We start from the raw sequence: 67,153 nt of genomic DNA, 5'->3' as shown, positions 1-67,153 counted from the left end.
TATATGACAGCACTGCTTTTATTCCCTCCACTCTTTTGATGTATGGTTTCTCAGCTGGTTGCTACACCTCATCCTGCCCTTTAAACTCAGGAACTTTGCATATGTTTTTCCAGACTGTTTCTTAGGAGAAGGTGAACTTTTAAGGCGTCCAAACCCAGGTGGCAGGCTGGGGATTGCCTGTGTTATTAAGCCATTGCAGTTTCTGCCCTGAAACGTGGGGGAGCAGCAGGAAACCAGATGAATGCTGAGGACATTTGCTGTAGCATTTGCTTTAGCACTTGCTTTTGCATGTGCCCGTTTAAAGATGTTATCTCTCACAGTCAGTGTTGTCAAGTTTCAGTTTTCAGTAGTATTCTTACTCTCAGGCAAATTTTTTTTTTCTTTCCTTTTTTCAAAGAACTAAAAAAAAATAATGCCACTCAACTCACTGTAACATTTTAAAGGCCATTTTTTGTTCCTGTCACATGTGACAAGGTGCAGGCCTGTTGAGTGCAGCAGCCGGGATACTTTTCTGAATGCATTCTCTCAAGTGCAAGAAAATATGGACCCATAAATAGGGGTGCACGTTTGTTTCTGGTTCAAGCTGCTGAGAGCTAATGGCTGTTAAAACCTGTTTAATGCCTGCAGCGGGGGGGGTCAGTCTCACCACCGGGGCAGGCTGTGCCCAGCTCACAGAAGGTAGCAGCCTTCTGGTTCAGCCACCCAGGCATCTGTGGGGCTGCTGCAGCACTGACCCCACTTCACCTGCATTCGTTTTTGTTTTCCATTTCGCTTCCCCTCGCTGCTTGCTTGCTTTGGCTGGGCTTTAACCGTTCCACATGTGCGTGCTGTGACTCCAGCAGCTGGAGGCTGCTTCATACCCCTTTTGGTCTGGTCCTCCTTTATCCCTGGTTGCCTTGCCCTGTGCGCTCCCCCATCGGTTTGCATAGCCCCACACACCCCTGCCGCCCCAGCTCCCAGTTTTCTCCGGTTGGGAAATGAAAGAGGAGTTGTATGGCTTGGTGCTTTCACCTTCCCATAAGTAACCTCCAGCAGCGCTTTGAGCATCTGTAGGGAACATAGTGACGCCATCCCATCCCTGGGACAGAGACCAGCATTACCCATCATGCTGCCCAAGCCTTTTGCCTCCAGCAGACAGCCACGCAATGGAAAAAGGGTAAACCAATTTGCATGGATTATATAAAACACATACGGATCAGCCCGAAGGCAGCAGTGTGGGGCTTTCCCCTGCCCCAAAACACAGCCTTGCTCCTCCTTACACGATGCAGGGGGCACAGCTTGAGCAACCCTGTGCTGGCAAGGGTGCGCGTGCACCCACGCACTTGCACAGCCTGGCTGCCTTTATGGGACGCTGCACCTTCCTGTGGAGTGCTGCGGTACCCCGCTCTGCACAGCCACATCACCCCTGGCATGAGGGCAGAGGACTCTGCAGACAGCGCTGTTCAAGATGCGTTTCCCTAAGAGCTGTTTCCCTGAAGGTTTCAGCTGCCCCAGCGCACCCAGGGTGACTCATCCTTGCGTTTGCACTTTTTGCAGCTTCCTTTTGCATTTGCCATACTTTGCTGGAGAAAATGAGGTGATTCCTGTTTTACTGGAAGGCCTTACAGTGCCATGGCATGGTGCATTTTGGAAGCATATTGCTATGTCTCTGACAATTGCTGTTTGGAGTCACGGGTTTCTTGGTACTACAGAGAGACTTGAGCATTTTTTGTTTGGTTGGTGGAGGAAAATTTACAGGGAAAATGTAAATGGTGAGCATGAGCAAAGCTGTTACAAGACCTCTTCATGAGCATTTCAAAGGGCTCTTCTAAAATGAATCAAATGTTAGTACAAACTTCCTTCAAAAAACCCAAAAGATCGGTTTAGGATCAGAATAATGACCCACTCTGCTGTGCCTGGCCCCCTCTGGGAGGCTGCCGAGGCACAGCAGACACCCTGTGCCAGGCTGAGTGCATCCTCCTTGGGGACTAGGATGCAGCAGAGCATCCCAGCCGGCTCCTGCTGCAGCTGGTGCTCCCTGCCAGCATGGCAACTGGTAAATGTGAGCTGGGGAGTTCAGGACACTGTTAACAGCATGCTTCCCTTTGCACGGCCGTGTGGCCGCCTCTGCTAAAGCTATCCTCACCAGAGCCTGTTCATGTTACAGTTTTACACAGTTTCAGGTTCCAGATGGGATGGATGGTATGGAAGAGAAGGAAAACCAGCCTGATAGATAGCAAGGAATTACATTTACAGCAAGTCCACATTTATTCATGGAAATCTGGTTAACTAGGTTCTAAATAGTTTTACTTAAATCTTTTAAGTTTCCATCTGAATAAGGTCTTGAAAAGCAGACACATGATACTAAATCAAGTTCACTGCAGGCTTAGCTGCAAGAACAAATTACCCCATCCCACTGATCTGCTCTGACTGTCTGCAGCAAATGCTAATTTGAGGTCACATAGCCTTGATGAAAGGGAAAAAAAGGGAATTAGCTAAAGGAGCCTCTGTCCAGGGGGTCAGAGGGATGATATTTTTATTTAGATGCTTTAATTAACCAAACACGATCTCCTTGTGTAAGCAGCTTCTCGCTGCTCCAGGGGATGGAGAACATTGGGGCACAGAACAGTCATATCCATGGCTGCTTCGTTAGGACTATTACCCCTCTCGCTCTCTGCGCACATAAACACCGTGGACCTGCCAAGCTAAAACAACGTCCCAGCTGGGTCACTTCAGGTAAAGCCAACAGGATGTGCAGTGACTTCCCTTCCCCCAGCAGCAGCACAAGCAGCCCCAGTGCCCTGCCAGGAGCCAGCAACCATGGCCAGTTGCATGCTGTCCATCAGCAGCGGCTGGCACCCTCGAAACAAGAGTATTTTTTTTTTTTTTCCCCATGTTAAATGACGCGCGATGCTGGTCCGCTCGATTGCCTTACAAAGGAAAGCCCAGGCTCAGCGGGGGTGCAGCTGCCTGGTTTATTTTTGGCATCCTTTGGATGTTTCTTCGTGTGCTGACTTCAAGGAAGTTGTTATGAAAGAAAGCTTCAGTTTAAAGAGGGGCGTGTGGAAAGCAAGCTGCCTGCCCCAAGCCCGTCACCTCCAGTGGAAGGGGGAAGGCCGTCAGAGACAGGGCTGGGCTCTGAAGCCGAGAAATGGACCTGAACACTGCTGGAGACCAAGGATGGAGGAAAGTGGGGTTGAGGGTTTCTAGAGAAGTGCTGCCTTGGGGTCTGGGGGAGGATGTCCCGCCCAGCATCTCCGCTGCATTTTCAGATGGCTTTGGTTAATCTGGAAAAGAATGTGGCTTATCCCTTGGAGCTACAACAGCCCTCGTGGTATATTCCTAAAGCCTGTGCTAAGTAACCCTTCAAGCTCCTTGTTAGGACAGAGCTAGTTAGTGATGATATTCTCCTGGACCACTGCCCACACCAGCTCGGATGCTGCTGCCCTGGGTACCTCTGCATCAGGAGTGCAGGGACTGTATGGCCATACCCTGATGTCCAGAGGGGTCAGGCTGGTGGGAACCACTGTAGATCACAAGCCAGTTGCATTTTGCCCAGACGCCTCTTCCTGCGGCAAACCAGCCATGTTCGGCCCAAGCCTGAGGCCCCTTTATTGTCTTGGTTTGAAAAGAATGGGGACCCTCTTTCTTGGAAGGGTAAGTCATGCTCTTAGGTAAAAATTTGTGCCCAGTTTATGCCCAGAATATTATCTGCATGGTAAAATTTATCTGTGTTGGCCGAGGCCAGTTCTTCTGGATTTTTGGCAAAGACCAAGCTGATGAAAACCTTACTCTTAAGAGTACCCTCTGGCCTTCAGCTCAGTTTGAAGATCTTTTATACATACCTTATTGTAGCAGCAGCACCTTTCACAAAGTTAAGAGTCTTTCATTCAGTCAGTCCTGTCCTTTAACTGACAGTCTGCACACCTCCTTATGGATAAAAAAATACCAGCAGCTTTTTTTTCCCTGGAAACTCACACTTGATACTTTCTCCACTGGGAACCCCACACTGTACATCATTGCTCCTTTCCAGGACCCAGAGCAGAACCTGGCCCCCTTGTTTCCAAGCTGCCTACCTTTATGCTTAGAAATAAAGCAGTATAAGTAATTTATAAACTTTTTTTTTAATTAAAGATCCTTCCTCTCTGGCCCCATTTAGATTTAAATCCTGCTAAACTAAGTGTCTCCTGCAAGTATGGGCACATTTATTATCAGACGGGCAGCACTGCCCGAGAACATTTGGCTCAGCTCCGTTTTCGTCATGACTGGGCAGCAGTGTTGAGGAAGTCCAACCGTATCTTTCATAAGGACTGCACTCTCACTCCACTTTTCCATATCTCTGGTAGGTGTTTCTGCTCTGCTTGGAGTGAAACTCCTTTTCTCATTGCTTCCCCTGACTGAGTAAATATGTGCTCAATGCCGTGGCATTGTTCTTTGGGTTTGGATTGTTTCCAGCTGATTAATTATTACAGCCACATGGTAGTTTTTACAGCAGGAGGACAGGGATGTGCGTCAGATCACTGGCCCGACTGGACAAGTATCCTGTTTCCAGGATTTTGGACAAATATTTTGGACAAGATTATTGGAGCCAGGGCAAGTTTAGAGTGATTTCTTCCTTGCTAAATCTTTCCAGTATTTACTAATCAGCATTTTGGAGATTCTTTGAGCTGGAGGTTGCCTCTGAATGACTGTCTTTAATAGTTCCGGTGGACACGCCTTGCACAAGTGTGTCTGATTCCTTTTGACCCTGTTCATGCCTTTAGGCACTCCAATATCTCCTGGTAATGAGTTTCTCCATCCAGCTACGTGTTGCATGAAAAGGTTCTGCTCTTCAACTGCTTCAGAGCAATTGCCTGATAATTTAACCATAAAAAAAGCATTGTGATTTTGTCAGATATACAAGCTAGGAAAGTGAAGACATGCTGTATGCTCTCAGATATCCCAGAATTGTGTGCATGGTTTGGGTGCATGTTAAATCCCTGTTACTTGGACAAATGCATTAGCAAGTGAGAGTCTTCAGTGACACTCCCGAGGCACATGTAACTGGTCCCACCTCTGCAGGAGCCCAGCTGAGACCCACAAAAACTAGATTTACTGAATCACTGGGGCACCAAATGGAGATAAACGGTTGCACGAGAGATGGCGTTTGTTGGCGGATGCTCCTGGGCGAAAGGCAGTGGGGTGGGCAGGGGCCCCTCAGTGCTGTGGTGGCAGCAGCAATAGCTTCCTGGGGCACCAACCCAAACCAGGGCCGACCTTTGCTTGAGGGTCCTGTGGTATGGACTGGGGCAGGGTAACCGTACACGAGGGACTAAAAGTAGCAGCTAGCTAATCGGCTCTGAGCTAAGTGCGTGGGGGTTTGTACAGAAGGTGGGATGGAAGAAGCACTGCGGACGCTGGGAGGCCTGCTGGAGTGAGCGGTGCTTTCAAGCATCAGGAGCTGAACATGAGCCAGTGCGTCACCGGTCCCCACTGCTATGGAAAGTGCTCCAGAGCTGCCTGCCGTCACACTACCTGCCTGATCGTGGGGGTATGGCACCCCCCGAAGAGGCAGCACATGCAAATGTCTTGCACGTCTGTACTTCTGACCGTGCAAAGAAAAAAGCCCACTCTGTGCAGTGAGCAAACCTATTTTTTTTAAAAGCTCTTCCTTCACACTGTTGTCTGATTTTCACTGCAGAGTGTTACTTTCTTTCAAAGGGGAAGCAGGTGCTTAGAAAGGATCTGTTTTTGCAGTGGGGAGCAACTGCAGGATGTGTGGCCTTATCTCAGCCTCACTTTGCGTGGTTCACTTGCACTGAGCATCCCTCCAAAGCCCAGCCTGCAGGGTGGTGGGCTGCACCTGGCCTTACCTTTCCAGCATGACCTGGGGTGCAGACACAGTCACGGCTGTGCACACATGTGCCTACACACACACATACACACACAGGCTGTCCCCACAGTGTGAAGGGCAGCAAACTGTCTTTACTTTTTCTATCTGATAAAAAGCAGATTAAAAAGATAAGTTTCAAAGGTGACAAAACGGAGCTGAAAACAAGCATCACTATCAGTCAGGGTCCATATACAGTACTCTGTACCTTTGGGAGTCTTGCAAACTTCAGCTACAAAGCCTAGACTTGAAAGGGAAAGGAAGGGGGAGGAGAGAAGCCTCTTTCTCTGCCTCTCTGCCTGCAGACTTCTACCCTTTCTTTCCAGCCTGGGTGAGTGGCCACCAGGCTGAGAAGTTTTTGAGGAGGATTTACCAGCCACTTCTCCAGAAACCAAGCTGAAACCAAGGTATTTTTCTCCTAATTCACAGGCTTTTCAAAGAAATAAACACAGGTAATCGGTTTTAACCAGAGATTTATTTTATCTCGTTGCTTCACCAATACTTCAACCTTTTCATAGCAGCTGTGGATTAAATGCTATTTCATTACACAGGACTGACAAACCTGGGGAGCGTTCCCACTAGCCACCCTCACTTTCCTTCTCTGACAGTGGTTTGCATGTATGCCAAGCTTTCCCACACATGGATGTGGTGTCTGTGCCCAGTTGGATGCTCCATGTGGCCTTGGGGACCAGCAGCAAGAGAGAGCACGGTAGAGACAGGCTGATTTCCAAGCTGTCTGCTGACAAGTGACCCTTGGGGCAAGGCCAGCTGTCCTGGTTTGGCTAGGATAGAATCACAGCCCAGCCATGCTGGGCAGGCTCAAGTCAGCCAGGGCAGCTGACCTGAGTTAGCTACAGGTGTAGCCCATCCCATGTCATGGTCGTTGTAAAGGGGGAAAGTTTGCTGAGGAGAGAGAGTTTCTGTGGAGTTCCTCCTGAGGTTCCTCCTCTGGCTTCTCCCAAGGACTGGTCTCTGGTTGATTGTGATGACTGGATACTCATTTGGGTAAGTATATCTCTGTTTGTATTGGTGGTGTTTTCATTAAAACTGTTTCACTTCTACCCATGGGTTTACTGTCCTTTTTCCCCCAATTTCCCTCCTTGGCTGGTGGGGCCTTGCTGGGTGATAGAGTGACTCTTACAGTTTAGCCCCAGGTTCAGGCTAAAGGTAGACACCAGCGCAGAGTTGAGGAGCAGGGGTCAGCTCCTTCTTGACACCCCATGTGAGAGCATCTGTCCCTTGTATAAAGCTGAGCCAGAGGAGGGCTGAGATCTGTGTTGTGCTGGGGATGGAGTCTCCATACCCTGAGCTAGTTCCTTATTTCTGCTTTGCCATGCTAGAACTCCAGAGTTCATGTGCACATGCTGAGACCTGAATTGATATGGTTTTTTTTGTTTGGTTTTTTTTTTTTTTTTTAATAGCAGCAATGAGGCAATTTCCAAATGTAACAGAGCATGACATATGATGCATACATCAGATATCACCCCCACTTTACCAGGACAGTGCTAAGACAGGAGTCTGGCACATAGCAGTCTCTGATCTGCATTAAACATGTAATCACCTGTTTTGAGCTTGGTTTACCTGTCTGAGGGAGAAGCGTGCATTTTCTCTGTGCTTCAGGAGTGGGTAACTGCACTGCATGAGGGTTTATATCACTTTCCTTGAGCCTCATGCAATAAATAGTCATGCAAGTTCTTGACCATCTTGTATGTTCATGCTGGTACAGCCTGCTCTGTTCATGGGCAGGAGATGCTCTAGTACACCAAAATAAGCATCTGTTTTGATCTGCAAAACCTGTGTATTACCTGTGCATTCAGCAGAAACCAATCAGTCTGTAATATTTCAGCGTGTAACCTGTGACGATTTTTCTCTTTAAAATTGCTGCTGTATTGTAGCTGTTTGTGGCAGCTGCTTGTGTTCTCCTCCAGATGTCTACTATTGCTCAATGCAGGGGCTGCCTGGGTATGAGCAGGCGAGGGGGCAGTGTGCTCCGCCCTCCCCCTCTCAGCAGTGCTTTGCACAGGCCCCACTAAACAGAAGGGAGAAAACAAAAGAAATGGGAACTTCTTTTTGGAATCGGATCATCCCAAAAGTGAGAGGAGAAGTGAAATTTAAATAAAAAGGACTGGTTTTAGTAGAGGGCGGTGAACTTGCTAACCTTGCAGTGAGCAGTTCCCATGCTGCGGTCTATGGAGGAATGGCTGGATTCAGTGCAACAGTTTCAACTCCTTATTTCTAGTCACTAATCTTTATTAAACATCAGCCGGCATTATGTGAAACATTCCCTTCATATCTTCCAATGCACAGGGAAGTCTGACTACCTCTGGAGTGAAATCTAGCCAAAGAAAACTGCTTAAGCCTCGGTTTCAGTTATGTAAAGGATTACATGAAAGAAGGTGCAGCTTTCTACATTCACTGTGGTTAGTATGGCATATCACATATTTATCTTAGCCTAAAAAGAATAGCACTTTGAGTACTTTTCTGTCTCTAAAAAGAAACAATACTGAAAGAGAGAGAGAAAAGAATAAATGCTGAACTTACGATTATGAAATCACACTTTGCAACTGGCACTTCCCTCAAAACCCTCTGACACAATAGAAACATGGGCCTGATTTTCAGATGAACAGTTCATACAGTTTTCATGTTTGACGGCCAATAGCAGCGCAGTGGGAACTCGCACCCAGCAGGTCCTTCAGAAGTGGGTGGGTGGGTGGTGAGACCGAATGGCAGATCAGGAAGCTTTTGGCAGTAACTGTAGCACAAATCTGGCCTGAAGTTCCTATTAAGCTCTACGAAGAGAACCTGCTAGCAAGTACCTGTGGCCTCCCAAGTATTGCGGGGCACTCGCCAGCTCTGCTCCACTGGGAAAACGGCCCTGAGATTTCCTCTAGTTTTATTACTGCGTCTACCAAGTATGGTCAAACCAGTTTTGAGCAAAAGAGGAAACCCTGTTCGCGGATTGCAAAAGCAAAAAAAGTGGGATAAACCCAAGAGTTGTTCTGTAGTGTATATGACTAATCCATAAAAGGATGTACAGAGCTACAATTTCTTTGGAAAAATAAATGAAAACTATTATATGCTCCCGCACAGCTTACATAAAGTAAAACTTCAGTGTGATCCAGAGGTCAGAAAGCAGTGTCTCAGAGAAACTTGGGACAAAGCGTTTCTTGAAATACCAGTGAAAAGTATTGCACTGGGCATTTGATAAGCTTCCCATCCTCAAGACAATATTTACATCTGTTGGTCTGAGAATAAGAGAACATTTCATATTCCTTAGACAAAACTAGGCTAAGATGGAATTACAGCTGGGAGCAGATTAGTAAACTGAGTAAAACACATTACAGGACTGTAGCAATTATCTGTCAAAACCAAACATGGTAAAACTCTGGAAAAATAAGACTTGCAGGTAAATTTCAATGGAAATGTAAACATGAACACAGGGAGACATAGGCAGCCAAGTGTGGCAATGATGATGGTGCCTCTGCAAGCATGATAGTGGTCCAGTCCTGCTATTTTGAGGCAGCCCCTCCACTTCATCTGCTCTGTCTTCAGGTGATGGCTGTGGGGCCTTGTTCTTTCACAGTTTTCCCCCTGTTTAAATGAAAGTATATGTGAAAAATGGTACTGATTTATTTTCATCAGGACTAGATATTATCCTGGAGCTCTTCCATCTTAGCTGGTATAGACACTAGAGTATGCGCATCCAAATCCTCTAATTTATGATTAGTTCTATATTAAGCAAGGTCAACTACAGAATCTTTATACAGGAACTAAACCCACTTAAAACTTCTCTTCATTTATGTGGTCCAATGTAAAAAAAAGAAAATGAAAACAAGAGCAAAGCTTTAAAATTAGCTGCCCACTACCAAAAGAGGTATCAAGACATCATATATAATTATTAAGCTGTCTATTAAAAAAGTGTATCTACTAAATGAAAGCATTTCATATGCCTTCCACCAAACTTCATCCAGTCCACTCAGCACATTCTCATACCGATGGAAGTTCCCATGTGTTGAGCATTAAATACATACTTTTATGCTTGGTAGGATGCTGGCTTATCAGAACAAGCACCGCTATGGCAAGTTGGCTGGTGTTGGTGGCACTGGTGTTAATGAGCAAGCACTACAGGACTTGGAGGCTGCTGGTTCAGACAAGGACATCACATACTGTTCTTTCCTGGAGACGGTTATAAGTTTAATTCCCTACCAGACGTTGTATTTTATCATACACTGTAAAAGGTTCCTGTACTACTTGTTCTAAAAGCCCTGATTTACCCCCTATGTACTGAAATAAGGACTGGAATACATCCAAATCACACTAAACCAACTCATTAGCTATATTTGCATTACACCGAGTACATAGTAAATGGGGGGAGGGGGGGGATTCAGGTTTTGCTGCATAATAAAACTCTGCAAATTTCATAATTAGGAGGACTAATTGACCTTGTTGAAGATAACCACAGAATCACAGAATGTTAGGGGTTGGAAGGGACCTCGAAAAGTTATCTAGTCCAACCCCCCTGCCAGAGCAGGACCACCTACAGTAGATCACACAGGAACGCATCCAGGCGGGTTTTGGATGTCCCCAGAGGAGGAGACTCCACAACCTCTCTGGGCAGCCTGTTCCAGTGCTCTGCCACCCTCACAGTGAAAAAGTTTTTCCTTATGTTAATGTGGAACCTCCTATGCTCCAGCTTGCACCCTTTACCCCTTGTCCTGTCGTTGGACATCACTGAGAAGAGCCTGGCTCCGTCCTCCTGACACTCGCCCTTTACGTATTGATAAACATGAATGAGGTCACCCCTCAGTCTCCTCCAAGCTAAAGAGACCCAGCTTCTTCAGCCTTTCATCATAAGGGAGATGTTCCACCCCCTCAATCATCTTTGTGGCTCTGCGCTGGACTCTTTCAAGCAGTTCCCTGTCCTTCTTGAACTGAGGGGCCCAGAACTGGACACACTATTCCAGATGCGGACTCACCAGGGCAGAGTAGAGGGGGAGGAGATCCTCTCTCAACCTACTGACCACACCCCTTCTAATACATCCCAGGATGCCACTGGCCTTCTTGGCCACGAGGGCACATTGCTGGCTCATGGTCAACCTGCTGCCCACCAGGATCCCCAGGTCCCTTTCCTCTACGCTGCTCTCTAACAGGTCAGTAAGACTATTTCCAGGACCCTGACTGGCAATGCATTGGCTCATATTTGCACGTTTCCATCTGACTGGACAAGTGGTCCATTTGCAATACAAGCTTGGTTTGCATGGCCAATAACATTGGTATAGGGCTGTCACAGCACCCCACAGTCCTGGCCACAGCCAGCTTGCGGGGAACCACACAGAGGTACCCAGAGGACTGCCTGGGGTCCAGGCACTACTGCGCGGGGAGGCTTTACATCCACATACGGTATGTAACACTACATGTATCTATCTCACAGAGCAAGAGGCAATCTTGCAGGGCATGGTTGCCTTTTAAATGAATTCTCTGATCACTGCCACAATTATTTCTGCCAGTTTGACAAGGATGGGCACCCTGCATCCTGCTGTATTTCAGAGCACGGCAGCACCTGGTGATGACAAAAACCCTTTCTTTTTTTTGGTAAAAACCCTTTCTGTAATGAAAGTTGTGGTGGTGGGGAAACATTGTGCAGAAGGGGGAAATCTAACTTCGGAGGCTGCTGTTATTGATGAGTACAACTGCTTGCCTTTGGGTGGTGGGTTTTACAAGAAACATTTTAAAAAAAAACCAAGCAATAAGGCTGTACTGTGGCATGCCAGCCTCTGTCATAGATTTCTTCTTCCCATGGAAATAATTCATGATGCCTTGAATTCGGAGCCACACTTTAGTTTGCAGAGGATAAGGCTGACAGCCCTTGCAGAGTGTAGCTTTCTGAGCACGGCTAGATTGATCTGATAGCCGCAGATAGCCGTGTCTCAGTAAGCACCACCACGATGCCATGGCACAGCAAAGCACATGGCAGAAATTAAAGTGCTTCATCCAGCTGCAAAGGGACAGGCTGAGGGTGGACACGAGTAACTCGCAATCTTTCTTTCATCCCTTTCTGGTGAGGAGCAGCTTCCTTTCCCACACAGTCCTACCTTCTTTCACCCTATCTGCTTAAAGAGAAACTAAAAAAAACCAACACCACCCAAGCAAACGTAGAACATAAACAAATAAAAAGGGAAGATATTGATGTAACACAGCTAAAAGACACCAGTTTAGCCGCCGTTGCCAGGTTGCTCAGGAAACCTTGCCATCCAAAACACAGCTCTGTGTGCTGTTAGAGCTCTTCGCCTCATGGCACCAGGCCACAAAGACATCAAGCCTATTCTGCCTTGCATAGCTGAAGCCACTTTGGAAAAAGGATGGCTCCTGGTGGAAACATGCTCCAGAAGCCAACAAGGGCACCAAGTTAGACCTTTTACTTCCAACCCCTGCTCCCTAGCCAAAGGCCAGGGCCGAGAGGAGGGCTGCTGCTGTCTGCTCTGCAGCTGGCCATAGCTGCCTTTCCTTGCTCAAAGTCTGTAGCTGTCCACTGTCATTCCTCCATAACCTGGTCTTTCTCTGCAAAAAATGTAGCCAGGATCAGAGTAGAGGTATGTCCATGCTAATCTGTCCCTCACGTCCTCCTGTGTGTTTCTAGTGCTCTCCACACCCATTGTAAGCCTGTATAAGACTTTGCCTGACCCCTTCCCTTAGCTTTCCAAGCATGCTGCCACTTCATCTTTTTATAAATGTATAAAGCTTCATATTAAAAGCAGTTATATCCCTCTGGCATTTGTGGGAAATGTGCCCCAAATCTCTTGTGTTTTATATTTTCTGATGTCCAGAAAATAGAGGTGACATACCTTGTTCTTTGACATAAATGGCTCCCTCACCCAAATATTTACTTCTGGCTGCAGTTACCTACAACAATCCCATCTACCTCACACCTAAGGAGCCAGGACCACCGTCCTTTCCCCCAGCTCCAGTTCTGCCTGCTGACTGAGGAATAACCTCTACCCGCCACGCAGGGATTTCGTTCGACCCAAGCCTGTAAATTAACCTACTTTGAGGTTGGAATATCATGTGATTTTTAGGTTAGACTGAAAAATGCTTCTAGTACCAACAGAAAAAAAAACCCCATCCTTCTTGCATTTCAGCTGAAGTTTAAAAGAGATCTCGTCAAAGTTGTTCTTGTGAAAAACAGCTTCTCACTCCCTCTTTTGAGTGGTTTGATGGGGATTTTACATCTGCTTCTGACCTGCAGGGATTTTTCCCCTGTGTATACGTAGCACCCGCTGTCCCCAGGGCAGGTAAGCAGTGTCATTGGCTGGCTGTCGGGCTTCGCTTCAGCTCACTTCTTCGAAAGTACAAACCATGCTGAAAAGCTTGCTGAAAAGTCACTGCATGCCTTAGAAAGTGAAAAACCTGCTCCTGAGCAAGCCCTGAAAGCGCCACGGTGTGAAACCTTGGAGGCGATGGAGATGCCACGCAGTCCTGGGTGGACGGTGGGTGGAAGTGTGGGTGGCAGGCACACCAATCCCACCCCTCTGGCCTCCCGTAGCTTCACTGTAAGAAATCAGTAAGTAATCACAATGCTATTTAATCAGATACTATGTTATCCAGCAGAGCCAGTTGAAAAATAGGTTTCTTGGTGCGAGCCCAAGCTCCCCATCCCCCTGCCACATGTAGGGGTCTGCGCAAAGCAGCGTGTCTGAGCCTGGCTGTGATAAGCATGCAGGCAAGAGCGTCACCCGGCAGAACGTGAATGGAGCAACTGTTTCTAACTAGTTGCTGCAGATGTTTTGGAGGGTGCTATTGAAGGTGCTGCCATGGGTTGGTTTCACCCATATTCTGGAATTCAAATTTTTCTCTGACAAAAGGGTCCAGAGAAGAAGAAACATTGGGACCTGCACTTCTGCAAGCTCCTTGGCAAAGTGGATTTAAATGCAGAGCAGATGCACCGCGGTCTGGACCAGAGGATGCGGAAGTGGGCCATGTGACAGTGGTGAGCAGAGACAGCCTCCAGCAGTCCTTGGATAAGGTGCAAGGAAGAAATATGTATGGCCATCCTGAGATGGGGGCATTTCCCTCTCCCACCCTGCCCAACAAAATGTTTTTACCATTTCTAACGTTTCAGGCTGTGATGCTCAGCTTTTGCAGAAAAGTGTGTTATCAGCCCGTAGTCCAAGGACTTTTTATGGTAACCTGGTAGGCTGTGATTTTTACAGGTGGCTGGGAGTGTTAAGGTCGCTCTTACAATGCCTGTCCTCAAGGGAAACTAATCTTCAAGTACTTGTTTTTGCCATACAAGTGTGAGACTACTCAATGACCTGTTGATGTACACCAAAACAAGTATACGGTTGGAAAAACTGCAGTTTGAATCAGCCGTTGGCTATCAGATGGTTCAATGAGATCAACTCGCAGACACAGCCTGTTCTCTGTACCTTCCATATTCACCCGCACAGGTTTGCAGACGGTTTATGAGATGTTACAGTCTGTGCCCTGACAGCTGCAAGATGTTCAGGTTGTTTATAGAGACTAGGAGAGAACAAGTTCAGCCCTGGCCCCTTCCCCACCTACATGCAAAGCTATATCTGGAACAAAGAATCTAATGTTTGCACCGAACCTCACCAACCTCATTTCCACTTGCAGAGCTGAACACAGGAGGAAGCAAAAGCAGAAGACTGCAGGACCTGAACACAAGTGCAGATGTTCACTTGAGGCTTCTTCCAACATCCTGCTTTGCAACATAGCTTTAACCTTTTCATTGTTATTCTGATTGATACTTCTTTTTAGTATGATCATACTGGGGAGAAAAGGTACTTCATGAGGAGATCTACAGCTGTGTGTCCGGAACAGGTACACTAAACTATCTGTAACCTCAACATGTCAGGAAAACCCTTTTCCCTGTCAACGCATCCCACCAGCCCTTCTCGGGCTTGTCATCACTCGGCAATTTTTGGTGTTCAGACATGCTGCTGACAGTATTGTGTCAGCTGCTTAAATAGGAGAATCTGTGCTCTATCCAATGCCAGTGAATCATGATGAAACTTCTGGGAAAAGGTTTTCACCAAGGTTAGCCAACAGAGTTGTAAAGTGACCTACCTCAGAGAAAAATGTCACATATCAAGCAGCAAAGGGGGAAAATCTTGGCTAAGTGAGGGAAAGACTTAAGAATCAACATTACCTTCTGAGCGAAGCGATAACTATCATGCAGGCTTTTGTTTGCCGTCAGATAAATTAGGTGTAACAGTAAATAGCATTTACAGACACTCCTGCCTGGCCTTGCAACAGCTATGAAACCCAAGACTACCAGAAAAGCAAAATCTGGACCATCTGCTTGGTGCGTGTTGAAGGCACTGCTCCCAGCTGTTTTCTCTGACAGGTTAGCCTTGCCCTGCTGCAGGGTGTGACAAAAGGTGATTCTGCGTTGTAAAAGGAGGTGTGGTGGAGGATCTTCATCTACAGCTGAGAAGATTACCTAGCTGACTGAGGTAAGAGCAATGATGTCTGAAGGCTTGTGTTTCATCCTCCCAGAAACGGTGCTTCAGGGATTAGGAGCCTGATAACAGGCTGTGTTGCTATGGGTGTGAAGAAGGTCCCTCGCTGCACAACGGGAGATGTGACTAGGCAGAGAGCCTGAGGAGAACTATCTCTCTTGGATTAAAGGAAGACAAGGGGTGTTCCAAATTTCCAGAAATTAATGGTGAAAGGTAAAATCAACTAGCTTGATCTTTGTGAACACTATATTATTAACGTCTGGGAAGAGCAAAATGTGATTGAAGACCCATCAAAAGAGAGGCTTGCTCAGGATTTCATAAGGGGCACAGCTTCTCCTGGGGCCCTGAAAACAAAATAAAGATCAGGGACACCAGCTGAGTCCAGACCAACTGAAAGGTTCACCTGGATTTTTTGAGCCGCAGAGGTCAGAGATGGATTTCAGGGCACTTCTTGGCTGATGCCATGAAGGAGTGTGAGAAAGAGCAGAGGAGAGAGGAGAGAGGAGAGAGGAGAGAGGAGAGAGGAGAGAGGAGAGAGGAGAGAGGAGAGAGGAGAGAGGAGAGAGGAGAGAGGAGAGAGGAGAGAGGAGAGAGGAGAGAGGAGAGAGGAGAGAGGAGAGAGGAGAGAGGAGAGAGGAGAGGAGAGGAGAGGAGAGGAGAGGAGAGGAGAGGAGAGGAGAGGAGAGGAGAGGAGAGGAGAGGAGAGGAGAGGAGAGGAGAGGAGAGGAGAGGAGAGGAGAGGAGAGGAGAGGAGAGGAGAGGAGAGGAGAGGAGAGGAGAGGAGAGGAGAGGAGAGGAGAGGAGAGGAGAGGAGAGGAGAGGAGAGGAGGTCTAAAAGCTCACCCATGGAAATCCTATGTACTTGTAAGTTAAAAGCATAAGAAGAAAGGTGCAGTCACTAGAGGCACAAAGATTTATGCATTAGTCTTGATTTTTTTTGACTGGGGAGGCCTGCAACTTCAGATGCACAAGGCTCCTTTTTCTGTGTCATAGTGGGCATTACTATGAACCATGAACATTTTGTTCATTTTTGCATTGAACAGATGGCAAGAAACTGGAAGGGATTCAAACAACAGTAGACATGATTTAAGAGACACTGGAAGAACTGGCTCGAGAAACAAGCAAGCAAATGTAAAACTAGGGATGGGAAATGTGCTAGAGGTATTTAGAGAGTATAAAGCCACCAAAAGACGGGCATTATTTAGTTTTACAAAACAGAATAAAATCAAAATTAACATACCCCTAATAACCAAGGGCTCTGGAAAATTAATGCTAGCTGGTCCTGCTGCACTGATTTGTTACTAGTCCTTTTTTCTTGCACCCCTGCTACAACTGGCAGCAGCAAGGCAGGCAGTGCAGCCTCCCCTCCACTGGCAGCCCACTGCGTGGCGGGTTTAAATCATCACTGCTTCCACTCTAGAAGTGCACACCAAACCGTGAGCTCGGGTGGCTGGTGCAGGTCTGCTATCATTGCTCCTGCCCCAATATCTCCAGCAGTGCAGAGACAGAAAGGCAACAGTGGGTGGCAATTTCCAAAGTTACCCCAGTATGAATTTCTTGTGTAGATGAGTAACCCCCAGCAGTAGCTTCTCTGCTGGATATCTCAATAAATCCATAAGGACGTGAGATAACAGGAATAAACACCTTGCTCAGGTATATGTCCCACACCAGGAACCCCCTTTTTGGTACAGCCAGCTCCAGTACATACGGTACATGACTTTGATTGCTCCTTACAGCTGCCTGGCCAGCAGCTGCTGGGCATCACTTCCCTCTTCGGCTGTTATCTGCAGCATGCTGACAGACTGTGTGAGCCCCAATGACTTCAGCTGATCTCTCCCACTCCTTCAGAAGCCCTGTGCACAGCAGGAGAGATGACTAGCAGGAAGGGTGGGTGGCTGCCTCTGCAGGGAAGCCCACTCCTCCTTAAGTTGCTGGGTATTGGCTTTTGCTCATCATCTTCATGACTTGCATGTGCACAGGGAGCTGGCAGCATGCCGAGCATTGTTGCAGCCCTACTCCCTCCCTTTCCAAAACTCATCCCCATTTCCAAAGCAGACATAAGGTTGCAGATGCTCACACTGAGCCCATGCAAAATATTTTACCGCTTTCACATAGGATCTTTTCTGCGATGTGTGGCTTGTTCATGTCTGGTGGCAGTTTGTGGCATGCTCAAGCCTGCAAGTGAGCAGAGACATGCTGGGCACCCAGTGGGATGCCTGCCCATGCACCCATGCACCTGTGCACTCCCACACCCATGCACCAATGCACTCATGCACTTGCAAACCCATGCACCCACAAACCCATGCACCCACACACCCATGCACCCAGGAAGCCGCAGCAGCTCCTGCCAGCGCTGCAGCAGTGCCATTTGCTGCCACCCTTCCAGTGGCCATGGCAACTGCCGCTGCACGAGGCAGTGATGCCAGGATCTGGTCCAGGAGCAGAGCTTCGTAAATGAAAGAAAAAAACGCCAAACAAACCAGGGAAAGGCATGATGTCAAGCCATTGAAATCCAAGCACCCCTCCTGCTTGACATCACCATGCACTTTTCAAAGCTGGCCCCCTGCAATCCAGCCTTGTTATGGCTGACCCTGGTCCCAGCAGCTGAAGGAAGAGTCCCTGCTCGGAGCAGCACATGTTCTTGTTTGTGCTGCCGTTTTCTTTCTCCCCCATAGTAAACAAGAACAAACTGTATCCACAGCTCATCTAGTTGTTCTTTAAGGAAGTGGCTGGGACAATGAAACATGTATGACTAAGCAGCTAAGCCGACAGAACAAGCTACATATTGTGGGATGCCAGGCTGGAGAGACTTAAACAATTGTTATTTTGATCCAGAATTGTTTGCATTTGTTTGCTGAAAATCCCTCCAGACAGAGGTATTTTTAAAAGTGCCAGACCTCGCAGGTTGCTTTGATTGTAGGTTTGTCTCCATGAAGGGCAAATTTACCAAGGGTGAAGGGATACCTGAGCCCTTTCTGAGCCAGCCAGCTCAGTCCCAGGAACTGTGTCCCCACCGTGGTTAGCCCTTGCCGGCCCAGGGGAGTGCTCTGGAAACACCCTGTTCTCTGTGGAGCTGCAGCCCACCGGGGTTTTGGCTGGGTGATCTCTGCCCACATCTCGTTGCACAGCAGGCATGGGGTTGGCACAAGGAAAGGCAGAGACTGGACATGGAAATGAATACAGAAGGTGCAAATGCAGGAACAGAAGTATGGGAGCAAACACTCACTGCTAACATTTAATCTTTCATCCCCAGTTTCCACAAGGTCATCTCACCTCTGCAGCCTGAAGTCCTTGCCAGGCTGGGTCACCACAGTGGGAGCTGGGGAGAATGAGGGGGAAATGGGGAAGGAAGGCTATTTTCTAAACAAGGGAAGGGGAAATTGCCTCTGTCCCCAGTCAGAATGGAAATAAGAGGAAATGCTATTTTTTTCCCTGGGCAGTTTCTGTTGTCTTTGCAGGGGTTTTGGTCAACACAAGCCTTGGTTACCAGTGTTTGTGAGCTAAATGCTCTGGAGCAACAACACTGCAAGGAGAAAACATGCTAATGGAGCTTTTAACTAATTGCAAAAAGTACCCTGGTCAGTCCTGTTTCCCTGCCATTAGTTTCACTTCACTGTAAAACGAAAAGTACCTGCTCTGCCCCGTTGTCTGAGCTCAGGACAGCCCGCAGCTCACAGACTCTTGGAGGTAATGGTCATAGCTGCTTTCCCTTTTAGCAGCAATAAAACCCTGAGAGCCATCAGTCTGTCCCAGCAGGGTCCACCAGGACAGCCTCAGCCTGCCCAAAGAGCCATGCATGCAGGGAGCAGGGACACTGGTACTAATGGTCCCCATGAGACGTTACTGCCCTTCCAGCACTTCTGGGACAAGGGCAGGTGGGAGTTTTCACTCCATAAAACATGAGTCCTTTCAGCTTGTGTAAAAACATGTTTATCGTAAAAAGGACTTTGTGCAAAGATGCAAGAGCCTACCCTCCTTTTTTGCCCTTGCCATTGCAATGCAACAACTCCCCTTCCTTCAGGGGTGAAGGCCGCCAGTGTAGCCGAAGGCTTGCCCAGGTAGCTCCTCCATGGGTTTGCATGAACCCGTTTGCAGTTCAGAGCAGAAGCACTCGCGGGTTTGGGCTGACATCTAGTGTCGGCATGGATGAGGCCAGAGAAACCAGCTGACTCGTTTCTCCCAACGTGTCAGTGGTGACCTGCAAGGAAAAAGGAAGCTGACATTTCTTTGGCTTAGTGCCTCTAATTTGGTTAGAAACCTGACCCATAAGCCCACAAGTATCTTTTTTCCACTAATTACCAAAGAAAATAATAATAACGGGACATCAAAAAATATAAGTGAACAAGTATTTTTAGGCCCAGAAATCACAAAAACAGCTCGAATTGCTTAGGTATGCTGTTGTCTCCTCATTTTGAAGCATCACAAAGACTAGCCACTGGTCTTGAGTAATAGAGGTTGTTTATAGGGAGGAAGACACCTCATGATGTACTCTTGAACAGTTGGATATGACTTCAAGGGACTTAGCCCATCAAAAGCATTTGGTAGGACGAGTTTCTGGAAACCACACTGCTGCTGTCTTGATGTGTCATTATTTGCTTGCCAGTTACATCTCATGTGGCCTCATCCTTTTCATCCTCCCCTAATGGTTGAAAATCTTTCCACAAAAGCCAGCACACAAGTTCAAGTTGGCTCACCGTCATGCAGTCTCACTCCTGAGACAGTTTCCTCAGAGACCTTCAGTGTTGGTCAGAAGCCGTTCAAGGTCTGAGCCCCTCCACAGATGTGTGTGCAGTGTGCCAGCAATGGGCATTGCTCATCTGGCACAAGCAGAAAGAGAAAAGCTGCTTGTAAGGATACGCAATACCTCTCACAATTGTGTATCCAAGGATGAACTGGAAAAAACATACAGGTCAGCTGTGAAAGTATTTCCCGAAAGATGCTTTGGGTGCTCGAGTTCACCCAAAAGCTGAAGTTCACAAGGCTGGAGGAATGACTAAACAAGTTCAAGGAAGAGACATTAACTGAGGATAATCAAGTGCAGAAAAGGGCTCAGACTCCCTAAATTGTTGCAGGCTGGGAAAGTATCTGGGAGAAGTATCATCAAGTGATTGCCCTGTTTTGAGACTGCCCCATAGGCATATGGTTTTGGCCTCTGTCTGAAGGAGGATGCTGGGCTATAGATGACCCTTTGGCTGGACCCAGAAGGCCTGTTCTGATATCACTCTCTATCACCATCTACTGGTGGGTTTTTATTTTTAACTGAGGTCTGCTTTAACCCTTCCACACGGCACCGCTGTGTTTGAAAAACAAAAGCAGTTTGGTTCTCTCCTAAATCTATCCTTTCCCATCTTGAAAGCCAGGTAGGATCTTTGGGACTACAGCAAAAGGGGAAAAAAGGGGGAGAGGAGAGGGAAATAGGACAAACCTGCTTAGAGTGCGCTTGGGAAGTTCGTTTTCATTTTTGCCTTGATGCTATTAGCGGGAATGTCACTGCTTCATGCAGAAAGTCACGTCCTCTCCCCATGCCCTGAACACCAGTAGAAGACCTGGCCTCAGTTTTGCCTGGCTTCCTGTGTGCCCTTTAGGGGGGTCACCTCACCCCCATGCACCCTGTTTCTCTGTGATCGTCCCAACAGTGCTGTCCCAACAGTGCTGCCCCAACTGTCCTCCTTCTCTGTCCAAGATATGAAGGCCATCAGCTTTCCTTATGGTTACCCCACCTGCCTAGTGTGGTGGGGTGAAAGTCCCAATGGCAGCTTCAGAGGAATGATAACCACATCCCACCTGGGGGCCCCCAGAGCCCAGGCCCCCTCTCTGCTCCTCACCTTCCTTTTTCCTGGGCAGATTTCCTTGCAGTTGCAATGGGCGTTTTATCCAAAGCCATAGAAATGGGCCTCAGGCTTACAAATATGCGAAGTAAGAGGAAAATGTGTTCATGCTCTACTTTCCCTGTGTAACCGGGAGGGAGTGTGGTGCAAGAGGGTTTCCCAAGTGGTGTTGGTCAAAGCCAGTAGTGTTTACACAGGAGTCAGCTTTTTTGGCACTCTGAAAGGGCACAGATGGAGTCAGGGAGCAGAGCTTATTGTGGTGAGACTACAGGCACCCTGCCATTGAATGTTTGAGCTCAGGAAGTTCCCTGCTACTGCTTAACCTTTAAATACCCAGTCTTTCCTTTCAGATCCTCTCTCAAATAGGCATTTCAGACAACCAAGGAATTCATACTCAAGCTCAGATGGTGCAGGGCATTTTGTCCAAGCAGAAGATATCTGCTCTCTACAAACACTTGAACTCCAGAAAGTACATGAAGATACTTTATATAACTTTAAACCATTTAAGGACTAAGTATTCCCTCATATTGTTTTAGCTATTGTATACTTTACTTCATGCAGTGTTCAAATATATACATGTCTGCATTTATGACCACTGTTTATATTTGATACAATCCTTCTCTTTTTCTTCATGACCACATTAACAATATTATTCTTTGCTGTCATCATCACATGCAATCCCCTTCCCCAACATAAAACCAAAATAGCAGAGAGTTATTCTTGGCACAATAGAAATGCCCACTGCAAACAAGCCCCTGAAGAGGAACAAGCCCTATACCAACTGCTTAGTTATTGAAAGCATTTTTTATCAACAGACCTCCTCCTGGTTCAGCCCTGACACAAAGGGGTACATTACAATGATGGTGAATACCCTGGAGAGAAAAGGGTCTGACATAGCAATATACACCAAGGGTAATACCAAGGGTTTGGGATTTCGTATTCCTCTTCCATTATACCAAGGCCATCTTAGCACTCAAAGAATTAGAGCCAAAAGCCTTCTTCCTAAGGAGCTCTCCTGCCAGGCAGCTGCTGTTGGAGGTGCTCATGTGGGCAAACACTGCCTCTGCCATGGCAAACCACAGCAGAACGGGCTATTCTGAAAGTACACCTCAACTGTAAAATCCAGTGTGTTGGCTCAAAAGAAGACGACAAAAACCATTTCTCTGTTACAATGTATGCTTCTAGAGCAATTGCTATAAAACACTACTGGTTTCATATTTTGTAAAAACCATATAATGCTTTTGTTTTGAGGAAAGGGATACTAACAGCTGCACAAGGGCCACATAAAACACAACAGCTTTGAGTGAGTGATCATGAGTTTCTGCCTATGGGCGATCCAGAATGAAACTTGGTTCAGAAACTGCGGCTTCCCTTCTCTTCTTCAGAAGAGCTTTCCCAAGCTTTTCTAATCAGTATCCCATGGATGAAGCTGCTCAGCCCAGCGTTTTGGCTGCTGGGAGATGGAGACTTGCTCCAGGGCGCTTTTGACTCTTGCCTGGTGGCTGGTGGCAGCAATGCTGCTGTGGGAGGGACTCCCCTCATGGATAGTTTCTAAGTAAATCATATGCTGTGACATGTGCAGCCTTTGCCCTCCAGTTTCCCATGTTCGGCTTCAGATGTCCTCAAAGCGCTGTCACTATGAAAGTGTTTAATGGCTCACACAACATATAGTTATTTACTATTCATCCAGTGTCTTCCTCACAGATGCTCACGTCACGCATTTTAAAATAGCATGCTTGTAATACATCTTTAGGAAGTATCAGTCCAATTTTCCGCTTGCAGTTTACTCCTGTGGCATATTCCACTGTGGCAGAAGCGCTATTGCTGGCGATGACTGAATGAGCAGGGAGCAGTTCCCAACTCCATGGCACTGTCAAGGGATGTGCCCAACCCCCGTGCAATACTAATTCCCAAGTGAGAACAGAAATTGGGAATCACCTTCCCAGTCTGCCATGGAGGCAGGAGAGATCACCTGGGGAGCAGCACCGTGCCCAGCAAGGGGCAGCAGGAGCCACAGGCACACCAGATGAGAGGAGTCCATGTCAAGGAGACCTGAGCTGCTATCATGCACAGTGACACTGAGCCTTTTCCCCAGGGAAAGGAGTGGGTAAGTCCAGTGCTGTGCACAGAGCACAGAGAGCAGCTGCACACAGGTGGTGCTTCCAGAGCAGAGCACTGTGTCCTGGATCTGGGCCTCGCACCCAGGCATGGGGACCGTGGTACATCTCCAGTCCAGCTGGGGCAGAGGCAGTAACATTTGGATGTAGTTTGGGATGCCCCATTAAAGCGCCTTGTAATGGAAATATTCCCGTTTGCCCTGAGACTCTGCTGCCTCTGAGCGGGTGGAATCGTTTCCAGCATGTGGAGGAAACTGCAGCTGTGCGGGAGTATAACAAAATAAGCCAAACTCCAAACAAGTAGAGCAAACAAACTCTTAATCTTATTTCTTGGGAAAAAAAAAAAAAGATACCAATTTTCAAGTGTTTCTTGCACCTGCTAAATGCATTAGCAGCAGTGCTGTATCTCAAATGGGCAGTCACGATGAAAGAAAAATAGCTTCTTTGTGGTGATCTGGTGTGCTTGTGTCAGCCATTCAGGAGATGATTTACTGCTCAGTGCTGGAAGCTGGACAGCCACACTCAGTGCTCACATGGCAGGAGGTTGCTCTCCATCATTTCCAAACTTCCTTGAAAGAGCTAAGTACTTTGCCACCTATTTTCTCTTTTGAAAAACTATCAGAGCAGGATTTTGCATGTGTTGGCCATGCCAAGGAAAATAAGTCCTTCCTGGGAATTGGAGGCAGCAGGCCATTGGCCCTGGAGGTTATTATAGGGTGCCCAGTTCCAGCAGCTGACAGCACTGTAGGAAATTTCAGAGGGTTTTTTGGTGCTATGCAGTGGATTAGCACATCAGCATAATGTTAGGAGGGAAAACATAGAAAATATGACCTGTGTGCTATTAAAACAGATTAAGCGGAGAGCTTTGCTGGTGTCAGGCTGGGGACTGGTGCTGGAGCAACAGGCCATGCTTTCCACTTCAGGGCCACCGGCTGCCTCTGTTCTGCCTATGTGGCCTTGGCCATGCTTTTCCACTCCTCTCCATGGGGGTTAGCCAGGGACATTCCAAACGGGATGCAGTCCAGAGCCTGGCACCACGGTTCTGGTCAGCCCTGGCCCAGGGCAAACAAGAAGCCATTTTTTTCAAATAGGTTTGGACTCAAAAAAATCTTGGGGAGCCATGGCTACTTCTGACATGGTATCATCAGAGGAGACAGCAGTGGCCTCCAGCACTCACAGGCACAGCCTATACTTCCCTGGAAACAAGGTAAAAATGAATTTGGGGAAGCATGAACTTCTCCGCAGAGTGAAGCCCCCAGCTATGAGGCCTGGGAACAGACCCTCTTTTCAGTCAGTCAAGCAGCAGAGGGTACATATTCAGTGTAGGATGACCAGCACTTTGCCATGCCTTTCCATGGTGGCTGCCAAAAGTGAATGGCACGTAATTTTGTCAGGATGTATGTGCCGTTTCCACATGCTGTTTGTTTTGGTGCTATAACAGGAATGATTTAAGAGGAAAGTTTTTACTGGCTAGCCTGAGAAGTGGAAAGGACATGTTTCCACCTACCTCTCTCTGTCGATGGTCAGCATGGTGCCTTCCAGCCCACCACCACTCCTCCCTGCCCCATGACACCTCAGGTCCTCCAATGTAGCTGCAGGGGACAGTATGGGAAAACAAGTCCCAGAAGTGACTTATGCTTATGATAACCTTCCTTACCCCCTGAAAGGGTGATTGACCAGGCAGCCGAGGTTGGAGGAGCCCCAGAATAAAAGCAACTCTTGACGGAAGGGTCTTGAAGCCAGAAAGAAAACAAAGCACTCTGGGTTCTGGGACCCACTGGAAAGATGGTTGCCCAGGAAGGAGCAAGCCTTCCTACTGTTTACCTCTCTTTATTTCAGGCAATCAGAGCTTTGTTTAACTTATTCTCAAAGAAAACCAGAGACGCCCAAAATTACCTACACCCTTAACTTCTCTGAGTCATTTCGGCTCAAGGGAACAACTCAAGAGCAGCGCACTGCAGGGCTGGCTGCTCAGGCTAAAGGGGTGACAGCATAGAAGTACAGCCGTGCTTTACACGTGCTCTCCTTTCGCTTGTTTGCCAGTGTACAGATGGTCTGAGCTGGGCCAGAGGAAAAGCTGTGTCATCAGAAGATGTGCAAACAGCAGCACAGGCAGGATCCCCTCCGCTGGAGGCAGCGAGGTCTCTCCACAGGCAGGAGATGGCCCCAGCAGTCCAGAGCCATTCACAGAGCTAGGGGAAAAGGACAGCACTGGTTCTCCAGGCTTCCAGCTTCTCCTGGTAGCATGAAGGGGAGGAGGGAGTTTTAGTGTTAAAGAGGAATCTGCACACTGGGGACAGATTTCAGGGAAAACAATGGTATGATTTCACTCAAGTGTACGATGATAAGCTGCTTGGACAGAGAGGAGCAGGATGACAAAGAATGGATTGTCTTCACTACTGGAACTGGAAGATGTGATTATAAATCTCAGGACTGTGGCAGAAAAGCAATAATCTAAGGCCACTAAGTTAAGACAACTGGCAAAGAGGATGCGGACATGGCATAGTGGATTCAGAGCAGACTAAAGTCACTACACCACATCTGCATCCCACTGAAGTCTTGCTGAAGTCTGCTTCGGGTTGCATTAAGTCGGAGATAAAGAGGACAGGAATCAAGGCAATTTATCTCAGACAGAGACTTGTGAAGTACTCAGGTGGAAAAATCAGGTCCCCTCAGGGCTGAGGGCTGTCCTAGATCCTGTCCTCAGACAAAAGACTCCTGTAGTCACCAAGGCCAGCTCAAGCCACAAGCAACACGTTAGGATTTCCTAACCTGAGCACTCAGTTGGTGAGAGGAAGTAATGCTGACCCTGACGTAAAGATATGACATTTCCCTCCTATGGGTAAGGATGTCACTGATGGTATTTAGACAGGGATGGGACCTTACCTGTAAAAAAACCTGATGCAGACCTGGCTTTGCTTGAAATGGAGAAACACCCAAAGCTGGGAAACAGATACCGTGTAAATATTGCTCTAACCAGAGCATAGGTAGGGTTGTAAAACAGCTGTCTCTTCTCTATGGGAGCAAATTCTCCAGAGGTGATTCAGCAGTCAGTGAGATGAGAACCAGACACTCATCATTTCTGCATGATGGGCAAAGTTGAGACTTTAATTTGTGTCCTCCAGGTGAGGGCTTCAACCTCCAGCATAGCCTTGCTGACGAATGAGATACAGTAACTAAAAGCCAGGATTTATGACATTAAAAATTTGAAATCCAAAATGAACAAAGTGCAGTGGCACATGACAAAAGCAACAGCAACTGTAGGCAGCAACTTGGAAACTCTGCAATACAGGGCATGCTCGCTGCAGGCAGCCTGGCAGAGGCCAGGCTTTGGGGCCTAATTATAAATATTCTCAGGTTAGCTTAAATAACTACTGTCAGAATAAAGGCCTTTTTCTTCTTTAGGTCATGCTGCAAGCCCAACTCCCACAGTCCTTGAGCACTGATGTCAGAAGTTAAAGCTGAACTCTGTATAACCTCCGGGCTATAAAGGATGCCAAATGCAAAATATCTGGGAGTTTTAAAATGACATTTTTTGCTAGCCCTGGATAGTTTACTTTGTACCTACATTAAGTTCACGCCAGCATTGTAAGTCTCTTTTGTGCTCCATGTAGAAATGTAGCAGAAAGATCAAACATAGAATACTATTTTATTCTTGGAAAGTAGGCACATGGGCACTGATTTGCCAGACACTTAGCCTCTCTAATTGCCCCTCATTTAATGGGAAAAGCTGAAATCTGAATACTTTGCCGAAATAGGTCTAGCACTAGATGACTGTAAGATTGGGCAAGATTGTTAGACTTCAAGCTCGTACTTTCATCTTTAAGGCTCCTGCTCAAGCAGGGTAATAAACTGGCAGAAACTTCTGCAAGGCACTGGTGGATGTGCAGAATACCCTGTTGTTCTCTTGGAGGAGCCACTGGCATATGAATGGATGTGTTGAGCTCAATGTCCTGAGGATCATGTTAGTGTCACGGCACAGCAGGATTAGTAACACCTACTTTATTTTGCTGATTATGGTTTTATTTCTTATACTAAATAAATCAACTAATCTTGATCAACTTGCTTAGCTTGCCAAGTTTCCATCCCCACCCACACCATTGCACGTTGATCCCTGTTTCTAGAATAGCAATAAAATCCTTCAGCACAGTCCCCCACCATACAGGGAAACAACCAGACAGCAGAGATGAAGCAGAAAACACAGTATCCAGTTACTTAGGACTATCTGGTTTTGCCATCTAGAAAACTTGACTAGGTGATTTTGACAGAGAAATGTATTGCACAGGATTTCCTTAATGAGGTAAAAACTCCTGCATTACAGGACACCGGTGTCCAGGCAAGCACGGTCTTGGGCTAATTAAGTAATAACGTTGCAGGGACATGAGTTAGAAATGTGGAGATGGGTTGATAACCAAGCAAAACTCAAACCTTTTGGAAAGAGGGAAGACTTATTTCAGTCCAAGAGAATGATACCTCTCCCTGAGCCGGATGGTCCTGTGCTCAGGCCAACACACCATGGGGTGACGGAGGAGGTGGTCTTCTGCTGCATGTGGCCATGAGATGCCATGACCTGGTGCAGACTTCCCAGTCTTTCCTGACCTGAGCTCTTACATATCTTCCAGTGGCAGAGGCTCACTGTGTAGTGAGTTTAAGACCACTGGTGAACTGCTAATTTTCCTTAATTGCCTTCATGATGACTAGGAATTAATTCATAAACCTCCATGGCTCTGTAGATTTCAGGTTAAAATTGTTATTCCAGCCCACATGAGCTACATGAAATATGCTTTTCCTTAGGGGCATCTTTTGGAGGTTTATTCCACATGATGTTTGCAGCCTACTTCTCACCTCAGCCCTGCAGATGTGCAGCCTCTTCTGCTGGGCAGCAGCAGCTAGCGGGTTTAGGGCATCGCTGGCCATGTTCACTCCTGTTGGAGACATGTCACTCACTGCTGCTCTCCCCCCAGCCCTTTTCTTGTCTCCTTGACTATGAATGTCCACTGCATCCATTGGGATAATTTGTGTGGTTTTGAAGGTGGGAGAATGAGCTGCAATTACTGCCCAAGAAAAACCATTAAGAGAAGATGCTCTTGGAGGCCTGGGTGCTGGTCATATAACAGCTGGGTTAAGAGAGGTACTAAACAAAACACTTAAAAGGTTCTCACGCTGAATAAATGCTGCTGTTCTTCACCCTCCATAGGAACATAAAGTGCTAGGATGGCTGGAGCCAGTGCTCTTTGTGTTTCCTAGCCCCAGGTGCACTTTTTACCTGTGAATTTGTCCCACATATATTTTCAACAGTCACAGTCTTCAGGCACAAGGCGTTGTGCACCTGAATGGCACTTCGGTGTGAAGAGACCCCTCCTTTGTTCATTCTGAGACTGATTTAGTTTTGTTTAATGGAAGCATAGCCTGTTGCCCAAGGGGAACATTGTCAGGGAGCATCACAGGGAAGGGCAGTGCCAGTGATGATGCACCAATCCCACGCGGCTCCTTTCAAGGAAACTGGGAGCCACTGAGAGGACTCTACTGGTTCATTAAGTTTCTTCATCTCCACTAGATTTTTATCAAACCGAAAAGTTGTTAATATGACTCATGACTGTTGCAGTGTAAGAGATCTGGAGAGCTGCTCTCCAAACACCACAATTGCCTGGACTGAGACACTTCAAGAACATTTAACCAGCCCCTGGTTGTCCATCAGGGCCACTGCTGTCCCACTTTGATGTACTCATTATCCAGCATGTGGATGCATCCGGTAAGGCAAGCATACTACCAGCCAGGTAGCTTAGAGAAAAACTGTGCCTCAAGAAGCTGTGAAAGATCACAGCTTTTCTCCAGGAAAGCTGGAGTTTCTAGCTTTTTCAGCCTTCGGGCTTTGTAGCTAACAAGTTCTTGACTTTATCATATACATCTGTATATAGCCGGCTGACAGTAAGAGCAACCCATTTCCTATGTCTTGAATTCCTCATGACTGAACTACTGCACACCAAAAGATTGCAGAAATAACTGACTATGTAAAACATCATCTAGGAAGATCTCATGAAGCAGCACATGCCTTGCCTAGTGCACCTCTCCATGCAAAAGCATTGGTGAGAATGCAGAGTGCAGGAGCAAAGAAGCTGATATTAAACTTCTGCAGCGGATGACTTCTACCAAGGTAAGACCTTTTGTCAGCTCAGAAGGTAGATACACACATTGCCAGAGGTTTTCTGTGGAAGTCAACAGAGAGGCTGGTGCTACCTGTGATGTTTTCAGCTTGGGTTTGGTGGGGAGGAGAGGAAGAAGGATCTTAGTCCAGCAGAGTTCTGACCTTAAAACTTCAAACTGGCACAGATACTCTTCCTCTTCTTCAAAGAACTGCAAGCAACTTATTATTCCCCTCACGGCTTTTCTGTCTGGAGGTGGCCATGCCTTCTTCTCTAATGAGAGAAGAGAAACAACCAAACAAGTAAGTCAGGCTGTGTTGGCCAAAGTCTTCAACTACTATTGTATGTGAAGGAGAACAGGAACTGAAGAGGAATTACAAGCTGACAATGAGTCATGTTATGCTTTCTTGTCTTTCTTCCAGAAGAGAAAGGACAAGTTTCCCATTTAGATTCTCTAATTCACTGGGGAAAAGGGAAACCATGTTTACTTTTAGCAGCTTTTGTTCTTGTGTGTGCTCCTGGACCTAAGGGCACAGATAGAGCTGTGCTGCTGGGGAGGCTGGTACATCTCACAGGCCAGACTGAACCATCGGTGTGAGCCCGGAGAGTTTTCTTTTATTTCTATTGTCATGTCTGTGATTTCTGCATGACCAGAAAAAAAATAAAATAAAAAAAAAGATTCAAGGACACGGGAGGCAGTTTGCCAAAAATGGAAACCTGCTTTTTTCCAAGACGATTTCCTAAGCAATCTAAGTGATTGAGGATCTTAAAGTTTGAATCAGTGGGGTATCTCCTCATGCGCAAATTGGGCTAAGGGATTTCCTTTTCCTTTATGAATGCTTCTTCCTAAACCCAGTCTTACAGCTAACTAGCGAGGACTGTTGTCCCTGGACACCAGTTTAGGCTCTGATAACTTTTGTAAGAGCATTTGTATAAAAATATTGTTGTGCTGGAGTCTCCAAGGCCATCTGGGGCTTTGTGCAGACAGAGTGCTTACAAATGAATGCGAACCAAAGCAAATCAACATTGCTTGGCAGGGATGAAATGTATTGCTAGGATCTGTCTCTGCCAAGCTAGACTGTTTGGCTCCAGTCCCACTTTTTGGGGGGATTGTCTGTCAAAACACAATTTGGTATTGTACGGAGTCATGGTTACATGGCTCATTACTCCTTTAACCCCTCTCAGGCCTTATGCTCTTGTTATTTGTTGAGTGAAAACCTGTGAATCTCCAACTCTTAAAGCAGATCTTGGGCTCTGATACCTTGCACCAATTGCTCCTCATGATGTTGTGTTGGTTCAGGAAGAGCTTTCCCTTAGGAGCTGTCAACCAGTAGACTGCAAGCCTCTTGAAGGAAGGCATTATTTCTTAATGCCATGAAATGATAAGAAGACATACCTTCATACCGTTTCTTGATGGAAACCTGGCTTCTTGGCCTAAGCACCTCAAAAGCCTAGCCATCCTTTCAAGGTGGGAGTCCAGCTTGGACACTTGTTCGACTCTCCTTGATTATCTCATCCCTTCATGAGCGTCAACTGCTGCTTCTGCTGAGCCCTGCTGGCAAGCCCAGAGGCCACCCATTAGAGGACAAGCCAAGACATCAGTGTGAATGTCTTCATGGGTTTCCCAAGAAGAGTTTAATCATACTGCCCTTCCCACTTCTGGACATGTTTCTGAGTTCATTCAACATAAGTATGAACATAGTAAATTACCACAGTGGCTTAGCCGATATACAGCACTACAGGCGGCTCCAAGCCCATTACACAGTTTTTGCTATAGTGAAAATCCTCGGTAAGCACTGGTAGAAGTGTTGTCTCTGAGCACAGGTTCTGCAAGGCCACCTCCCATCCTGGAGGCTCAGTGAGGGGCAGCAGGAGGAGGACGTGCATATTCCCTTTGGGAGGCTGGTGAAGAGCCAGATCCTCAGCTGAGACCCTACTGAGCCTAGTGATGGCTGAGAAGAGTAGTGGCTCTCCATAGGTATGACATGCAGCACGTGCCATCCCGCAGGCAGGCAGCTGCCTGCACCGCTGCCCAGGCCGTCACGTCGCCCGCCAGCCCAGCGTGCAGCTGCAGCCTTGTCCCCAGTGGGCAGGGCAGCGGCAGCCTTGCACAGACTGGGACGCAGGCAAAACGCAGCCCGGCTGCCTGGGTCACGCAGCCTTGTGGCTTTCCCCTCGTGCTGCAGGATTTGGGTGTTTTCCTTCAAAGTTCAGGTTACAGCACACTGGTACTGCCCAGCTCTCCTGGGCAGTGCCTGCTCCAGGGGCTGAGTTGGGGATTTGGGATCTGTTGTCCCAGCAGACTGGGGACCGCAGTCCATCCATCCTTCTCCTGTACGGATGGCGCCAGGGCTCAGCTGTCTCTGTTCTGAGGTGCAGCACAGCTGTGTAACCCTGAGCTGGTTTTGCTGAGAAAACTGCTGCTGCACTGTGAGAAAATACACGAACTAAAGCCAGGCAAGATAAGAAAAGTCAAAACACAGACAGAATTAAAGTTGTCAAGATGATGACAGCTAACAATGCAAGGCTCCAAACGTAAATGCCATGTGAAAAGGGATAACTGATTCAGTCACTATCTTGCTCTAAAGATCCCTGGGCTGGAGCTTAGAAATGCTCCGAGTCCTTGGCTCAGGTGGAACTCTGATGTGAGGGTATGTCCCAAGTGTTGGGTTCTGAGACGGGGGATGGAAAAAGGGGACATGAAAAAAAAGAGGAAGGAAAAAAGTGGCTGAGCAAGTCTTAGGGATAATATCCATGAGGAGTGGATTTAGTCCACTGGCAGGGAGGGAGCGTGAGGAATTTGACTGAGTAGGTGAACACAAGCATAGCCAGCTGAAGAGCCTGAGCAGCCCTGCTCAACTGCAGGCTCCCCCTCCATCCTCTTCCACCTGCCTTGAACAACTCCCTCCTACAGAAAATCCCAGCACCCCTTCCCCTGGAAAGGCATCTTCTTTCTTGAGCTGGAAGCCCCATGGGTGATGGGTGGGGACAGCACCTCCCCAGCCATGTCCCCGGGGCAGTGACCTGCAGACAGCTGCTCTGGCTCACGGGCGCCGGCAACCATCATGAAGCTGTGCAAAGGGCAAGCCAGGACACGAAGGGGTTTTGCACAGGGGTAAATAAGTGTTTGGGGCAAGGAGGCTGAAAGCCATCTTGCTGAGCTTGCATCAGCCCAGTGTTTGGTAAGAAGTGACTGGACATGCTGGATGTGCAATCAGGAGCTTTGTAAGGAGCAAGCAGAGGTTCAGACATCCATGTCGGGATGGCAGCCAGCTATTGCAAACTTCCCCAGGTGTAAACAACTGTGAGGGGCCATTCCATGATGAGTGGGACAGTGCTATGAACTTCTTTTATTTGGGAAACCCAAATATAGTTAAAAAAAAGTGAGTTAATATGTAATGATAGCGTACAACAGGTGCTGGCATTGCATTAGAGGTATAGTTAGGCTCCTGTGGCTGGCAGGAGAAGAAGTGGTTAGTGACTCATGACTAAAATGTGAACAATTTTTCTTTTTTAATATGAAATTGGTTTTGGTCTCTTGTCCCAAGTAACTAACAACAGGACAAGAGGAAATGACCGCAAGTTGCGTCAGGGGAGGTTTAGATTGGACATTAGGAAAAATTTATTTTCTGAAAGAGTGGTCAAACATTGGAACAGGTGGAGTCACCATTCCTGGAGGTGTTGAAAAAAACGTGTTGATGTGGCACTTTGGGACATGGTTTAGTGAGCATGGTGGTGTTGGGTTGATGGTTGGACTTGATGATCTTTGAGGTCTTTTCCAACCTAATGATTCTATGAAATTTAGCACCACCCAGCTCTTAATATCGTAATATCTTAATATCTTAATCATATCAACAGCCAGAAAATAAGTGTGTAATTTGTTCTGTCTAATGCTGAAAACTAGATTTTTCTACTAGTGCATCAGGAGCTGGGTTAGTCCCACGGCAGCACAGTGCAAGCAGAGAGGACAGGGTCATTTGCAGGGACTCGGGTCCCTGCGGAGGTGAGCTTGCTCAGCCAGTGCTCTGCCGTACAGCCGTGCCGCCGCAGTGCCGACCCTCAGCCCCCCACACTCCACCTCCCGAAGTGGGGAGACGCCCTGCCTCAGTCTCAGCCCGGGTTTCTATGGCGAGGAAGACAAGAAGAAAGCGCACGTTGCGGTGCCTGGGGGTGCAGCGCTCCCTCTCAAAGCAAGCCGCCCCTCCCCGGCAGCCCCGGGCGGGCCGGGCTCTGCCGCACCGGCGGAGTGTGGCTGGGCGCCGCGCCCCCTCCTCGCCCGCGGCCAGCCCGCAGCCTCCCCCGCTCGCCCTCCCTCGGGCGGGTCCGGGGAGCGTCCCGACAGGCTCCGCTGACTTCTGCACCGGGTTTTCCCCATCGCCGCGAAGCGGTTTGGTTGTTTTGTTTTTTTTTTTTTTTTTTCCTGCAGCTGGGACCTCTTCCCTCCGCTCGAAGTTAATCATCTGCTTGCAATTAACCTGCGACCTCCCACGCCCGCGGCACACGCGGGGCAGTGCTGGCGCTTTAACGCGGGTGGTGGCAGCGGGGACACACACAGACACACACAGAGCAGTGCCAGGTCCAGCCCCAGCCCCAGCCCAGCCCCGGCGCTGCCGCTGCCGAGCCCTCGCCGCTGCCCGCCATGGGGAGCCGCAGCCTCCCGGCCGCCCTCCTCGCCGCCGCCCTCGCCGCCCTCCTGCCGCTCCCCGCCGCCCCCTCGGCCCACCGCAAGCTCCTGGTGTTCCTGCTCGACGGCTTTCGTTTCGACTACATCGATGACAGCGAGCTGGAGGGTCTGCCGGGCTTTCGGGACATTGTGAACATGGGGGTGAAGGTGGATTACATGACCCCAGACTTCCCCAGCCTCTCCTACCCAAATTACTACACGCTGATGACGGGTGAGTATTTGCATTTCTGTGCTGATGCTCCTCGGAGCTGCCAGCTCCCGGTGCCGAAGTGGAGGGCAGCTCCCCGTGACATTTTTATATCGTCTTTGGAGGAAAAAGTCACAAGTCATGCTTTTAGCTGGGAGTGTAAAAGCATTGTGGCGTTACAGCTCAGTACCGCTTGTCTAAAACCTGCTCTGAATTTGGAAGTGCCACAAACCTGCTCTGAACTTGGAAATGCGACTTGGAGCTAATTTTTGACATTCCCCCTTCGCTCTCCCACGGTGCTGCTGGGTCCCTACCTGCTGCCACTGCATCAGCACAGCCATCCAGGGCTCTCTGGTGGGAGAACCGGTGGGGGCTACTGCATTTAGAACATAAAAATGAGTGGGAAATGCACGGAAAAATGAATACAGAGCCTGCTTAGAGCCCTTCCAGTTAATAAAAAGTCGTGTAAACTGAGGGTGGCTGAGATGAGAACTTTTTTGTCAGCAGGTCTGTTTTGGCAAGTTCAGTGTTAAATTTCTTTTTGAACTTAACAGACTTAGTGCTTTCACAGGTCCCTGTCTTAACTTTGCCCTAAGACCTCATATCTGTAATAGCCAAATAGAAACACAGTAAGGATTTTTGATTTTGCTCCCCTACAGTTTTTCTGAATGCCCAGGAGAGGTTTTCAGAAAATTGAGAGGATGGTAATAGTCTTCATGGTGCTGATGCTAAGTGAAGCAACACATGATTACAGTGACACTAGGAAGGTGCACAGAGTACAGCTGGGCCGTTTTCATCAGAGAGACACCCTGCAAACAACAGCTGATTAGAAAAAAAAAAAAAAAAAAAAAAACAACCCAAAAACCAACCCAGAAAAGTTTTTCTGGACTTTCTGATTGGATTTTTCTCTGGAATTATTTAACAAACAAGACCTTCCACCTAGTGAGGAGGAGTGAGAAAATCTATCCTCTCCTAAGATATGTGGCATCTTCTGCTATCCTCAGAACAGTACAATGCCCAGCCGCTTGCTGGGACAGCAAATAGATGCCATTGTAAGACAAAAATCTGGCATCAGTTGTGCCCAGCTTGTTTTGACTCTGCTTAACTCCTTCCTCCCTCTCAAGAGAAATGCCTTTCTCTTGCTTATATCTGAACAGAAAAGAGTATGAAACAGCCACAGGTTTTTTTCATGACTTGGTGCAAGTGCATGAAAGCAGAGCAAATGTCAAGACTGAAAATAGAGGTGTCATCCCACTCCAGACCATGTTCTTTAGATGTAGCTAGGCAAACTGGCTTAACACTTCATGTATGCAAAAAAGCCTTTGGATGGAGTTGTTAAAGAGAAGAGGGAAAGCAGCTACTTTGCTTCTTACCACATTTAATCATCACTCCTATTAAGTGCATATGCATAGAATGAGGTCTATAATCAGCCTTTCGAGGAGTTTTGCTAACATCCTATTTTGTACTCACAAAGAAGGAGTTTTGTTTTAGGTGAAGAAACACCACTACTAGAGTTTTCACATTTTTAGGGTACCACACTTTCTACACCCCAGCTTGAAGTAATGAGACAATCTATGAGACAAAGCTCAACTCTTCCTGCAAGTCTCCTGGCCTTCATGATTAGGATCTCAATGCAAATACAACTTAACTGCAAACAACAATTCACCTTCATGAGTCGCAGCGATGTTAAATAAGTCAGGAACCAACCGAGGACCAAGTTTAGGTGTTGAAAATGCCCCAAAGGAAGATCCAAGACTGCACTTGAGCCCTTGGGGTGTTAGTGTACCCCGTGGCTGTGTCCTGACATGACAGCAGGGTAAATCCTATGGCTGCACTGTTCTTACTCCCAATGCTGTGGTGTAGTCTCCACAGAAAGGACATGTCACATTTTAGGAGATGGTGGGATTAGGAGTGTGGGGCATGCAGAAGACACTGCATTAGCTGTGTTCAGTCTGTGCACGTTTGATTCGGAAAGCTGGGACAGCTTTTGGAAAAAATGTGGCATGGCAGGGTGACATGAGCATCGCACTGTAGCAGCCTGCTTAGGGACAGGCACATTACCATCTCCCCATCGCTGCTGTACGGGTGCAGGAAAGCTTATGTCACATCTTACCATTCATGTGTCTGCGCTGGGGGCGGGGGGCTGTAACTGGTCTTTCTTCTGTTTGCAACTGGGATGTGTGGGACCTTAAATGTTGCCACAGTTTCTTCTGGGAAATCAGGGACCACGAGGACAAGTTGTTCTTCATGTCTTGTCCTGAACTGCTGCATCATGAGCTGTTAAGAAACCCACATTTGAACCTCCAAATTGTCGTATTTCAGCGTTTGTGAGTACACTTTCATAGTGTATTGGCTTTTTTCAGCTAAATCCGCTTAAGAAATTTCTGCCTCCAACTGCACATGCCCACCCCTGACTTGTTCACTATATCCAGTACTTTTTTGGATAAACACTCCCATCCCTTCCTTATCTGCTCATTCATAAGGTCTTGTGGGCCCACATCCATTCAGGAGCATACACAACTTCCAGGTCTAGGCCAGCACGTGCATGAAAATGCTGTGGTTAGGATGTATTTCTCTCTTGCCTCTATCCATTCGTGTGAGCAAGGCCTCTCCTTTCTGCGTACTGTTCTTCATCCAGCATCTGCACAAGTTTTGTGACTCCAGAGGGAGGTAGTTGTTATGGGGGATGTTCTCCCTCATTTCAGTGGCTTTGGAGGAGGGTGGTGGACTCTGCTTCTTGGACACCATCACCATTGGGACAAGTTGGTCTCCTCAAATCTGAATTCACTTCCTCCTCCTGCCCAGAGCTGCAGGCAGAGGTTATGGAGGTCAGCAGCATCTGCCCCACCACATCTCAGTGCAGGTGCCAAACTGCACCCATCAGCCCTACCAGAAGGTAGCTTTCCTCTGCAATGGGCAAGTAGCACACAGCACGGCTGCCTGATTATCTGCAGGATCTTTTAGTTGTTATATTTTACTTTAATGATGTTTTCAAGAGGGCAGCTTAACTGAATTTAATATCCATGAGAAATAGCAAGTTTACTGAGCTTTTCAGAGCTATAACCAAATAGATGCAACTGTAACTGATTGTCATAGATGAGTGTTTTAGATCAGTTAAAGAATCACTATCAAAGGTATTAGCAAACATGATTTTAATGTGAATTTGTAAAAGTGCAGGTTAACAAAGTTAGATGGCAAGATTGCTACATGGAAGAACAATGCAAAGGAAAATTGAGTTAGAATCGAGCTAGAATGATTTACACAGAGACCAGAGACACAAAACGGTAAGGGAGAGCCTCCCATTGGGTCACAAGGTTCGGAGCAGACCCCCTTGCTTTCTAAGCTTAGGAGCAGCTAAATCCAGTCATAGTTTCAGACTTGGTCAACAATTTATGCCTAATGAAATTAATATAAAGGATAAGGAAAACCTCCTGTTGGGTCATGAGGTTGAGAATGGACCCTCTTGCTTTCTAAAGTCCTTCTCAGAGAAGAGTCTAGGTGTGGCTGGATCCAGACTCGGTCCCAGACTTGGTCAAAGGTTTATGTCTAGTCTAATGGGATTAGACGCATGGATCTCAGTAGTAGTAATTCAGCATGCTATCAGTCACCTACCGAGAATCTGTTGCAAATAAGGGGTCTCTCTGCCTTGGTAAGGAGGAATCTCGTAGTCTCAGGTAAGGGATCTCAAACCTTGAGAGGCATCCCAGCTGAAAGTGAGATCACTGCCATGCAGCCACACTGCCTAGCAGGGAGAGCTCAAAGAAGGCTCACTTGGGCTGTCATGTTTATCGGATAAAGTGCTTGGCTTATAGTTAAATTGCATGCAATGGGAAGGTGTGCACGAGATTCCTTGTACCCGCAACTTTCTTTGTTCCTTGATAAAAGAGTCTTGGAAAAAACACACACTATTCATGCATTAATCGTGTGGTCAGTGTTCCAGGCTCATATGCATCAATGTTCACTGGGTCACTCTGCTCCTTTGTGGGTTGTCTCGAGGGGTTCTTGGCCCGGCAGCAGCTCAGGCCTTTACCTCCTCTGGAGCCTGCACCGAACAATTGCTAGTTTGGTTAAGGGAGTCGAGTGCATCCGTCACACTGATAATCAAGAGCCATGGATCTAAAACCGATTAACTAATGTACGCTAATGTGAAGCATAACCCATTTTGCTGGGACTAGGTGCTAGGCAAAGTACAGACCCAGTGGGAGGAATGGGGCCCAGCCTAGGTAAACAAAACAGATACAGTTTGGAAGGGAAGCAGGAGGAGGAAGATGACTTGCCTGTGGTCATGCAGTGCTGCAGGGCAATGGCAGAGCTCTCTGTGGCAGAGCCCCTTCATACTTAAATCTGCTGCTGTTAACCAACAAGAAAATATTTGCTGGAGCTTCCCTGAGTGACACAGAAAGCCTCAGCCAAAGCCCAGGGCCTGCCTAGAGGTCTTTTCCCTTCCTTCACATCTACAGCAACTATGAAAAAGGAAAGCAGAGCATAGAAACAAGAGGAATGCAAATGGTTTGTCTTCTTGATGTAAAGTCACTGAGTGATTCAGACCATGGGGAAAAGTCACCTTGCAAGCCAGGGCATCCCATCATGACCCTCTGTCCCAGGACATCCCTTTGCAGGCACCTGGGCTCCCTGCTGCACCCACCTGTGGTTTTGGGTCATCCTGTCCTCCCCCAGCTCCCCTTGCTTAGCAGCGGTAGCACTCAGTGTAAAGGCATTGGGCATCACAGCTGCCACACAGCACCCTGCAAGGTCTTCCACCAGGGACAGGCTGGGGTGGCACCCACAGCTCAACAGGACAGCAAAGCACTGCCCTGCATGAGCTGAAAGACAAATGCTGTTTGCTTGAAGAAGCACCAAACACCAGCCAAGTCATTGCTGAAGCAAAGGGATCTTGCTGACACGCAACCAGGGAAGTTATTTTGTTACGAAAATCTGGTGGTGTGCAAGGTAGCCCAAGGATGTACCAACTTAAAATCCCAGTCTTTGAAAAGCAATCTTCTCTAACAACTTATTCAAGGCACCTTTCATAGTTTTGGTTTCTACCGTTGCATAAAGACTGTTTCTTGAGCAGCTGGGTTGTTTTCTGGGCTGCCAGGCTGAATCCTACCTGATGTCCTAGCTCTCCATGCTCCAGTTAGGATATTGCAGTTGTTGACCTGAAAGGAGTGACATTAAATGGCTTATTAGGTAAAAGGAGCTGTTGCTGCTGATGCGTGTGTTTGAGAGAGCTTTGCAGGGCTCAACATGGGCTTGGCAAAGTAGGGAAGAAGGGGTCCAAATACACATATCCCAAAAGGCTCACTTAATCACACAATGTGCTGTTTGTTTTGCAAAGAAAACAATTGAGACCACAAGACACTTTGGATTTTTATCCTGTGGGGAGTTTTTAATTTTTCCTCTTCCCTGCCATGGCCTGGATCTGCTGGGAGCTCTCATGCCAAGCTAAATGGAAAGTCTGAGGTCTCCCTCATAACTGCTGCAAGCACGAGTTATTGTTTCAGAGCCCTTCGTACTGTATCTCTTGAGAAGAGCTGCTCACACTGAGGGGTTTGGGTCTCCCTCACCTGCCAACGTATAGGCATTGTAGGGTGCTGGGGGACCCCTTGCAACTCACCTCCTCTGAAGCTCCCCTGGCTCAGGGCACACCAGGACCCCTCACATTTCCAGCCCTGGCCAGCATCAGCACAGGCAGACAGTAACACATCTGAGCTGGAAACCTGGGGAGGATTTATTTTCCAAGATCTTAACAACAAATGAGGTCTTTTCTGGCAGGTCCTCTACAAGGACGTGCCAGCCACCTGGTCAGCTGTGCAGTCCTGTGTCCAAGAGCTGTATTTCTCTTGGTCTCCATGGAAAGCAGAGGGAGTCCGTGCTCGCAGAAGTGGGTGGGAGGGGAGCTGCACAGAGAGGAGCCAGCAAGGGGCCTCCATGTGCCCCTTTGGACAGAACCTGATCTTAAATACTTGGCAGAGAGTCTGCGAGGTCTCATGAAGCCTGAGGAATGGAAGAGGAGGTTGAACAGAGGACGTTTCAGTCACTTGCACCCGAGGTGAGGGCTGTGGTCTTTGCAGGGCTGTCCCACGCTTGCCGTAACTCAGTGATGGCATGTTTGATGCTTGTCTAAAATACAGGTGTGGGGTGTGATGTTTTACCAGCCACTGCGGCTCAGTCCTGCATGTGCCATTGCCTTCTCCTCTGCACAGCAGGCAGGAGAGGGGCAACACAGCAGAGGTCCCAGGAATGGGTCAAGGTCTACTCTGCTGGCCTGAAGGTTTCACCCATCTTCCATATTTCTACCGTCCTTCCTCCACTCCTCGCTCTCAGTGTTGGCATACTTGACTGCTGAGGGCGAAGAGTGGATGATGTCGCATTCTGATAAACAGCCACTCTGCTTCTGTTTTCCCCTGAGCGTAGCAAATCTTGGCATACGCTGCACCCTGTTTATTCTGCGTTTTCTGGGAGCAAATGTGCTTTGGGGTCCTCTGGGTTCTGGCTGATGTGTACACGTACTAGTACATTTATTGTTTGCTGTAAGAGGTGTGCTGGTTTACAACACAGCATCTCCACTCTCCATCCACTCCATACTCGGAGGAATCCCTGCCTGGTGATTGCTCTAGTGGATGCCTTTCTGCTGCTTGGTTAACAGTATCCAGACTCCAGCCTGGTCCAGGAAAGGATGCTGACAATTTCTGTTTAGCAGTTAAGCAAGTTTTTAACTATGTAAATGATACCTGCATGTTGTCTGAGGCATAAAAATGGAGGGATAGGAGTACAACAAGGAAATTAATTTTCAGTAAACATGAACTGAAACTATCTCAACTTCACTGTCCAAGCTAAGAAAAAAGCCAGAAGGACACAAAGAGCATGATGAGTGACAAGGGAATAGGATTTTTTCTTTTTGCTCCTCTTTTAACCTCCATAGATGCCAGCAGCAGCAAAGATTTAAAAGATCCTGTTCATGACATACAGTTTTAAAATCAATATTCTCTGCTTTTTCTTGGATTAAGCAGCTTTCCATTTCTAAAATTGTGTATTGGGAAGTAAAAGAACATGAAGAAGTCTGTGGTAATACTATTAACTGGCAGGGAAGGGGTACTATCCTAGCAAGGACAGGCTGGAGAAGAGAGTGGGATCTGGATGGGTTTTTCATTTTCACATTCTTCATCTCACTTTCTTTACTCACTGCCTGAGGAAAGGCTGCAATGACAAGCGCCAAGATTTTTCTCTTTCACACATACACAAAATATTGTAAAAATCTGTGTTTGCTTTCTACCAGTTAAAAAAATAGAAACACTTTCAAAGTGGAGAACAGAAAGTTTTCTCTTACACAAATTCATATGCTACAAATTAAAGCACAGAGTTTTTTCCTTCTTACTAGCTATAACCTCACAGCTCACAACTAGTATGCCTGCTACCAGCAGTAGTAAGTGGACATTCACATATCAAGGTATTTCTTTGCCCAGAGCTGAAGTCACAGCTGATGAACAGAAAACTGCCAGAGGCTCATACCCTCTCTAATGGTGCAGGCAGCAGCTTTGCCCATCGTAGTGGTTGGAGCTGTGGTGTCCTCGAGCCATACCCAGCTGTGGGTGGTCAGGGGTCCCACTCTAGTCCCTCAGCCCACTGCTGCCACTCAGTTCAGGAGACCAACCAACAGCTCGGAGAGCCTGCTTTCCAGGGACACAAGACCTGCCTTCCCACACAAACAAGCATCTGCGAAGCCTAAGCTGGATGCTTTGGAAGCAATTTTTGTGCACCCCAGCCCTGGCCCCATTGTGAAAGCATTGAATTAAGAGTTTCATGCTCTTATTAAATGAATCACCTTCAGGAAAAAAGTAATGCTGTGTATAGCAGAGATTTTTCTGTGCCTTTTGATGTGATCCTGCTTGCATTGCAAAGACTTGCCTGACGTAGGCTAAGGTGTTTCTGCTTGGGATCTCTCTGGTATTGGAGGCCATAAAAAATTAGAAGGACTTTTCCAGCAAGCTCTTCTGGGAACACAACTTTTCTGTGCACATCTTGCAGGTACTGTTTTTGCTTGGGACCCTGCAGATGTCAGGGCCACTTTTCCCAGACTGGTGTTCCCCTCCAACTTCTCATGAGCCCTGGTTTTCTCCAGGTCGCTTAAGGTTTAGTACACAGGTTTTGTTTTCTCCCTATGGTCTTTCTTTTCAAAGCAGGGCAGATGAGACCCATCAGGGGAAGAGCAGAGCAGGGCATATATCAAAGCAGGCAGAGCTGGGCTCCTCAGGATGCTCTGCTCACAGCAGGCTGGCCTCAGTCCTTGCAGATGGCAGCACCATGGCATCTGCTCCAGAGCAGGAATACAGTGCTGGTGATTTTAAAGTCCTGCTGTCTTCCTCCTCATGCCAGGCAGCATGAGCAGAGCATTTCCCAGGGCAAGTCATCCAGCAGGTCTCCAGGGGAGTTGAAAGTGGGGTGAGGAGCTGATAAATGAGCAGGTCTGGGTCAGCATTTAGGTGACTCTTCAAGCAGTGGAGGAAAGACATTGTGGGAAGGGGGGAAAGGGAACTGCATGTCTTACCTGGGCTGTTAAAACCTACCTGTCTTACATGTGCACAGCTGTTCGTGTGGGGGAACTTAACTCTTCCCCAGCCTATATAGCCCCATGACAGCCTATGCTTGCATCTGCCCTCCTGGCTTTTGTCAATTCCCAGGGAGTGGGGACATCGTGATGGCACCTGGGAGGAAAGATCTCACCATAGCAGCAAGGCATGCATATAATTTTACATAGTACATTACATGTAGCTAAATGAATGTACTTATGTTCGTCATCAGGTGGATACTGCACAGGTACAGATTATGGTACCTTTGCTGTGTTGGCTAATATATGCACCGTGGGTTCTCTGATAAATATGATTTTCTCAGTGCAGAGACAGTTTACCTCTGTTTTGTTACCCAATACACCAGCTATAGCATTGCACACCTGCCACACGCTGACTCTCTTTTTTTTTAAAAAAAAAAAAAGGTTATTGAGTGTCTCAGAAGAGCATTTTTTTCTTGTAGATTTAGCCACAGGTGGTCCCTATATGACATTGTGCCTACTGGTGATCCTATGCCCTGTCCTTGCAGTCAGTGAAAGACTACCAAAGAAAGAGGTCATATGCTACAGGAGCACATGCTCTGGTTTCCAGATCTTGCATACGGTTGATGTAGGGTGCACAGTGCTCAGCGTTACTGTACTGTTGTTGTGGGTGGCCAAGTGGCTGTGTGTTTTGGGTTTTGTTTGGGTTTTTGTTTTTTTTTTTTTTAAATGTTTTTTTGTTTTTTTGTTTTTTTTTTAATTTCAGCTTTGTTTTGCATAGATTCATTTGAATGCTGACAAAAGTGCCTGGAGACATGGGAATGTGCTTTAGACAAAGCCAATGCTGTAAGACGTGTAGTGTCCAAGTAAGCTGTAGCACGCAGACTTGCAAATGCTTTTGTTGGCTCTCTTCCAGAAGGATACAGCAGTTATGATATTCCTGGGAACTATGCCCTCTTTGTTTTCCTCTGTTGCTTGAGGAAGGGGTGCTTTTTACTACAATTGCAGTGAGTTAAAATAATGACAGTTGTATGGTGAAATTGCTTTTTGCCCTGTTTCTACTTTGGAAACTCTTAAGGTAACATTTGATTACATTGGAAAGCTGCAGTAACGGAATGTGTTATGGTGACTATGTTGCTATTTTGATAATCACTAAAAAGGAGATCACCAAAGGTAACTTTTTCAGGCTGGAGAAAATGTTACAACAGGGGATGTAAAGAACTTGGGTTGTACAGGTGACCAAAAAGACATTTGAGAGGTGACCTTAGTTCTGTGTATGAGTGTCTTGGGGGGGGGCCGGCAGAAATACCATCTTTTGCAAGGTTTTTTAATCTAGTGAGCAAGGCACAGAATAGCCATGGTTGAAGATTAACAAGGTCAAAAATAAAATTAGAGACTATGCATACTTTTTGAACGGTGTTTGCTGATGATAAATACTGGGATGAGCAACCCAAGGAAGAAGTTGATTAGTTGGTTATTGTTTTCCAAGGAGGTCTGGGGTCTTTCTGGGACACAGGCTTCAGGCAAGCGGACATGAATGGGTTCAGACAGCATTAAATGGTCATGTCTGTGGTGTGTCTGCTCATCTGATCTTCTCTCCTGGTCCTGTGAATCAGGGATGTCTGCAATGAAAATTGATGCCGTATAGTCTTCTAGGCCTCTTTTTCAATACAAAAAAAAAAAAAAAAAAAAAAAAGAGAGTTGGAGTCCATAGAAGAATTAACTTGTTTGATGTGGAGATCAGAACACTGTCTTCTGTATTAGTGCACACAGTTAATTAAACTTCCCAACAACACTACAAAGAACAATCTCCATTCTGTCCCTTAAAGAGGTGGGCAAACTGACAGCAGACCTTAAATCCTATAGGCAGCTCACGTCAGTAGCAGCTCAAACTCATTGCTCTTATATGAAGACTACACTATAGATCACACAAAAATGTGACCTAACAGCTTCAGCACCGACCTGCAGGTTTCCCAGGCCGGAGCTAGCAGTTTAGCAGGTTGATACATGCTCAGGAGTATGTGGACTTCAAGAAGCTGAGGAGACAGGGTTAACCTCTAAGTAGCCAAGCTGCGATTTTGATGCACTATAGAGGCTTCCTTCTAGCTCTTTTGAGACTTACAGCAAAGAAAGCACTTGGCAGCCTAAAGAGGACAGTTTACTGCCCATCCATTCCACCCATAGTTTAATATGGGAGAACTGGTGGATTGGATGGGCAGTAATCTGTCCTCTTTAAGCTGCTATTAAACCTGTTTAGTTTAATATGCTAAATAGTGACTGCCACAAATTAGGACTGCTTTTCTCCTCTGGGGAGGAGGAAATGTTTTGCATAATTGAATTACTTCATAGTAGCAAAGGAGAGTTCAAAATCTATTTCAAGGTCACACGTACCCAAAGTATACACAGTCCTCTGCTCAAAATGATGCCTTTTCAAAACAAGCATACCAAGGTTATTTCAGTTACCACCACCATGCTCAGTCTCACAATAATCAAAGCCTGTTATCTGGATCCTTGCAGTATCATGAGTCACTAGCTAATGATGACAGTGTCTCACACATGCATCAGTCATTGCTTTTTAAGATGTGGAAATCATGAACTCCCTGTACAACTTAATCTTCAACATTTCTGTTCCCATTTTTGTTAAATCACCTGCAGATTAACTCTCAAAATACAGTATCTTCATTTCCGACAATGACAAGAAGTGGAAGACATCTCTTGGCTATTATATACTAGTTTCTTGTAATATATACTTGCCCAAGGGCCCCCAAGATGCAGTAAGAAGGCTGAAAATGTCTGATGAAATGGTTGCTGTCCCCACAACCAGGAACAAAGTATGTTCATTTAAAAAAAAAAAAAAAAAAAAAAAAAAAAAAAAGGGCTAACAATAACAGAAAATAAAAGTGATATATAAAGCTTTTAGCCTAGTTTTTGCTTGTTTGCAGAAAAACAGCATTCCCTCTGGATAAAGGAGAGGAGAAATGCAAGTTTCCCAAACTTTACCCTATGTTTCCAGATTGTACTCTTATCCCTTCCCATTCACAGACTGCTTCCTGCAGCTTTCTGCATCTGTGTGCTGGCAGGTACCTTAAAATGGCCTCAGACTTGACAGGTGTTGCATGTGTAGAAGGAGCCAGTTGTCAGCCAAACATGCGGCACCCATGCAGGTTGCTGCTGCTGTGGTTTGTGTGTGTGGACTGGGTACAGCATGTTGAGCAGGCCACAGGGTGTGGGATTTGTTTCTCCTGGCCTCAACTATCTAAAAGTTGACTGTCTGAAGCTAAGCGAATGATGTGATCTTCCTCTACAATTAATAGAGAGCAATATGTACCTCTAGAGGATAACTCCTCCCAGATACTTTAGATGCCTGTCTTAGGACGGCATGAATTGCTTTCTAGAGGTGCTGCTTCTTCTCCATTGACTGTGAAGGGAACACAGGTGGCTGACAAACTTCAGCAACTAACTTTTAGGTGGCTGAACTGGGGGATATAGAGAGCTACCTAGAGGACCCCGATAAAAGGTAACAGAGACAAGAAGGTCGTATGAGCAGTTGCAGGGTAAGAGGTCCCTGAGTTCAAACCAGGGCTTTTCAGCTGATTTGCAGGATGATCCAGTGGTAACAGTGGTGGTGCTGGTGGCATCCTTCTGCTGGAGAACACTAATCTGCTTGTGCTGTTTTTTTTTCTCCACCCCTGAAGGTCGCCACTGTGAGGTCCATCAGATGATTGGAAACTACATGTGGGACCAAAAGACAAATGTATCTTTTGATATTGGTGTGAATAAAGAAAGCCTGCTGCCTCTCTGGTGGGATGGATCGGAGCCTTTGTGGGTCACAATGATGAAAGAAAAGAAGAACGTTTCCATGTACTACTGGCCAGGTTAGTATGTCAAAAATTGCTACCATCTTAACGGTGCATCTTTACATCTAAGCACTCCATATGCTGTGGGATGGTTTTTTAATGCAGTTCTGAAACACAGACAAGAATTATGAGTGCTTTACTAACCACTCGTAGAAATGAATTATCTTTCCTTAGGCCGCAACAATTTGCATATGCCTAGAAAGGAAAAGACAGAAGTGTCACTGGAGTTAGCTTTCCACCAAACGTGACCTTCAGGGGGTTGCTGGCTTGCAGAGCATCCCCTCCTCCACCAACTGCTTGTTCCTCTTGCACACCTGTACCTTCTGCTGTGCTGAATCATTGCTCCATGAATCATTCATGGTAGACCGCGTCACTGATCGAGTTAAACAGTAAGCATCCTCCCCCAGTTCTTGTTTGGTTTTAACCTGGAAGTTAGTAGCTGAGAGCTGGAGACGATCTTCTCTGTGGGGACAGCAAAATCCAGATGAAAGCAAAGCATCTTTTGGTGAGCTGGAGTGAGCACCCTTCTCCTCTTTCATCATTAACCCAGCTGAGGTCCCAGTGGCTCAAAGTCCAAGTCATTCATTTGGAGGGACTTGGTCTTTCCATTCCACATTTGTTGGATATTGGACCATTGAAGTCTCTAGAGGCGTATTATAACAAATCTTTTTTAGCAAAGAGGACCCCTAGACTGTCCATTTATGGACCCACATGGAAATAAATGTTCCAGCTGTGCCGCCAGACCATATCCCTTTCAAGGTACCTAGCTTCTCAAATTTTTGACCTTTTCACTCTGCTGCCTAAGCAGTATGCAAATACTGTCTTATGTGTAACTGCAGGCTAGAAGACCACATGTTAGAAGAGCTGTACTGAATACAGCCAGTGCCAGTGAGTAGGGCAGCGGCAGCTGACTCATGGAGTGGGCTCCTGGCCAGCTCGTCTTCTGCAGCCCAATGCATGTGTGCCTGGTCACAGTCTTTCCATGCAGTGTGGCTAATTATGCCCTAGAAAAAAGGCCACAGTTCTCAGGAAAGGGAAGAAAGAGCAAACAAAAATGAAAAACATTGAAAAGCCATCCAGAGTCTTCCTACAGTGCTGAAGAGCAAAAAGATCTGAGGGTGACAATATTGCCTTATGGACTCGAAGTCAGTCCAAGGGACTGGAATTGCAGACTAGATATAACAGTTCAAATCAGCCTTCAAAAGAAAGCTTCATCTTATTGGAGATCACCCAGGTGACCTAACAGCGATGCAAATAGTATAGAAATTATACAAGAATGTAGAAATTCTTCTAAAGATTTACAAAAGACATGTGTCTATAGACTATTCATTTTTAACTACTGATGTAACTGCACTGAATAGGTACAATTATGTACTGAATAGATGTAACAGTCTATAGAGAGCTGCTGAAATCCAGAAGAACAGTATCACTTTCCGTTAAATGCCTTTGGACTTTACCTAGCTCCTTCATGTTGCCCTTTGAGCAGTTTCTTCCAGGGAGGAGACATATGAGGTTTATATGTATATGTCCCTGTGTACACATATGAGGTTTATATGTATATGTCCCTGTGTACATATGTATACCCTTCCCACTTGCCTGTCTGCTATTTTCAGTGGAAAATGTCAAGGAACAGCCATTTTCCCAGTGCTTATGCTGCCAGGTGTATGCACTGACTCTCTTACAACACAGAGGGGGAATTTTTTGTATGGATCTGGTATTTTAGCTGTGGACTGTGATGTGTGCATCTGTCTGTCATCAATTATTTATCTGTGACAGATGACCTTAGGCAAAGTCATCAGTGCCTCATTTCAGCAAAAGCTTAAGGTTATTTTAAGGGTGTTCATGGTCTCAAAAGACACATTGGCCATACAGGGTCAGGAACGGGGCAGGAGGTGGGGTGAAACGTAGAAATATTGAACTAAAACACAGGGCAGTTGGGCTGCAGTAGGACTCCAGGTGTAACTGGAGTAAACAAAAGTCACCCCAAATACAATACTATTTACTACATTTTCCCTATATGATTTTTGAACTGTTTTCTAGTTCCGTAGTAAGGATGTAAACCTTTCTAAAAATTCTAGATCTATTATTTTAAAGCTTTAATGCTTAAAAGGCATTTGACTGGGGAGGAAAGCCAAACAAAATGAAATAAAAAATAAGGGTTTAATAACCAGGGTGGGTAGAAGTCCCAGAGACATTTGCACTGCATATGATCTGCTATTAGTGATTAACTTTCCAGCCTGAGGATATACTTCTGCTTAGTAATGAATCTTGCAAATTTGATGAAGATTCAAATAGGAAAGTTTGGGAAACTCTTAATAGGAACAGCAATGTACAGCCAAATTCATCACACTTTGTTCTGGAAGATGCTATTTTCTCTCTAGCCAGCAGTGAAGACAAATGAGACCGATCAAACACAGCAGAAATGCACTGTGAATGCCAGCAAGCTGATTCCCAGGGTTAACTTACACCACTGCCATTTCCTCCTCAGAGCCGGTTCCAAGCTTTGCAAAGTCTGAACCCAAAATGTGCCACTTCGTATTCTTCCCTATGTTCATCTCTCATGCATAGTCAGTGCTTAAAGGAAGGAAATCCAGACCCCAGCAAACAGGAACACAAAGCAGGAGGGATATCAGATGCAAACACCCATCCATCACAGCTTTATCTCTGAGCCCAACATAAATACAGCAAAGACAACTTGTGGGCAGAATGCATCTGGGCTCTTCTGCCTCTAGAAGCAGAGGAGCCAAAATACCACCGTGCTGGAGGTCCCAACCACCACTTCTGCCAAAATGTAAGGATGTGGCTTGTAGGGACGTTTTTCTCCTTTCTTTTTAGGCAGTTTATCAGGCAGTTTCTGCTCTTCAAGGCATTCCTGGGGAAAAAATCATGAATCTTCTGTTTGATTGCTAAGTAAAGCACAACAGCTAACACCATACTTGGGGTGAAATGCACAGTTTCACGCCCAGGTTGCATGTCTGAAGCACTGCTGCTCCAGTGGATGGAGAAGCTCCACAGCAGTGCAAGAGCATCCTGCCCGTACCACCAAAGTCAAAGCTTTATAGTGCTCATGATACTCAGCCTGGTGGATGATGTCACTCCAGACCCTCAAACTCCTTCATTTTCTGTCAGCCTATGCAACTGCTTCAGCTGAAGTGCAGTGACATCTTTTCTAAACACTGAAATGAGAGAAAGGGGGGAAAAATACTATAAACCCAGATTTTTGCCATTTAAACACAACACTGTGGAGCTAATCTGGAAAGTTTTCAAAACCTTCTGTTAAGACATGAAGTGTCCAACTCTTAAGTCAATGTTTAGAAATGCAATTTAAAGCTGGCAGAGATTCGGGTTTCTGTGTCAGATAGATAAAGAGGAGTTTATATATCACTGTGAAAAAAGTCCTTATTCCTGCTCCAGGAGTTCAGGTTTTTAAATAAAGGTTTAGCATCATACAAAAATGTGGAGAAAGTATCCAACATTACCTCTTAGTAAATACTGTTCATCTATTTATAATTGAATTTACATTTAAGAAATTTATATATATATATATATGTATATATATACATCTTTTCCATTTAAGAAATAAAGGAGTCTTTGCAAAGTGCCAAAGCATTTTCCAAAGAAATGTTTCGCAGGTCTCTGTGCTAATGCCACCCAGTAAAACCAATGCAGCACTGAGAACCAGTGGTAGGACATTTGCTATACGTGGTCTTCAGCACGGCACAGGATATACAAGCTCCTAGCTTCATGCTGTCTCCCCTCTGGTTTTGTTCACCACTGCTGGAGAGGCATGAACACACTCGGGAGCTGGGCTGGTTACACTCACTTTGAATCATCTGCTCACAAGCCTGGCTAATGAGCTGGTAAATTGTGGCCAAGGACTGTAAATTCAAGAAAAACTTAACATTCTCTTTGTCTGGCTCAAATCTTTTTAAATTTCCTTTCTTATGATATTTAAATGACAAAATTTACAATCTGTCCTGGTCTCTGCCAAAATGAAATTTAAATATTAAAGGGTCTTCATGGCCGGTATTTGGAATTGTAACGAGCCTTAACATCAAAAGTATGATTTTAAGTTCTGGTAATCACAGAGGCTAAAAAAAAAAGAAAAACCAAAAAGGAAGCTCTTGGTATCTAAGCAGCCTGCATTTTCAGTGCTACTGCCAATGAACTGCACACTTGAAGACCAATATTTAGTAGCCAAAATGAGTTCTAATTGTTGCTGCCCTGTAGTTTTCTATGTCACACTCATCACTTCACAATCTAGAAATAGCAAAGATAGCTCAGCAGCTAAAATATCCCAGATCCCCAAGTGATTAATTCTTCCAGTAAAATGATCTTGTGAGTAATTCTGAGGAACGTTATCTGAGAAAATTATAATCTGATGTCAGTATCTGAAGAGGAAAAAAGAGGCAAAATCATCATATTAGTCATTGGCTATGAGCAATCATCCACCCGAACTGAAATACTAAGCATTTCCAAATGCATCCTTAACTTCTTGCCTGGCTTTGGAGCCAATCTTTTCTCAGGCCCAAGTGACAGAGGAGAAATTGGCTCTGAAGTTCCAGTTCAGTCCTGAAATACTAGCAAAGCCCACAGAGGACTACTGCATCACCTCTAGCATCTGAGGTAGCTGAAGGCCCATGTTTTGCTGCTGGTAGCACCCAGGACATCGTGCAAAAGGCTGAAGCTGCACACCTTCAGGGCAGGGTGCAAGGGCTCCGGCTTCCTGGAGATGACTTGAAGGTCATTCAAGGAATAAATTTTTTTGATTGTTTGGTTAGGTGGCAGCTGGGACCTGGCTCTGTTGCACAAGGTAATTTCTTGAAGGTGCTGTGTACAGATGTATAGAAGTTTTACTGTGGGACGATCTGGAGAGTCAGTTTTTGTCAAGCAATCTGCAGGCTGTTCATCCAGATTGCAGATTACTGTTGTGGTGGAGAGATAAACACTAAGGTATCTCCATGCAGAAAGGGAAGGATTAACTCATATAAGTTCGTGGCAGCAGGGGAAGAACGAAAGGTGAACACCATCACACATGCAATTTTTATAAAAACAAATATTAGATAGAGGTTCGAAATGATGTAGCTATGTTTTTTACAGAAATGTAAATTAGTTGACTAAATATTCTGTTTAGTATTGCAAATAATTAGTTCTTAGAAACAATTTATCATAACAGATGAGGTCCCTTGAAACACACAAAGAATGCAGAGACCCAGGAGCTGGTACCATGGTCCACTGGGTGAAGAGACTGCATCTGTCATGTGTGCTAGGGTTTTTTAACTTTTGAAAGGGCTAATCTCCATCTGGCTTTCTGCAAATCCCTGAAGATTTTTTAAAATTTCGTAAGCTTAAATATTTAAGTTTTTCTGACCTTTCTTGGTTAGAAAGGTGAGGCTGAGAAGTCTCTTAGTCAGATTAGTCTGTAAGTGGTGTGCTTTTTCCCTGTGTCCCAGTACTGCACCTCTGATGTGAGTTTATGCGGGCTGAGATGCAAGACACTGACAAATCCTTTTTACTGAGTGTCCCAGTAAGCAAACCACTGTAAATCAACCCTGAAAGTAGCTGTCCTTGCTCTAGTGCCCTCTCTGTACTTACACCTCCTGTGCAACCTTCTTCCCCACCAAGCAATGAGTCAACTTAAGACAGTCCTTAATGCCTATTCCTTTCATCCCAAAGGAGAAGAAAAGGGACCCAAATGTAGGCAGATTCAGGCTGTAGCTTAGTGTTGCCTTTTTGATTTGACTGTATGGCTGTATACAGAGGCCATTTTGCAAAAGATCGTTTTTTTTTTCCCCTGTGCCCCAGGAATACACCAGAAAACACCTAACTGTGATGGGAGGACTCTGGGGCTCTCAAATGATAATTTGCATGAATCCAGTGTTTCTGAAAGCACACACTTTTAATATTAATGTTATTCAGAAGAACAGTAACTGGAGAACAAAAGGGCAAAAAACCCCACAAAAACATGTTTTTGTGCGTTCAGGGCCATGTTCTCCTGTAGGATTTGTTGCCATAAATTTCCAGGCCACAAAACAGACTGTATTTTGCAAGGAAGGCTGCAAGTTACCAAGAAAGTTAATTGGTTTATACTGTTTTAATAAGACCTCCTGGGAAACAGATTTAATAGTGGAGTGCCAGTATCACATAATAAAATATAGTTTATAGAGGATGTTACGACATAAGATGCAGCGTGTCTAACTGGAAAGTATTTGCTGAACTTTCAGGGAACAAGATCTAAATGTATTATGTTGGAAGCCTGGAAATGAGGCTATGTGGCTGCAGTTGTTAAAATGAAAAAAGCTAGCGATTTAGGTGGAAACTGTGTGCCATGAGGGAATCAAGAGTTTTATTGTGGGAAGGTCACACAGAGACCTTCCTTTTAGAGAGGGAAATAAAAGGATCTAATGTATGGTTTGCTACAAGCACTCGTCAAACCAACCTTTCTGCCCTTTTCCCTTCCCAACCACGAGGTTTCCTGCAGGGAAGGTGTAAGGTAAGTAATGTCACAGGGAATTTACAAACCTGAACTTGGACCCCACAGCGTGGGGCCTGTGATCAAGGTGAAACAGCAGAGCTTACCACATTTTTTGCTTGTAGGCTGCGAGGTTGAAATCCTTGGAGTCAGACCAAGTTATTGCCGCGAGTACTTCAGTGTCCCAACAGACAAAAACTTTGCAGACGCCATCAACGACGCTCTTGAGTCTTTGCGGTACGTCACTAGACTTCTGTGGTGCGGGGTTCCCTCTCTCAAGGATGAGTATTTTTCCTATCAGCCTTGCTCTAGGAAAATTTTCAGGTTTGGATCCCAGGTCGGAAGATGGGTGCTGAAACTGCTTTACAGTACTGTCATAGAAACATGACCATAACAGAAATAGGCCCTTACATTAGGATCAGAGGGGAAGATGTGCTCCTCTCTTCATGTGTAGGTTACAATACAGAGAAGACGTCCTGACTTACTATTTTTAATTTGCTGTTTCAAACAACTTCAGGATCAGTCTGTGGGTATCTGTTCACTGACCTGCAAGAGCAGACTTTGAAGTGCTTGGATTTAGAGAGAGGTCCTGGGAATTTGTAAATTCTGAAATTCAGCTCCAGTCACTTGTTTATGAGACCAATGATTTGGCTCCTTCTGCATTTTAGAACATCTCAGGCACAATGATTTTGGAGCGGGCATTCATTTTGTGCCAATACTAGAATAGGATAGGATAGGATAAGACAGACTAGACTAGACTAGACTAGGCTAGACTAGAATAGAAGTGGTTCAGTTGGAAGGGATCTACAATGATCATCTAGCCCAACTGATGGGAATGATGGGAATATATCTCTCAGACAACTCTTGGGGAAAAGTATGCTTCACACCCAGCTTTCCAGTTCCACCATCTCTCATCCAAACATTAACAAGGGACAATTCCACATAGGTTGTAAAATCAGGGAAGACTGCACTGCCACGTGTGGAGGCAATGAGTCACCTTAGCTATAACTAAGCTTCCTCTTTTAAAACTCTGTTGGTTCCACAATTTAGCCAATCCTAGGATACACTTCTGCTTCACTACTTGCGAAGTGCCATAGTGATTTGAATCTGAAAAGTTTTGTATTCTGATGCTGAGTGTTGCTTGTCATTCATTGAAATAAAGGCTCCAAAATTATGAGAACTGCTGGAGATGTTGCTCCCAGTTGCACACTGGGTCCTGCTGCACAGGTGCTCACAAATCTCAGTGTCACTTGCAGCATAGGGCTTAGAGAGAAGCTGTTGCAGAATGTGTGAGACATTTGATCTTGAAATAATTTAGCTCAGATTTTAAGAAAATTATCTGCGTGTGACATGAGGAGGTTATATGTGCCATAGGAGACTTTCTGGACCTTCTGCAACACTTTGAATTCAGTGAGTAAAAAAGGGAGTGGGAAACTGAGTACGGACACCAGCTCTGACTTCTGGTAGAAATCCAGAATTACCATAGGAAGCTTTTTGGTCAGGTATCATTTGGCGATGGGTCGAGATATGCTTGGAGCTTCCTGCATGGTTTCTATGAAGCAAGATGTGTAAGGCTGCTCAGGACAGTTTGCAGCTTTATAATTGCAAGCATGACTAAAAGCAAGGCACAAACTGTTCAAAGCTCCAGCCCTTCAAGCTGCTCTTTTGGGTAGCAGGAGCCCATTGAAAACGTTTCAATAGCTAATTCACCCTGTGAGTCACAAGGCTGCTTGCTGCTTCGGTGGAAAAGAAGAAAAGGGCAGGGACACAACAGTGTCTGTGAAGCAGCTCACAAGAGGTAAAAGCTGGTGATTTCAAGAAAAGAGCAAGTTGCTGCCACCACGATGTCCGCCATAAACACCAGCTACAGCCTGCTGAAGAGCCCAAATCCTACAGATCATCTTGGGGCTGTGGGAAGTCTGGTCTCTGGTGTCCATTTACACCTGAATTTCTGCCTGGTTTCTTTTTCTTTAAACTAAGTGCCCTGTCTGCAGCAAGGCAGGAAAGGGGAAAAAGGAACGATCATCAATAAAATTAAAAATCAATTGTGTGTGTAAATACTGCAGGGACTTGCAGTAAGAAAGGAGGGTAGAGAAAGAATAGATTAAAAATCAAGTAGGTTTTCCTTATCCTTTCTCTCATTCATCCTCTTGGTTAGTCCTTTAAAATTCAGCAAACAATTTTCAGGGCTGCTGTGCCAGCCCATAAAAAGTAAAGCCCCTGAAATGCCTTTATTGTAGGTGTATTCGTTTAGCAGGAGTTAGCATCTCTGGGTAGAAGAGTCTTCAGCTTTATTGTCATCTACATCTTTTGCAAGAGCTTCTGACTCTTGAAGCTGTTCAAAGGCTGGCAAATCCAGTGTGTTTACTTTCCACACCTCAGCTAATTGAAAAAGCCCTTTAGGCTGAGACTGGCACTAGCTATATGTGGGAAAACAGCCTGTGGCAAGGGCAGTCTGTTGCCTGGAGCAGTGCCTTGCTCAGTTGCCCCAATGGCGGGTATTAGTAGTTGATGAATTGCACTTACGCTCCCACCATTAGCAAATCTTACAGGGACTTCAGGGTAGAGAGGAAGCCCTTTATTGTGGCATGGTGGCCTAAGAGTTAACTTAAGTTTGGACACCAGAATGTCCTGACCGATCTTAACTTCACCAGGGTCAAAGGGAGTTGTGTCAATGCCCTCTGCAAGGGCAGGAGTACCTAACTTATCAGGGAGCCACTGAGCTCCTCTTGCAACCAAAGGAAACCATCCTTCATGAATATTCTCCAGTCTGTTCCAACAGGTGCTTTGAGACCATTATTTAGACCAAAAATACTCAGAACTAAGTCAAGCACCCATTTTTGGCAAGTAAAACTAAAACCTCCCTTATGTCTTTTCCACCACTATAATTTAAGGGCTGTTATAGTCTGCATACCTTCCTGGAGAGGTATCATGAAGTTTGCATGGTACTTGCAAAGTGTGTTGACAAAATACACAACCCTTTTTGGTATTGCCATCGATGCCGTCCAGCTTTCTTCAGCAAGCTTTCCTTAGCTATTTCTCTTGAAAGTTACTTGTGATGGAAGAAGACAGGACTAACACACAGTTAGAAAGACAGATTACTTCTCCCATGCAAGCCATGATCAGAGATGCTTAGTTTTCTTGTGAAAACAGGAGGAAAATGGAAACAAAGTCAAACTCAATCTTACAAGCTCCAGATTTGCTGTACCAAATCTTGCAAATTCCTGAGCATGCTGCATAACTTGAGCTTGTCCCATTGAAGCCATGTGTAAAGTTGAACATTCATCCTTATAGCACTGAGCCCTCACTGAGAAATCTCACCTAAATAAGAGATCAGCCTAAATAAGACCACTTGTTTTATGCAATAAATCTCTTTCTTAGCTTCTATCTTGATCTAAGTGATCATTTAGTAACAGGTAAGGAGATATAAAGCAGTGTAAGCAGCTAATTAATACAGGCACTGCAGCAGAAGAAAACTGTTTCAATAGGTTCAATAAGTGTGTATGCAATATAGAAATTACAGGGTTAAATTTTAGAAATTAATGTATGCCTAATACAGATGGAAAGTGAAGGGAGGGAAGGGCTGCTTCGTTGGAATGATTTTAAAATCATGAAGAACAAGAACATCGTTCTGCAGGACCAGCAGTGGAGAAATTCCCACCACAATGGAGATCTTCAGCTTCCGACCGGACTGCTCCTCTGACGCCTTCAGCAAACTTACAAATGCAAATGACAGACCCTAATTCATTCAGTCAGTCCCTCACCTCTGTTTTTTTCCTCTTCTGTCTCACTCATTACACCAGACTACGCGGGTATCTTTAATCAGAGACGTCAGACCTGTCAGGACATTACACAAAGTGTTTTTGTAGGGATCTTGATATGGATAAGGGCATGTATTATGGATGGCACACCCTGTCATATATTACGTAAAGTAGAAAAAGACTGGGTTTGAACTTCATGAGTGTAGATTTGCGATTTTATCCACACGACTACTCTCAGGGAGCTTTACAGTGAACTGTAAAGTGGTCATGAAAATGTAATTGAGCACTGATGTATGTGCAATCCCCACTAGCTAGGCTGAGGGCATTCAGTGCAGGAACATATGATCAGCTAAACTTGCGCGGCTCTGAGGTTGCCTTAGTTTCCCTTTGGTTATATTCCTGGATAAAAACCTCATCTGAAATCTCACCCCAATTCATACCACTCGGGAATTTGCAAGGTTGTGGAAGAGCACGTCCTGAGTTAACCTTGGTGTTTTAGAAGACTTGACACAGGAGGAAGCCAGAAGTGCCAAACCTTAATTAAAGCACATTTGACTGGTAATTCCCATAATCCTTTCAATAAGGGCATTCGGCACAGAAAGTAATACTCCTTCTGGGTCTTTGTCATTAAAGGAAAAGCCGCCTTGCTAAGAGGTAGTAGAGGGTTGTCAGGCCAGTCTGTGTTTGCACATGGTAGTTTCTACCTGGCACCTCTGATGGGAGTCTCAAGCAAACCCAGGTGACTTTGGGCATGAATAATGAGCCCAGCTGTGTGACAGGGGGTAGGAAAGCCCAGGGTGGAAGCAGAAAATCCTCCTCTGGGGTTTTATGGCTCTGCGTGCTGGTGAGGACAACCATGCCAGCAGCCAGGAGGGGAAGGTGCCTGGGTGGTCCCCATGTGCAATACCCTCTCACTCCTTCCCCTCCTTCCACCTCCAGCAATGGCAGTGCCGAAATGTCTGCGGTGTACTACGAGCGCATTGACGTGGAAGGCCACCACTACGGCCCTTCGTCCCAGCAGCGGAAGAACGCTTTGAAGGAGGTGGACAAAGCCTTGAGCAACATGATCACACTCATCAAGGTGAGTGGCGTCTGAAAACCCAGCTCCTAGGTGCGTGTGGAAAAGGCTTTTAAAACTGCTCTTTGTGGCACTACTGAGAGCCTGTTTAATGCCTGTTAATTGGATGTGTTGGCTGTAAACTTTTTTTTCCTGAGAAAGACAGGCTGCTGAGATCATGTGAAAGTCAAGGTACCATTCTCCTGATTTTTATTTTCATAGATGGCGTTATAATCCTCCTAGTGGATTCTTATACTGATAGCCCCAGGAAGCCATAAACCAATATACATGTTGCTCTGTTTATAACTTGTGTTGCTGGCTGGGCTTTATAGTAGGTGAACAAATAAAAAATGCTCACTTCCTAAGGTTTGTAGAATCAGACAATTAACTTTTATAGCGGTTTTATGGCACCATTCAGAACTCTGTACTTTAAACTTTGTTTTAAAAAACATTATCTAAATGATTTTACAGTGAGAAAAGGAGGATATCAAGCTTTTGGGTAAATGTCATTTCTATGAATATTTCTGACAATGATAAATGTATGTTGGAGTTGTTTGGGTGTTTCAGTGAGGAGAGGAATATGTATTTCCAATTTCACTAAATTATAAAATCTCTAATGCTAAGTGTTTGTGTTTGGGAGGGGAAGAGAAAAACACTCCTGGCACAGATGGTACCATGACAAAGTTGCTCTTCCCCAGCCATTTTGTCCTACAGATGAAGAACAGTTGGATAAAATCCTGTCTAAGACCAACTGGGACAACTGGTTTGTGGGACTGGGACATAGCATCTGGTTATTTAGCAGAGGCGTGGATTTATTTTGGAAAAATCTCTCTTTGTTGCTAACCTCTCAGACTCTTCCAGGGCAGTGAGTGAGGGTGGATGTCCACCATTATGGGTGGTGGCAAAGCACATTGCAGGGCATTTGCGGCCGTGCTCCTTCTGGCCAACTTCCACAAAATCAGTGGAGGTCCAATGGGGATTAAAATTTTCCAGCGGGCACAGACAATGCGAAGCTGTTACCCAATTGTAATGGCTACTCTGCACTTGCTTCACAGAGCAAGGGCCTTCAGCATGACATCAACGTCCTCCTCTTCTCCGATCATGGGATGACAGACATCTCTTGGGCAGACAAAGTGATTGAGCTGAAAAACTATATTAATATGAGTGATACCATACAAATGAAGGACCGAGGTCCTGTTGTGAGCCTCTGGCCAGCTCCAGAGAAGGAGGAAGAGGTAAGTACAGCTTATTTCTATTTATTTAGTTTTGTGTTTCCTTGGGTTTTGTGACAATTGTGTCTCCCATTTGCTCGTAACATCCAAATCCCACTCTCAGAGATGCATGTAAAACTCAGCCTGAGGCTCTTACCGGGAGTCAGACTTGGATCCTGTGACTCTCTGTGATGCTGGTTTCTGAAGGAAAGTCACACCAGGCAAATTAAAAAGCATGGACTTTCACCGTTATTTGGCACAGATGCATGTTTTCGATCTCCACCACTATGTGCTTCTGATAAATAGCTGAAAGACTTTAGCTCAAAATCCATCTTTAGGATTTTATATATATATATATTGTTCAGTTTACTGACACTCTATCTGGGATTTTCAAATGATCTGGTGTAGGTCAGGCACTCATATTCCAGTAAACTCCCATAGAGTTTGAGGAATTAACTTCATTAGACCAGAATTACAAAATACATTTTTTTTTACAATATTCTCCTTTGAAGAACTTTGGTGAATAAGCATATTGAATTGAATCAACCATAAAAGCCCAAGGCTAGAACTGCAGGATTTTGAGGGGTGGATTAAAACAACAGAGAAAAAAATTTGGAAACCACTTGAAAAGAATGAAAATGCAGCATCTGAAACTGATAGACTAGTGCCTTATAGCTTAACCACAAACCAATGCTTGAGAAGTCATTATTGCTCTCCTCAGAATATAGATGAGTGGATGTACAAAATGGACAGTCCATATTTTAGCCAGTTCCAGTATATTGTAGCTTGTGCAATTTTTTTTGAAGATAATATTTGCTAATTTTTGCACACAAATGGGCTCTCCAGGAATTGTATAGCTGTGATATTATGAACATTTCAAATTAGTGCCAGGATTGAAAGTTGTGTTAGAGGCATGCGTAAGCAACCCACTGAAGGTTCCTGAAGGGGATCACAGAGTTTGTATATGTGCTTTCCTCAGCCTTAACTCAGAGATCCCTATTTTTGTAGGCCAGATCTTCAAACAAGGGCGGTTATATGTTGCAACTTCACACAGACATGGAGTTCCATCCAACAAAGTTCTTAAGAACATGCTTCTCTCATTAAACAGACTGATATCCCTAAGGAGAATAAAGCACAATGCCTCGTACCACACTTCTGTTTTCTTCCTTCATTTATTTTTTAGGGCCTCTTACTAGACTGCTGCTTTTTAAAGTGAAATAAAGTTGATTTTCTGTTTCCCAGTAGCCATATTCTTCTATTCTTAATTCACTTTAAAGAGCCACGTTTAGGAATTAGATCATATCGTAACATAGTGGTTATCACCTTTAAGAGTTATCCCATTTTGAAGCACCAGAAGCACTGGTAGAACACCAGGACCACTCTCTAGTCCAGGTCATGGTGGGAGGGTCTGTCCGAGTCGCACCATCACACCCTAGTACTGTCCTTACAGTGACTGCATATCAATGCAAATCTCTTGCACACGTATACACACAAAGGGGACTTAGCTAAAAGGCTGGTGAAGGACCTTTCATCCTTTTCAGAACTGAGCTATTTATTCCTGAAGATTATTTGTATTTAAGTAAAAGAGTCATATACACTCTGGGGACTCCAATAACCACTTTCTTTATGGCATATGAACATCTTCTTCAGGCATTTAAAATATTTTTCTGAATAATTTGGGGGTTAGCCACGTTTGTGTGATTATATTCCAGACAGTATGATTAGTGTTAATAAACCACTTGTAGGGCATTGTGCAGCTTCAAAGCTGCAGGCATTGGCTGATTAATCTCACGGCATCCTTATGAAGCAGATAACTAAGCACTACCGAGACCTTTGATAGGGATTGCCTGGTTAAGTGTAAGAAACACAGGTGAGGTGACATTAATTGTTCACTCAAGAGCACAAAGAGGGAATGAGTGGCAGAAGCCAAAGGCAATATCCCTTTTCCACATCTGTACCCAGTCCACATGGTGCCTTTGAGCATCTTTCACTGCGTAGCTTACTGTCTGCTGTGACGGTTTGGTTTCTCCTGGTCTGTCTCTGTAGGTTGATATACTCACATGCATACATTTGTGAGTGCGTGTATTATAAATATATGTATAATACATGAATTCATGTGTTCCTGTGTGATCCAAGTTTTCAAAACCTCCTAAACCACATAAGGAGGTTTTGCACAGCCATCACCTTTGGACCAGCAAAGTCCCAGTTTGAATGTGCTGATGATTAGTCATTAAAGGGAATTAGCCATTTTACAAATTCAAGTGTTTCCACATGCCTATAGGTGTGTATATGCTCTTTACAGCCATATGGTATCCTAACATTTGTTTTCTTTGCAGATATATCAAAAATTGAAAGCTGTGGAACACATGCATGTTTATAACAAACAGAATATTCCAGACAGGTTTTTCTACAAAAAAGGAAAATTTGTGTCTCCTCTAACTCTTGTGGCCGAGGAAGGATGGTTCATAGTAGAGGTAAAGTATAGAAGCAAAATACTTAAACATGAATGTGAAATGGTGTAATATATGAAAACGATAAGAAAAACGTACAATTCTATGCTAGGTATTGAGTTAAAGTGTTATATCATTTACTTGGGCTGACTACAAACTAATGTCAAATACTGCTGTGTGCTTAAAAGAGCTTAAAGGCATGGCAGCTATGCTGAAGGTAGACAAGGTTAAATAGTCAAGACGGTTCTTTTTTCTGCATCATCATAAAGCAGGAGGAGGTTTTCTATTTCCCATTCCAGTCCTGTTGCTTTACTCCTCTTTCCCCTGCCCATCTACCTTAATCTCAGGCACAAAAAGAGTGTTTCAGTTTCAAGACCTTACTATCCTCCATTCAGCAGTACTTTGTGGCAGTACTTTCCTTTCTGCCTAGCTTCCCACCCACCAGGCTCTGTCCTAAAAATGCCCCATTTCTCCCAAGCCCTCTAGTCTCAAAAAGGTTGGACTGGGGGGTTATTTCTCAGATACCCATTGCACACATTGAAATCTGGGAGCTTGTTAAGAAGGAAATCAATTAGGCTGGCACATTAAGAGGTTTGGTTTCTTTTAACTTAGTTACTAGAAATTATTGTTGTTGGTTTTGTTGTTATTATTTTGTACTTGTATCACTACTGAGCACCTCCACGTTACAGATACTAACTGCAACTCGCTACAGCTTAGAGTGGTGAGGTGACTTATGTATCTTCTAAGTGGGTAAACTGAGGAGCAGTACTAAGTGATTTGCCTAAAGCCATACATTAAGTCAGTAAGTTGGTGACAGAACCAAGGTGTCCTAGGTATTTTAGTGCAAAGTCATTGGCCATCATTACTTTGCAGATTATTATAATTCAGTTGAGCATCTTCTTTCATGACCCTCAGAGCTACTGCTCACCAGGTGTTGCTCAAGACGGTCCACACCACCACATTTCTCACTAGTCAACCTGACTTTACGATAATAATTTCTACAGCTGAATAAAAATGCACCTCTAAAAAAACCCGAGTGCTTTTGATGGGTGAGCATCACATTTCTGGTTAAAAAAAATACAAAAACGCTGGAGTTAAGGTTCAGACACATAAAGTAGGAATCTGCAACATTTTTGCCAAAATTATTTTAAAAAATCACAACTAAACTCTTTTGTGCAGAAGTTCAACACAGAACATTTTTACATACTCTGTAAAAATAAAAAAAGCACTTCAAAAAAATCATTGAAACTCTGACAAACCTTAATAACAGTGCAGCAAACACTGCTGCTATGGTAATTATTTCTGTCTCTCTGCCCATTCCTTCCCATTGTTTGTGATTTTCAAGAATGTCCTCTCATTAATGCTGTCAGATTTTCCTTCTCCTCGGTACATTTTCATTATCTGTGAATGGGATGTGAAAATGAAAGTTTTCTGTCATATTTTTAAAGCAATAATTGAGCCTTCTATTATACTTCCTGCCCAAACCACTGAAGAGAGGATGTTCAGCTCTTCCCTATCATGCTTACGGGGTTTTTTAACTCTCTGTCAGCTAGTGGATAGCTATAAGCTGTTTGAAAAAGGGGATTTTTTAATATTTTTTTTGAGAGACAAAGGGATGTATCTGGAATATCGGGGGGTTTTCACAGCAAGGAGCATAGGAACAAAAGACTGTCCACATTTCAGTTAAAGCAGGATGAGGAGGGATTTCATTCACCTCTGGCTATATCGAAGCTGGTCTGCTAGTGTTGGCTTGTTCCCTCCGTGTGAGTGGTCCCCATCCTTTGAGCAGAATTTCCTGCTGCTGCTCTCCTATGTGCAACAACGGTGTTAGCCCTCAGGGCTGTGTGCTCACCATGTACCCATCCCAGTGTATTTTCCTAGGTTTTAGGGAACAGTTGCTGTACAGCTTCCAAACGTGCACATGCAGGGAAAAGTCCATTGTCAGCCGTCCCAGACACGCCTGCTTCATCTTTGAGGAGCAGTGCTAGCCCAGGCTTAGGCTGAGCATGAAAAATTAATGTCTCCGTTGAGTCCTCTGGCCCATTTGGGCTTGCCAAAGCAGGCACATTGGGCCGCTGCCTGCGCCCTGGCCTCAGAGAAGCCCCAGGGCTTTATGGGGTTTGCTGTAAGGCAGAGCCTGATGCTCTAGAAGGGCAGCGCTGAGATGCTTGCTCAGCCCTTTCCCTCAAGCTACTGCTGTTAATGGCTGTTTCACAAGCTCTCACTTCAGCTGCAGTTGTGAAAGAAAGTAGTGTATTTTGTGACTCAACTAGCAGCAAAAATAATGGAAATGACTGTGCCTTTGACTGCACATCTAGCTGCGAGTAGGTATTTGCCGGTGTCTGGGTGGGTGACAGAAAGGCACGCTACCTCCTGCGTTTGACATTCCTGGGGAAGCAGCTGCACCCACACCATCTGACAGGACCATGGAGGGGTGTAGCTTCGGCAATGTCATGATACTGCCAGGGAAACACTGCAAATTAGATGTGACTTGGCTTGTCTGGAGCTGATGCTAACAACTGCTGTACAGGTTACTTAATGGTGAGCAGCCCAGTGACAATTAGTCCCCAGGAACCACAGTAAGAGGAGCCACAGTGTAAGGCAGTGCTAGGGTAGGAAGAGGAGAGGGAGTTTGTTTTCTCCTTGGCTTGCTCTGAGTGCTGTCAGTGAAATAGATGGGGACAAGGAAAGAGATTTAATTTGTCAGCTAAAATTGTTTAATTATCTGGTATATCTGCTGACTATTACATGCAAAGAAACACAAGGGGTACTCCAGCAGTTCTCCTGGAAAGCAATCACAAGAACTACAGCTCCAGCCATAATCATTGCCTCAGTGCTCCTGTGCACGTTCAGGTTTCTTCTTAGGCAGAGGAGGAAAACAAAAATCAGATAAAATAAATGTTTGTCAAAGGAAAGGGATCCCCCATCAGTCTGCTTCACCACCTGCAGGGGTTGTGTCACCACTTGCCCGGGGTGGGAATGCAGGAGACTTGGTTGAGGCATCTTCTATGTTCCTGTGATGGAATTCAAAGCCCAGAGCTGGCTGCTTTAGGGAACTGTAGCTCCTTCTCTGTAACCACTGGAGAAATTAATGCCAGGTGTTTAATGAACTGTCAGCTGATGCTCTTCATCTAAGTGAAATTGCTGCCGTAGTTTTTGGGGATATCTGGAGTGTCACATCTGCTGCCGTCCCTAGAGAGTACGGGACAAAAGAAACTCACTGAGAGGGTTGGTCCAGCATTTTGAGCAGCGCCTAGGGACCGCTGACCCGAGGGGGCCAGGATATGGCACCATTGTAGGCAGTCTGGTAAGAGCTGTTGATACGGAGCAGGAGAAAGTAAGGAAGGAATTTAAAAGTACAACTTAAGTGCAATATGGGCAAGGAAAAACAAGAATTATGGTGACACATTATTAAAGCATGGATCCACTGAGCAGGGAGAGAAAACTGAGAGCGGTCGATGCCAGGGAGAGGGGGACCATCTTAGGTTCAAGCCTGTGTTCCCTGGAAGGAACCTCATTGCTTTAATACTAAAAGAAGGAGGAAAAAGAAATAATAATTAGAAAATATATAGTAGGGCTGATATTTGTATTGTTTAGGCTGACTAGTCAAACGGAGCAAAACCGGCTTCTTTTTCTATGGTGCCAATGGCATCTTGGGCAGAACAACACACTGTCAAATCCATGGGCGTGTGTGGCGCTGGGTGGGAGAGCAGCAATGATAGCGTGCAGCAGGAGAGGGACACCGCCTTGCTTACACATGTCACAGAAGCTCTGATACTTTGTCTTCATGGCAGAAATTTAGATGAGCGAGAGGCAGAAAGTTGTCCTCCCCGCTCAGCTGGGAGGTGACTACTTGCTGAGACAGCAAAGCCAGGGGTCACCCATGCTGGTGACAGCACGATGTGGGGGCCTGATAGGGTGGCACAGCACATGGAGGTGTAGCATGGCACCCTGCAGTGCCCCATGCACAGCCTGGCAGGCAAGCAGTAACCACGCTCTGCTTTTGTCACTCAGAGCAGAGACAAGCTGCCCTTCTGGGAGAACGGGACGGGGAAGAAGGAGGCCTGGCAGAACGGCTGGCATGGCTATGACAACGAGCTCATGGACATGAGAGGCTTCTTCCTCGCATACGGGCCAGGTACAATGCCATCATCCCTAGTGTTCTGCTCCCCCTGCAGCCCCATGGCCCCTGCCCCAGCATCCCTTCAGCCTCTGGCATGTCAGGACCCCCATGTGACACTATGCGACACCTAAAAACTACAAATAGATGGCAGGATTTCCTCACTACAGCTGGATGCTGGGAAGTTCTCCAGCTCTATAACTGTTTTATAGCTGGAGAAACAGGGCAGAGAGATGTGAAGGAATTTGATCAGCCCCCTTCCAACGTCCCTACCCCTTGTCCCTATTTTCCTAGATTTTTAATCCTATTTGAAACACATGAATTCTGCTTTTGTTGGAGGATTTGGACTCACTAACGCAGAGCACTTTCCTTGTGAAGGCTGCAGCATACCTCACCCGTCTGTCTTATGGGCAGACACGAAACTCCTGGTTTCCACTTTGTCAGGCCCTTTAAACACTGCTGAGCACCAGGCTGCAACTGCAGACAGGAGCGAAAGCAAAGCAGAATGCGCAACACAATTATTTCAGGCTATTAAATCTACCAAGCATACACAGTAAAGTAGCTCCTGTACTTAATATTTTTAAAGTTTTTAGAGTAAAATTGGACTAGAAGTAAAAATAATGAATAAAAATGTTTAAAATGTTTTTGCTGAGCTAGGTTGTAAATTGTACGATGTGCCACATCCCAGCCTGTTGGGTAAGTCCTGGGGGAGGCAGGGGAGCAGCCCTTGCCCCACAGCGCCCCACGTTTCAGGAGCTGAGCCCCAAGCCGTATGACGCCAACTCCACTCTTTGCCTGTTTTTCCTTCAGATTTCCGATCCAACTTCCGAGCGCCTCCCATCAGATCTGTGGATGTTTACAACATCATGTGCAGCCTGGCAGGAATACAGCCACTGCCCAACAATGGCTCCTGGTCCAGGGTGGAGTGCATGCTCCGAAATGCAGCCCCCTTGGCACCGCTCCCCCTGTGTGGCAGCTGCGCCCTGGCGCTAGCTCTGCTCTCCTTGTTCGCTGAGCAAATCTCCTTGCTGTGATCCCTGAACAATGTCGGTCAGTGTCACCAGCAACTCCATCCCTCTCTTTTTTTTAAAAAAAAAGTTCTTCATTTGAATAATAGCTTCATTAATAGAGTGCTGTCCCCCACTCCTCCGTCATGCTCCACCAGGCATGAATCTGACCCATCCTACGTTTGCAGCAGTTCTAACATGAAGCCAGGTTTTGTGCTGCTCCAAACACAGCCAGGAAAGTCAGTGTCACTACTCTAGATTTACAGTACTGGCAATGAAAGCAGAATCCTGGCCAGCTATCCACAAAATTTTCTGGTGGGTGCACATGGAGATCTCTGAGCATCAAATGCATCTTACCCCAGCATCTTTAAATGAGAGGCTCAC

At 45.8% G+C, this 67,153-nt stretch overlaps 1 protein-coding gene across 1 annotated transcript; it reads left to right on the top strand.

Moving 5' to 3' along the window:
- The first annotated feature begins 34,054 nt into the window (after nt 1–34,054).
- Nucleotides 34,055–66,796, top strand: ENPP6 (ectonucleotide pyrophosphatase/phosphodiesterase 6). The gene is made up of 8 exons (XM_086464350.1): nt 34,055–34,310; nt 46,530–46,709; nt 53,289–53,400; nt 57,864–58,005; nt 59,037–59,216; nt 61,529–61,666; nt 65,657–65,780; nt 66,573–66,796. The coding sequence occupies exons 1-8, from the start codon at nt 34,055–34,057 to the stop codon at nt 66,794–66,796; spliced, it is 1,356 nt and encodes a 451-aa protein (XP_086320476.1).
- Nucleotides 66,797–67,153: the final 357 nt, after the last annotated feature.

The sequence above is a fragment of the Leptosomus discolor genome, chromosome 4 (genome assembly GCF_034619465.1).
Source record: "Leptosomus discolor isolate bLepDis1 chromosome 4, bLepDis1.hap2, whole genome shotgun sequence".
Taxonomy (NCBI): Eukaryota; Metazoa; Chordata; class Aves; order Leptosomiformes; family Leptosomidae; genus Leptosomus; species Leptosomus discolor.
The sequence above is the reverse complement of the archived record's forward strand: the minus strand, read 5'-3'. Positions and strand labels throughout refer to the sequence as shown.

Coding starts and splice junctions, on each gene's coding strand:
- ENPP6 (XM_086464350.1), top strand. CDS start 34,055: ATGGGGAGCCGCAGCCTCCCGGCCGCCCTCCTCGCCGCCGCCCTCGCC. Junction 46,710..53,288: donor TTCCATGTACTACTGGCCAG/GTTAGTATGTCA, acceptor TTTTGCTTGTAG/GCTGCGAGGTTGAAATCCTT. Junction 65,781..66,572: donor CTTCCTCGCATACGGGCCAG/GTACAATGCCAT, acceptor TTTTTCCTTCAG/ATTTCCGATCCAACTTCCGA.